We start from the raw sequence: 65679 nt of genomic DNA on the forward strand, positions 1-65679 counted from the left end.
CCCACATTTTTTCGTAAGAACACTTCACCGTGATTTTGTAGCCAATCTAAAACCTAGAAGAAGAAGAAAAAGAGTGGAAACTGCTTGAGCAAATATTTGGGCAAATGCTAATGTGAAGACGCTTACCTGCTTCACATCCTCTTGGAATAGCCTTAAGGCCAATCTTTGATGCAATTTGATTTTCTTGGCGTGCCACTTGGCCTCTAAGGCACGATGTTGGGCCAAAATATCGTGAATGACAGCAAGCACATGACTGGCTCCTTCCGTATAGTCCTCAGCGGAGTCCTTTTTGGGCCCTTGAGCTCCAGAATGTCTAGAATCCTAGAATGATTTACAACCAAGTTAGAACAATGAACGTTTGCTTTTAGTTCGAAACCTCGAGACATACTTGTTTCTTGTGGTCCGCATTCTGAACATTGGAACAAGTTTGGACCAAGTGATCCAATTGGTACAAGAGTTTTTTGCTGGTGGAATGTACTTCGGTATAGGACTGACACATATTTTCGTACAGCGATTGGTGCTGATGAATGGATGTCTCCAAGGTCGTTATGTCGGTAGTGCTAGACATCGACGAGGGCATTTCGCAGCCTTGGCCCCATTTGGAAACATTGTTCACGTACTGAAATGACATTTTATTGCATTCTAGATCAAGAATTTCAACCGGAACGCCTCCTCAACTCGTGGCTCTCCTACAAATATGAAAATGAAAAAAAAAAAATCCTTGAGGCCGCTTACCGTCTCTGCTTTTTGATGAAACAGTACTGAGAGACCCAAAACTGTCGTTCGTTCATCCAGACAACCCGCAAAGTCTTTCCAATTCTTATCAAGTCGAGCAGCCACGGCACGAACGTGTTGTGACGCATAATGGCTACTTTCAATCAATTTAGCAGCATCTGACAAAATCCGATTGATGTTGGAAAACACATTCTGCAAATATTTGAACACGAAAATTCGTCAGCTATCACCCGTTCAAATTCCCCCTCTAATTGTCATTCACGAACATTGGAGCCCATGGTGAAATGGTTGTGATCATCTTGGAGCTTCTTGGCCTCTTGATAGGACCTGCCAATGGACACGTAGTTATTAAGGAATTGCGAACGATGATGGAAGATCCAATCGAACATCTGCAAACCCAAGTCAGATTGAGAAGATAACGATTTGAAGTTTTTGAGACACCTTGACCATGACCAGAGTCTCGGGTTTGAATGAGCAGTACCTTTTCGCAATCCTGCTCAAAATGGCGCAACTGAAGGCACTGATCGAGCTTCATCTTCTTGATCTGCCACAACTGCAGTAACTGCTGTTGCCCAGAATGAACGTGGTCAAGAAGTTGCATTATGTCAGGAATGGTGCCTTGCATGTCGGGATTAGACGTCATATTGCTGGCAGTGGAATCTCGTCCTGAGTATCCAGAATCATAGCTATTTCCACTTTCACACATGGATAATCTGCAAACAGAATGTTTCATGTTTCTTGTATTGAAATGCTTGAAACCTTTCTGCTTGCATAATAACCTGGATCATTCTTTTTATGTAAATCAACGGAATAGCACGAATAATTTCCTATTTGTAATTCTGGTTGCGTAATGTGATATTATAGAGACGACTTCAAACGAGCAGTTCTTCTATTTGTGCCCTACTTTGCGATTGGTCATGCCAGGCCTAATGGTTCCTTGCCAATCATTAGTAGCCCAGTGAGCATACCACAACGGTAGAAACGTGAAAAAAGCAATGAGGCGTAGAATGCCTTCATTTTTAGCTCACACAAAAGTGGGGAACATCTTGTTCTCTCAAGCAAGCACGATATTCTCATACCTCTGTAATAACTGTTGGCCAACATTATCTATGTTCTCCACCGGTAACTTAAGGATCTTTCGTTTGACCTCATTGTGTAGGTCAGTGGCCTTTCGAGCCCCAGTGACATCGTCCGCAAAATCATTATGATTCAAGTCCTCTCGCATTTCATCCAAACGATCGAGCATCTCTGAACCTTGCCAAAAGAAGTCTTCCAATGCCTGAAATAAGAAGAAAACAACCATAGAATTCAATCATTGGGGAAAATACGACTGAAATGGAAAGACACACACGCACTGTCCCACACATCCGTCTCTTCTTTGGGAGAAAATTAATGAAGCTAAAAATGAGTGCAAAGGGCTTTAGCCCTTGGAAGATGTAATGGATATCGCCAAGTTCACAATGAGCAAGCTCATTTTTTGTGGACCGACTGAAGTTGTTAGTTCCTCCAATTTTAAAGTCATTTCATCTTTTTTTCATCAACTCACTTTTCCTTGGAGATTTAAAAACCTCGTTCTCATAAAAATGAAGCTGCCAAGACCCCGCCACACAAAAAACTTCGTCATGAGGGTCTCTAGAATACTCAACTGACACACAATCTAACGTGCTTGGTTTGGTTTGGTAAACTCCACCAGCAGACCTGAGAGAAGCCTCACCATTTAACCAACCCTACCCAATCCAATCCGAGTAGGGAGCAGCGGACAGGTGGTGTTTCATCACTATCAACTCCCCGTAAATCGTTGGAGTAAAAAGTTCCCTAAGAAAAGAAGAGTTTCTCGAGGTATAATAAGCCAATTGAACTCTCGACAAGAGCCAATTCCCACCCGTGGGAATGACTACTTTCAAAGCTCTACAAGGAGGATTGAGACACTCATAAATTGGACGAAGTCATTCTCGGAGTCATTTCAATTGAGTAGAACTCCTTCATGGCGACATTGGGCATTCATTGAGATCTCGGTTTCATTCTCACAGAAGAGTGTGAATTGTCGTCCACCCAAAGCAAGTTGTTCAAGTCTCCTTTTGTCATCGCCCACTTTCACGATTGCTCGTCATTTGGTCTTGGCAGGTGAACTGTGTTCGACACGTCGCGCACTGCCCGTAAATGTAGACGTATTGTCCATCTGCATGACTCGAGGATCTTAATTCCCAAGCAAATCCTACTTGTGTACAAAGGTGTTAAATGTGGAAAAATGACTTCATTTAGGCTCTATTGAAATCTATTTAGTCCATGGCGTTTCTTCAAATACTTTTATTCCCTCTGAAAAGTGAAGTAGTTATGACAAGTGACTTCACCTTCAAGCTTGCTCAAGAGAGCTTCTAGCGCTTGTGTGGCATGTGATGTGGAGAGATAACTCGACAAAACATGTGACAAATACGGACGGGACTTACACATCTGAGCTCAATCCAGGTGGTATGGTCGTAGACGAGGGTACCCTCCAGGTCTTGGGTGAGATTTGAAAGGTCAATTACTTTCATCAAAGAATCCAAGCTGATAGGGTTGGCCTGAAAGGAGAAGGTATTTTTTGAAGAGCCGTAACGGATTGATAAATTATGAAAACAGGAAGAGTTAGGACTCCTCGACTTCCACGAGGTAAATTTTCTTTTAATAAGGAAAGAAGAAGAGGGTAAGAGCAGGGTTTTAGAGCAATAGCCTAGTATCAAGTTGATGGTAATTGACATGCCCCCCTCAACGTTCGTTCGCTTCTTAGGCAATAAATATCCAAGTCACGACGACAAGAGGCAACTACTGGAGCACTTGAAACTCATTGGGGTTAACAATGCTTTGGGATGTCATCTCCCCATCATGAGGCATCTGAACTATGCTATTGTCTAATATAGGCACCCCAAAGAACAGCGCATCATGTCATTTGCTATCAGACCGTCCAAAATTCCAAGCGGTTTAAGAAGCGTTAAAGATATATTATATGGTCGCATACCTGGAAATTTACAAGCCAAAATTGAATGCACCATTTCGAAGCTCGACATCATTTTATTGTGCTTTAAATTCACGGGGTGATTGAAGCCTCGCGAACAAAGTAAGACAAAGCCAGCGTGATGTAGCGAAATAAACCAAGGGAAAACTGCTCAGCCATGAGTTTACTAACAAAGAAAGAAGAAGCCGAGCCAATAAAAGTGGTGAAGCACTCCGTACCTCGAATTTGTATTTTTGACTCCCGAGACTGGTCCTCTGCTTTTGCCAGAAATTCTCCGGCTTGATAATGTGCACACTATGGATTTGGTGCGCAAAGAATTCTTGGAGGACCTTCAGAATGGGTTTCACAGTGGTCCATGTTGAGCCTCGCATATCAATGATCACCGTCAAGCCAAGGTCACGTACATCCTCACTGAAAGCATAAATTGTTGAGCTTTGAAAAATGTTAACAAATATATGTTCTTCTCTCACAAGAAATCCCGGCTTCAATGCGACATTTACACGGTCTAACTTAGATTAGAGTCACATTTTCAATCGAATATACTTAGATTAGAGTCACATTTTAGATCGTTTATACTTAGATGATGTCTCAAGTTGAGTTTTCAAGATCTTTGAAGCTCCAAACTAAGCTTCACTAAGTGGCAGATTGATTCCCGCTACCTCTCCCTTCCCCCATTTTTAAACGCTGCTTTCTTGTTTGAAGGCGTTCTTGGTCATTAATCTAGGCATGTTGGTTCTTTCCTTCCCTGTCGCCTCCAGATATTGGATGTGCATACGATGCCAAAAGATCCCTCTCTAATACCAACTTCTCTGGAGCTGAAGAATCTCTCAAAAATCAAGGGCGAAAGTTGATTTTCGGATTCTCAAATCTTGTCCCCCTCCTCGTCAGTGGTAATCATGGGGTTTTAGTCAGCCGGAGGGCTTCTAGTCACTTACCGCGCTCACAAATCGGAATTGAAAGTAATCTACATGCAACATGGGGCTTCTAGTGTGGTTTTCCACCTATTCTCACCTGGGAACTCCGATGAGATATTGAAGAAGTATTTTGTAATCTTCTGGTTTGGCTCGTTCCCGTCTGGGCGTGGCAGGAAAGGTCACCAGAGCTCCGCCCCTTTTATCACGCCCACCAGAGAGGATGGCCAATTTCTCTTGCAGTACACCCATAACATCCACTGCTCGCAAAGCGTCGGGTCGTCTCCGACCTGGAAAGTCATTAATGAATCATGAGTCCATAGAGTTCATAGGGGATGCGGGAAATTCCAAAGCTCATTTGAATTCTTTGTTTGGTCTCGAGAACGGGGCATGTGAGATTTTTTTTTCCCTCAAGAGTGCAAGGTATGCCGTTTCCGTAAGTGCCTCAAAAAAATAAATCTTGAATGAGATGTTCCTGAAGGGTGCAAAAATCTGAATCTGACCTCAACTGAAAGTAACACTAACTCGAGGAGGTTCAATACATTTTCATTTTTTAGCTCTGTTCAAAGACACGGCTGATCTTCCTGAACAATTGCCATGTCGAATAACCCTTGTGGCCAGATTCGTATCTCATTTCATGAAACTCAAGTTGACAGCCAGGGTTCAAGGAAGCACGTCTACGTTTATCCCGTCCGAATACGCATGTCATCAGAATCACACTCACTGTTGGAAACAAGGGAATGCAATCCAGGGTGAATAGGAGCAGACAAAAAATACAACATACGGGATAACTTGTTACTTGATCTTTGGCAAACCAATTTTTGTGCTCAGTCAAGCTCATTAATTCACTTTCGAGTGTAGTTTGGGGCACTCGATGCAAAAACATGAATAATGGTCATGTTTGAAAAAAATCGAAACTTCCATGAAGAGCAATTTTGCACTGGCACCAATCGTACATGTGCGTGCTAAGCCATTCATCATTTCCTATGCAAGCCTTCCCTTCACCATGCTCACACTGCCATCGTGAATATTGGGACAATTAAGTGGTAAAAGGCATTTACCAAAGCGGACTACTTGGTTTTACATCAGGACCCCCAAAACGTTGGCAAAGTCGTCGTCTTCGTTTTCAGAGATGACTTGTTGCCTTTTTCATCCCAAGTGTCAAGACGCCCATTATCCATACCCATGTTAATCGGGGCTTCAAAAGTTGTTGGCAGGCATTCGCTTGCATAGCTGCATAATGATGACTTGAGCTCAAGATTTAATCCAGTTTATCAATCACTCGAAAAGTGGATTTAAAGCGAGCCAAATATTGCAACGTGTCCGGGGCAAGAGATGTTTTCAACTATCAAGAAGAAGGGGCTCCGGTGTGTACTTAAAATACTTGCGTTAAAACGGGCATAAATAATCATGCCACGGCAATGAAAGGGTATTACGGAAAAGTATCCAATGATGCGAAGGGAACATTACCGATTATCCATTCAGAGCTAACAGAACAATGAGCTCATCACGGATTTGTAGTCAAAATTGATCGTTCATTCAAAACATAAATTCTTAGTCAACCATGAAATTGTTCAAGATAACAAAATTGAGACACAAATTTGACGAGATGAGATGCGACAAAGTCAAACACCTAGTCTATTGCATACGGACACTCGCAAAACACGCCATAATTTGAATGGATCTAACATCAAACTTGATTGAATATTTGATTCAAATTAGCTAAATTAGCGTAGTCGAAATAATTTCAAAAATCATTTCCGTGCCTTGCCGTTCCCCAATTGACCTATAAACCAACAACATTCTCTTACAAAACTTAGTGGGCAACAAATAAAAAACCTCTGAATTCGCAGGAATAAAAATATCTCGTCATTCGCTTTAACCTTGCCGTACAGAGGGATCACATCCACGAAGTTAATAATTCAGCATACTCTTAATGCTGAACGAGCATTCCACACCAATAATCAATTACAAATGATATAACAAACAAGATTTGAAAAGCGTCACTCAACAACAAAATGCCTGTCCTACCTTCAAAACTTGTTCTCTTAATCTTTGCAGCATAAGCAAATCCTGCAGTAGAGAGTGGAGTGGTCAAAGACGGTTCTAAAAATTGCTGTTTGGCTGAGGAATTCCATTACTTCGGCAAACTCTCCCTGGGCCGGAGAAGTTCACAGCATTTTTCTCATTGTGAACCAAGATAGAAAGTTGGAAATGATAAATTTGGATTCCAAGCATTTCAAGCGATTGGCACAAAAATGTTTTTGGTTCACTTAACAGATTACTTTTGTTATGAAAAAATTCGCTGACCAAATGATCAAAATAGGCATTGAAATACATAACTTCAGCATTCACTAGAGAATAGGAAGTAGGTCGATAGGGCTTGATATTCAATTAAAGTTACAAAGACGAGTCTCAAAGCCAGCTGGCTACGTTCTGAAGCTACGATTTCGACTGTCATCACGAGGATGAGGTTACAATTGTTAAATAGAACTACTCGCATTGGGTCTCACGTTGAAGGAGATTTTCCTCAAGCCAAACACTCAACAACAAAGCTAGATCTCATAAAGAAGCCAATATTTTCAATTCATAAACTGAGCTCGGTACAAAAACCCTGACAACGACCCCCTAAATCGCAGATCTAAGAGGCGATTTACCAGATGAAATGACTCAATAAAAACTCGACAACCACCTCAAGTTTCATGCCATGCGTAACATACTTTCTACCTGGGGCAAATGGGCTCTTGTTACAGGTATCAAATTGCAAAACGGTCATTACGAACCCTTGATTTGGATGCACATTGCACGCCAGTTTCAAATACTTCAAATAACATCGTATCTAATTCGACACCGTAAATCCGTCACTACCTCGATATAGATGACTAGAGGATGAGGTAACAATGGTCGAAGCTCGATTTTGAGCTTTCCCATTATCTTTATCACGTCCAGAAGATCGTGATCGGGCACGTTGAAAGCCTTTTTGCAGATTAGAGTGCCATGAATGGGGCCGGGCTTTTTTCAAAATCGATCTTCGGTAACCAGAAGGCTGTCTCTTCAGCACATGATTAGTTTCATCACTGTCTTCGGGTGGCCAAATCCCAGTGGTTGTCCCACGAGAGGCCTTGTTGGGAAAGTTGCCTCGGAATTGGTTGAACATTGGAAAAACACCGAGTGGACTGCAATATCATGAAAACATGATAACCATGGACCGTGCACCTTTGGGTGAAATCAAACTGGCGCTTGTCACGAATTGAAAGACTACTTCTGCAGAACATTCGTTTTCATCGTGGTCATTTTATCTTCATCTGATCGCAATTTTACTTGACAATCTAGCACTTGGACACTGCATTTCAGACCCCCACAAACACTTAAACACTCCACACACTCGACTCAATCCAAGAGAAAGACCAACACTTTTGAATTGAGATGAGTCTCACTAACTTAACATCCTCACCAAGGACCAAACACGGAGCTGGGGTCGACTTTTTATCTGGGAGTGAACTTGTAGACTTGAAAGAAAGAGAGCACCTTTTTTGACGCTTTAGACTTATTCTGAACAGCCGATAACATGAGTGTATGTATGAGGAACGCCGGAAATTGTCGGCTTGAGTCAAATTCAAAAATTAGACGTTTCGGCTTTGTCATTGATAAAGAGCGATCTCGTTTGAAGTGAACACATTGATTTGACACTTTGAACGGCTGCGTTTGAGATAAAAGCCGAGTGAAACATCCTCACGATCCAAATGTGGAGGTAAAACGGGAAGGGAGGGTGGGTCGGGTGAGGTGCTTTTGGTGGTCGTTAACGCGGTAAAAGTTCGGTTTTAACACATTTCAGACTTCCAGTGAGCTCGCCATTGAAGCATTCTAGGCACCAATTTCAATCCGTTTCAACCCTGATATCAAGTTGATAACGATGAAGTCAGGCAAGTCTGCTGTATTTCTAATCGATCTGGAAATACGATGATATCCCAAGGCAAATAACAAACTCTCACAGGAAATTTGGCCATTTTCAGAGAGACTCCGAAGCACTCGAATTGAACATTCGTTGGTGCACTTGAAGCAACAAGTTCAATGGCTTCCATTTGAACGATTCTACAAGGCAGAAGTCGGAGCCGTCATGCTTGAGCGGAATATTTTAAGCTTCAGACATTGTTCAAGTACTCCGACAGTCTCGGGAGGAGTTGTCACCACTAACAATGGGCACTTTTTCGATACCACTTCACTTGGGTTTCTTTTCGTTTCATTGACAATCATATATAGATATATGTGCTGCAAATATTTTATTTATTTTTGGAGATGCCCTTGCTCGGAAAGAACACTTTGTTGCACTTATCATAAGGGTTACGGCAGTTTCTTTACTGAGATTCACGTTTTATTTGTTCCCAATGAACGAAAAGCCAACCTCAGAGAAGAACAAGACGCTCTTCCTTCTAATTTTTGGGGGACAAGAAGAGTTCACTACCAATCTGAGTCGTCACTCGTAGACAAACATGCGTCAACTGATCGTCATTATCGTCCTCATCATCGTCTTTGCCCTAGTCCTCCAATTTCTTCAGCCATTCTCGCAGCCGTGTCCACCTATGTTCATGTTCTCCACAACGAAGCGTACGTTCATGCACTATGTTGCCATAGCTCTGTGGACGAAGGTCCAGAGCACAATCAGTCCGTCCGTCCGTCCGTCCGCAGTCCGTGAGTCCGTGAGTCCGTGAGTCAGTCAGTCAGTCAGTCAGAATTGGCGTTTCCACGAATCCACCCGCTTCCCCAACATCCTCCGGGTCCGCTTTGCCTTGCTATCGTTCGACACGCATCCACGCACTTCTGCACCCGGTTTCTTGGTGGTCTGTAGAGCACGTATAAAACGAGTCCAGAAATCTGAAGAATCTAACTAGAGAGTGCTTGCTTGCTTGCTTGCTCCCTGTTCCGTCTTAAAGGGCGGTAAGCTTGTCAAAGAAAACGACAAATGTACTGACGATGTTCCAAGAATGCATGCCGATTGGCGGCTTCGAAGCCAAGCCTAGGCACCAACAGTGCGAGTATACCATCAACAGTCCCATAGTTGGCTGCCTCGGGGCGGCCACAAGATACTAATCAGCTTGGGATATTAGGATAGAGGACTGCATGTGAGGTACAGAAAGACAACCCTTCAGTGTGGGGTTCCAACTAGGGAAAAGAGCACCAGAGCACACAAGAGCATGATTGTCATGGGTGCCATGATGGCTAACATATTGAACGCTGGGGCGTTCGTTGTTGTTTTGTGTGATGTGGAGGAGTAAGTGTTATGTTCCCTCCCCCTTCCCCCTCATGATATTGACGGAATGTCGAACATCATTCAAACTAAAGGAGAATTTACATATGAGCGAAACTGATCAAGGTACTGGAGAGTCTTGTTCACTTGTTGACAAGCCCAAAGTGCCATGGTGTTGAGAAAATCAATATTTACTCGGGCATGCAAAAGAGGGGTAGCTTTTTCTTCCTGTTCAAGGCAAAAATGAATGGATGAATGTGGAAGGATTAAAGGGGTCTCCCCTAAAAATCTACACCATGACCGAGGTTGAACCAGGAAGGCCAATGAAATTGAAAAAAAAAAATGGGACTGACACTCAACTCTGGTCACCACGCTTCATTGCCAGATGCGCTGGAAAGGAGAGAGATGATATCGAAAACTAACTGTACGTAGAAACTTGACAGAGAAGATTCTACTACACCAAATTAGGACAACGTTTCTGATTTAGCAGACACATTTTAACATCTGCTTCCAAGTTCCAAATATTTGGTTTTTGCAAATCTGGACCTAACTCCAAAAATGTATGTATACGAGCCGGATGAGAACATGGCAACGCTCTCCGGATCAATTTTATAAAAGTCTCATCCAGACCAGTCATTTCAAGTATCATTTTTAGCAATGTGTTTGATGTGATCAAATATCTTTCAAGTTGTTTTGTTTTTGTTTGCTTATTTAGGCCAATCTGACCTAATACTGAGACACAAATGAATGTTCATGTTAATAGGAGTAGATCAGAATTAAGACCTAATGCTATTAAACTCTTGGATTTGTAAAACATATTAGTTAAGGTATCGAGGATGGCACTTAAACATTTTCCTGCAAAAGCGATAACGATCACTTTCCAATCATTTACAAGCCACGAGTTGCGGACGAACTCTCTCTACTCTCAGATTGTCACATGATTGACAAATTGATCAACCAATCAAATGAAACTCGATGTAAAGACCGTGAGTCATACAGGGTATGATTAACGTATTAAGTTGCTCTTGAAATTCCCTGGAAGATGTTTAATTAAAGGTTAATAATTGACCATTTAATGGTACAAAGATTGCCTGGCTTTGTCATTCCAGAAATTCGATCTACAACGACTTTCAAAGTAAAATTTGTGAACCCAAATTTACTTAGCATTCGTATTCTTATATTAAGATATAAAAATCAATTCATACTTTCTAGAAAGTCACGAAACACATTTTCCTCTTTTGATTGCTCATGTGTACGCTACACGTAAAAATGTGCATGTCCAAAATGGCTCCCGATATCATACATGCAACCAATCACAGAGCGCATTCGTTTGAAGAAGTGTTGATAAATGTGGGCTTATTATTACGGCGAACGTTTCATTATTACAATACAGACAAACATCATTTTTCAAAACTGAACCAATTAATGTGTGCTAGCAATAATCTACATTTGCATTGCAAGGCGAGGAAGTCGAAACCATTCATATCCAATATTTTTCATCAAACACTGATGAAAACGCCAGTTTTGTCTCAAACCAGTTTCGGCAAGTGAAAAAGCACTTTTGGTTTTTCATTCTAATTGTATTATACAAACATAACTGTCAAAGCTAAAGGAAGAACCATTAAAACAAAGTTTATGCACTATTCGAAGTGACGTATCTTGATCCTAATCATGTAAAACCAGTGACTGCCCAGCCATAAAGCTATCTGGCTAATAGAGACGCAGGAATTACTTTGATGTGTCAGATCAAATTTAAAAAAATCTCACGAGGTTTTGTGAATTTGAAGTGCAATTAAGCGAGAATTATTCAATGCAATTTTAAGACATACTTCGTGGCACAAGGGGCACTTGTGCTACCCAGAATCAGAAAAGTGACCCTGTGGAGTCTAGCCGATTACTGCTTGATAAACGGCAACATTTACTTTTTCTAATGAATTAAGGATCCATTGGAGAAGTTCAGATTTTTACGATCCGCATCTAACTCATGCTAAATGAACAACAATGCCATCGGTTTCTTGAAAAAAGACGTGATTGAGTTTCGTACGGAAAATGGGATTAGTTTTTCCACCCTTCGGACTGCTCTTCAATTGAGAAGCCTTGAGTGAAATTTTTAAATCAATGATTCGGGCACTTTGACTCCTATTCTTTGACATTCCCTCTTTAATCACTGAATTCCATGATATTAGGAAAAATCCCTCACGCATGTGAAAAATCATTTTGTTCATTTCTATTTACAAATAACAAGTCAAGACATTGACTTACTCTAATTTGGTATTTGATTTGATACTCATTTACAGAATATACTTTTGGCCGAGAATTACAAATCGCTTTCTCACATTATTTTACAATCATGTAAGCGTTGCTCGATCAACTTGAAGAGCGGGTTGTATAAATTATCACAATGATATACGATGCATGCATATGAGGCCAGCAGTATCTTGAGACACAATCAACGAGCAAATTGTGTGCTCAATAAAATGCTTGCAATTTCAAACCAACATTCATTATTGCGGTTGTGAACAGGGCTCTTGACTGAATTCAGTCTCTTTTCCTACCTGGACATCATATCATAGTTTTAATTCTCCATAAACCCTGAGCCACAGCGGTATCAAACATGGTATGGCAACGTTGATATAAAATCTATGACATCTTTCAGCAATTATCAATGATGTATACGTACGTTAATTCACTTAAAGGGTACCTCAGAAATCCGATCACCTGCCTTTTCTCATGAATCTTCTAGTAATCTAGCTAGATGTCACCGCCCACGTGAAAGAGCGGGAGCTTTAATCGTAGGTCTTACCGGCTAGCGCAGGTCTGGCAGTTGGACCAGCCTCTTGGGACCGGGATACATAGGGTCCATGAGCTCCATGGCCCTTGGGACACTGAGAGCGCACCCCATGCCTGGGTACGGCGCCCGTATAACCGTGCGCTTGAGGTTGATTCCCAGGATGTGTGGGAGGAGGATGGTGGGAATGTGGCTGCACATGCACATGAGGCCCAGCTCTATGTGGGCCACCGGGGCCTGGATGTCCCGGTGTCGGGTACATGAAGACTAAGGGCAGACACTAACCCGCTCCCCGGATGGGAAGTGACATTGGTCGGCTGCGTTCCGAAAAATGGACACTTTGATCAAGAGTTCATGAGTGGGTGTAGCACACACTGGAACAGACCGGTTCACCTTTGACCTCCGTCTTGATCGAACGGCCTCAAATCCAATCGGTTGGTCTCCATGAATATCGTTTTGTTATTGCTCCACAACAGCTTTACCATGATGAACACCCGTCGGTCGGTGGGTAGTCGCCTTGGTGGGTCGCTCGCTGGGTCGGGACCAGGCTTGAGCGCCGGCGCCATCAGCAAGCATCCCCTCGGCCCAAGCATGCTCGATGGCGAGCTAATGCTGTTGGGGTTGAGATCGTTCAGGCCGATTGGTGACTAACAAAAGGGAGAGGAAAGAAGGAAGCGCACTGCGTTCTATCTGTGTGAGAACTGCTAGGGATGGATGTGACTGGATGGAAGTGAGGCTCAGCTGAAAGCTTGAAAGGTGAGCGTGCCATGCCAAGGAAAAGTATGTTCTGCCTGTTAGCGAGAGAGTGCTGCCCACAAACGGGACCGTGACAATTTGAACGTTGAATCCAGCAGACGAGGCCTTATGGCGTTCACTGCCAATCCATCCTCTCTTTGGTTCCTAACCCTCCTGCTGCTGCTTGTGTCTCTTGAACGTGGCCAAAGTGGCAGAGAAGGAGAAGGGGGAGAGGAGGCGAAGGAGGGAATAACACAGAATGAAGGAGGCGAAAATCGGGTACGGTTCCATCCTTTCTAGAGAGGCGCCTCTCCAACCCACTGAGCGACTGAAAACAGTCAAACCGAGACTCCGTCGAGGTTACGTGAGCGGAAACGGGTTGTTCCAGTTTTTAAAACCAATGACCGGCATTGACTGCATTTTTTCAAAAATCTGTTCCGAGAAAGTCGCGGTTTTGTTGCTTCAAGTTTGAGTCAAATGATTATGTGTTGGGTACAATTATAAGACAAGACTTTTTTTTGACCTTATTGATCTCGTGCAGCAAGATTTTAATGATTTAGAGCATGCTACTCATTATTTTAGTGGTTATGGGAATTAGGGGAGCGATATAAGGTGTCAATTAAAATTGTAATCAGGGTTGTAACACCAAACTACCTCTTAGGAACCAGAAAAAGATCAAAAGTTACATTTTTTACCAATTCCATCAAAATTCCAAAACTGAGTTTATTGGTCAGGATTACAGATAACTTCATATGTAGATCAATCAAGGACGCTGGGATGGCATGTTTTCATATCACCTGTTGCAGGTGGGCAAAAATTTCCATTCGCAGTCAAGATACCTAGAGTAACTGCGGTACCAATTTGAATCGTTGACGACTCATCCAAATTCAGAGTAGAAACCCCTAATAAGACTCCTTGTCAAGCAATTGCTCTCCTCTAGCATGCCTCATAAAACAGGTTTGAGTAAGCTGTCCAACCACATTTTTAAGAACAGAATTTTGAAGGGGTTATAATGGGGCTCAAGCTGCAGTTTCATCCATGTGAGGGAAACACTTAACTGAACCGCAAGGAACAACCGCAAGGACTTCCAGAGGTGTCGGAATTGTCTAGCTTAAGTAAAGGTCCAATCATGTCGCCCACATTCAAGGACACTTTTTTTTGGTTTGTTTTTTCACCGGCTTTTCTAACCGCTACAGGGAATGTAATCCCCAGTAATATTAAAATGAAAGGTTATAATTCGTATATTTATTACCTTTCAATCTTTATATGTCACTCATAGTCAATATGATTGTCAAGTATAAGTATAACATTATGAAATGTTCATTGAAAAATGACGTTTGAGGGAAAACACCCACCTCAAATAGCAAATCTGTATTCGCATTCATGACATTATTGGTCATTCTGAGCAAAAATATTTTTATTGTTATGTCATTTAGTCAAAACCTGGTGTTTTGATGTTTTTGGCAAGTCTCATACCATTATTTGACGATTTTCAACTTTTAAGCCCAACATCATTAAGTCTAGGACCTGACCAAATTAATAGGAACTGTAAATTGACTTCATTATAAGTTGCATAGCTAATGGCATTTTTTCTCTTAGATTTGAATAAATGTCAAGGATTTGTTACAAGTGAGAGAGCACAAACATTTATTGTTTTGTATTAGTAGTTTAATATCAATGCTCTATGATTTGTCAAAATTACCAGTCTTCCAATTCCAAATTAAAGGAAGACTTTGTTCAAAAAGAGTTGCATATTAGCAAAAACGCTGAAGAGCAAGTTGAATCAATCAATTGTGGCTAGTCTCCAGAAAAAGTTTGACGCAGTTCAGAGTAAGATGAAGACCTCCATTGAAAAAGACTGGTTACAAACTGAGAGTAAGGTGGTTCAGGAGGTCAGGTTGAGTCTGAAGGCTTTTTTCTCTTATAAAAAGATATTATGATAATATCATATAAAGAAAAAGATGAAACGTCACAAAGCAGATAATAGGGCTAGTCATGTGAATGCGTTCATGAGCAACTGACATGGAGAAAAATCAAAAAACAACAAGCCAGCCAAACCGCACTCTGCATGCATTTCATTTCACCTGCTTGTCTAAGCCAATAGCATTGTGGTATTGAGAAAAATTACTATTCCATTGTATTTCTACAATTTGAGGTACAAGAAGCTAGATTGCCAATTTATTGTTGGATTTTGAGCTGGATGTCGTTCTCTGGGATAATAACTAAGTCTAAAGGCAGGATTGGATTACACGTTTGTGCTCAAGCTTAGTGCTCAGCCTTAATCCTGAGTGCGTCACATTAAAATGTTTCCGGTCCCAGTACTGATGGAATCAAACAAATAATCACCGGAGGTTGCAACTTGAGCTACCAATTTACATTTTCAGTGGCATTTGGCATTGTTGGGCGAATATCGCAAACCTGTTACTTACTCAAAAGTAATAATAAAAAGTAAACCCTGATTATTTTTCTATCAAACTAGGGTTACCTTCTTAGTCACACCAAATCTTTCAGGGTACGTAGAAAACGGCGGTGTTTTGAGTTTCCGAGCTTTCTGGCGATCCTGATTTTGAATTTTTTTATCCCATCATTAGTTTACAGTTCTTGATGACCAGCAATAGGGCACCCCCACGTGGTTTGGTGAACGCAAATTTTGAAATGCGACAGTACTAAATTTTACCCAGTCGCATTTCAAGATGTGCATTCACGAAACTATCTGATACTCGCAGTAGGTGCAACTGGGTACAAATCGCATCTCAAAATATGCACTCACGAAACCATGCGGGGGTGCCCCATTGACAAGACGTTCAGACAGACTTTACTGCTGGTGAAAGATGTAGTCAGGGTCTGCAAGCTAATACCAACGACTTTCGAATAAAGGATTTTGTCAATCCGCCATTGATACAGATGTATGAAACTCCAGGGCATTGGTAATGTCTAACTTTTTCGGTTCAAGAAAAATACGGTAGATCGCAAATAAAAGGTTTAAAAACGCAAATTATAGTTTAAAGAATAGAAATATGCCGACACTACTATCGGAGTTCCAAAGAAAGTGCGACCAGATCGATTGTGCGTGGGGTTGAGTTTGAGGGTTATCGAAGCATGCGTAAGAATGCCACGTATTAGAAAAAAATCAAGCGAACCAGCATCAATCAGTCAGGTGTGTTTCAAATTCAAGTATTTGGGTTACGATAACGTAGGTCCCATTTGAATTTGGCCATTGAATATATCACCTGGTTTGACTTGGTGTTAGTCGCCCTCTAACGTGTTGGCTGACAATGATGGAACAGGCTGGCCAGGTAGCATTTTTCGATACCAATTTTAGAAAATTAGCATTATTTCAGGGCCGCTAGCATTGGAACCTTTTTATTAGCATTGGTCTGGTTTTTAGCATTAAACTAGCATTACTTGCATGGCCCAAGCATTGTGAAATCTTGCCTAGCATTTTAGCATTTTCCTATCATTATTTCAATGAAAAAATGACCAAAAGGGAAGAAAAGAAAAAAATCTCACAGGAGAACTACACTTGGCGGTGTTAGGAATGTTCTTTCATTGGATCCCTTTCCCATTCCTTGAAATTGATACCGTGTAGCCACAAAGTGATTTCCATTGGAATATTTACTTTACATTAAGCAATCGAAATGATTGATACTAATTGCTTCGCAATTCAAAGGGAGTTTTAGCCAAATTTCTGTTTGCAACCAAACTTTTCGCACACAAAAATTGGGTTGGCTAACACAAACAAAGATATTGATTAAAATGTGTATAATTTCGTGTATAAGGACGAATTACCAATTCTTAAGTAAATGTAAGTATGGGCTAATTTCAATGTAATATTCAAATAAACATAAATACTTTGGTTTGTTTCATTAAATTCTGAAAAGTATTCACACACACATTTAAGGTAAACCAAATCACAAGATTCAAAAGTAGCAAAAAAATTCAAAGTAGTAGCAATAGACAAATGAGCTCTATGGATAAAGAAACTTATTGCAGCCTTTGTTAATATCCAGTTTGAAGTATGATGCTCAATGAAAAAAAAAAAAAACAATTTATCTTATTTTCGTGATCCAATCTCACCCAAGAAGAACATTTTTGGGCGATAAGATCAATTATAATTGTGTGTAAAAACAATATTCAAATCCTGAAAATAAATTTTTGCTCAAATAAAGCTTGTCACTTTTGGTGTCTTCTTCGAAGTCTCAGGGTTCAAAACTAGGAGAATATCATAAACACAACTGCATCAATTTTAACTCCAAGGTTTTTCTTTAGATTATTGTGTTGTTTTCAATTTTTTTTCTTAAAGTATACTTTTCAAAATTTTGCCTGAACATACCCTGTCAAAGAGTGCCAAATAGAATTGAATTGTGAATCTGAAATCCTTTATGAGCACTATGAATAATATGCTTTTCTTATAAAAGTAGCATTGTTCTAGCATTTTCGAGTTCCATTTGGCAATTTTTTAGCATCAATTTTGCACGAGCTAGCATTGCTGGCTGAAAAAAACCTGGCCAGCCTATGATGGACAGTTTGCTTGTTCATGCGGCACGGCACTATTATCTGAGAACTGTGCCCGACTAACCCTAAGGTTTTCCCTTTGAGCACCAAGAGTGGGGGGGGTTTCCGTACTGATGTGAAGCAAGCACCGACAGGGCAAGTAGTCCGGTGCTTAAATTGCCCAAGTTGGAACTTGCCCCAACACACTGGAGGGGAAAATGGTGTGGCCAAACTTCCCCAAGAAACTTTATACCACGGCAAATTAAATCAGCCTAGTTTCATTACATTTGTGTTATCCTTTTTTGGCTAAATTGTCTACATTTTTTTTGTTTCGAGTATTGATTCAAATGTGTAATCAAACTCCACCTGATTTAAAACCCAATGTTACCTCCCTGGTCTTACGCATAATGCAGGGATCGTTGAAATCTAGTAATGAATTTTGTGTCCGCCCATCCAGGAATGCCAAATTCGTATCGAGGAATGTTTTGAATGACAATATTCTTGTTATTTCTCAATTCTATTAAACTTTCAATTCTATTAAACTTGACATTTTTAGACAGAGGAAATGAATACAAATGAAATTGCACTTACTTCTACCTTAAGTTGAAGCTTGGCAAATGGTACTTTAACAAAACGTATGCCTCACTTTTGCCATTCCAGGGCTAATGTTGCATCAATTGCGAATCTCAACCTTCCAAATCAGCGAAATTATTATTTTTTACGTTCGTAGAAAAAAAAATCTTGAACCCGTTTTTTCTTGCTATGTTCAACAATAATGAAGTAAATGCATAACCCAGAAAAGCCGCATTGGGGGTGAACTGAAGAACCACAGTGCAATGGAAACGATATTTGGGACCAAAAATCTCTTGCGCGTACTCTTCTATTTAGTGGCTCTACTCCGTACTAGGACACTCTAGTAGAAGAGTATAGCAGCAAAAGCGACATCTGACGGTCGCAGCCTCCAAGATCCAAGATGCCGTCAACAAAAAGTTGTCAGCAGGATAAGAGCTTGCAATGCTGCCTAAAACTGGTACAGGTTCATTTGTTACAGACAATAGCTTCTTATTTCATGCTTGAATAAGATTTTCAAGTGTCCTTTGCTAAAAAGCATTTTGGTATAGCATTGGTTGAAATGCAAAATGTTCCTCAAATGTAATTCAAGTATAACTTTTATACTGTTTGATGGTTTGATCAAATTGATAACATTACCATAGACCATTGGTAATATCCAGGGCCTAGCCACGACAATTACGGTTCTTTTCATCATCATTCAAATGGCTATTGAATACTTTATAACTTTATCAAATGCAATTGTCGTCAATTTGACTTGGAAAAATCTAGTTCAATGGCAACCCTGACTCAGATCGATTGCGGTAGCAAAAAATTCAAACTCGATCACACTCCAGTGACGTTTAGTGGTTGTATTTTACATTCAATGCAAAATACCATCCCAGCGTGTCAAAGCTACATACAGGTAAGCTTAAAAATTAACGGAAGTGATCGCAAGTACAAGGAAAAGATGATTTAGAATGATATGAAGATTTCTATTTTTTTAGTCATTTTCTGCCACTTATTTTGGACCAATTTCTGCCATGTTCTGCCGCCATTTTTTGTCAGGTGGTATAAAATTGCTTTTAATAATTTCTCTTTACTGATTAGAAGGCGAGACTTAGAGCTGAAGAATGGAACCATTTTAACGCAACCTTTTGCTTATCAAAGTACCCTTCATCAATGTCGTCAGAGCGTATGGCGATGCCTGGCCTCAAGCAAACTGCTCGCCCAGGTTGTCAAAAATCTTACTTTCTCGTGCTAAAGTGAATAAGGTTGAGGTCTGGAGAGAAAAATCTCACATCTCAAAACTATAGAGATTTTGTTTTCATCACATGTTAAAACTTTTTCTTGAGTTACACAATTTCAATCAAAAGGAAAATATGTTATTTTTCTTACCCACTAAAACCTAGATGATGAAGTTAAAGCTAAATATGGAGCAAAGTTTAAATCAAACAACCAAGAATCATTTCTGGATTCACATTTTTCCCTCTCAGTGAGCCAATATAACTCATTTAGTTTATTTACATATTTATTTTTATGATTTTTGCTTAATCTATTATTCACTTTACTTGGTATAGCAATAGGATGAATCATATTTAAGAATTGAGATCTTCAAAAGTAGGAAAAAAAGAAGCCCTAAGGTAGTGTGACAAAAACTCTCAGACAGCTCATTTAAGCATTTTTTTCTAGTAACACTAAGAGAAAACCGTCTTGAAATTATATTTGTCACGAGCCCGCTAGATGGCGCTCTGTACGACGAAACTCTACTTTACATAGTGCATGAGACCCATAGAAAACCATAACTAGAATGCTTTAGTTCAACAGGAGCTGTACCGCATGAGCATGTTTTCAGGTCAGCTGACGCTGGTGGAAATGGCACAAAATATTTCCATAAATCTCGCTTCAGGCAAGTTGAATTATTATCATGAAACGTTTGTTATTCCTCTTTAATCTTAATTTCTTTTGAATCTTACAAATATTCAGGTAGAAAGAGTGGTAGAAAAAAAAAAAAACATGCTTTTTAGGGCATAATACACGTAACATGTCAAAAAAAGATTTGGACATTCGTAGAGCAAATCATGTACTCTATTGATTGCCCTTGTTTAGCAACGCATCTCGAAAATCTCGAAAGTGTAACAAAATGTATCCGAAATTGCAACGCAATGATGAGGCATTCGGAATTTCGTTTCAATCTCCCAACAATGTGCTTGAATGTGGGCGACATGATTGCGCCTATACGTAAACAAGGTAATTCCGACACCTCTGCAGGTCAGCCTCAACCCAGGCTTGTTCCTTGCGTTTCAGTTAAGTGTTTCCACCACATGGATGATAACTTTTACTTGAGCCCCATTTTAACCTCTTCAAAATTTCGTTCTTAAAAATGTGGTCGGACCACTTACTCAAACCCATTTTATGAAGCATGCTAGACTAGAGCAATTGCTTGACAAGGAGTCTTATTAGGGGTTTCTACTCTGAATTTGGACGAGCTGTCAACGATTCAAATTTGCACCATAGTTGTCCTAAGTAGCTTGACTACGAATGAAACCTTTTTTTTCCACCAGCGACAGCTGAGACGAAAACATGCAATCGCAGCGCCCTTGATCGATCTATATATGAAGTTATCTATGATGAGACCCTTTCATAGCATATTGTCGATGTCAAAGGTTTATTTCAGCACGTTCGTTCATCACAAAATGGGCATGTGTCAAGTTTTCATTCATCATCAAAGTCCAGTTATTGTCAATCTGTAAACTATTTTTATTGTCGTATTTTGCACATTCCATATTCTGGTAAGCTAATTAAAGTACTAGGATCAACAATAAAAGATATGATAATTATATACGTTTGTGTGAACAAGTAGAGGAACGCCAAATCCACACGCATCGAGAACAATAACCCCCTCGATTTTGAAGACACTGGAATAGTCTACTTTGGGCTCATTTAGTAGCTATTGAACGGTGTGCAATATGGTGGCATGTAAACCCAACTCCGTTTCCTTTCTGTGATAAGAAGAAGTTCAATAGTTTCGTTCCTGGGTTTCTTCTATTCATGTGTCAAAATCTGCATTAAAAAGATGCACCGTAGATTTGTTTCTATACAAGCATTTTTTCATTCATGAATCTACAGTCGTTGGACCTCTTCATTCTTCGGTGGGGACGGTAGTGGCATTTTTCGGTAGCTATCATTCCTTTGGCTAGCTTTTCTGAACCTGGAACTTACTCTTGATCCGTCTTCAGGGTCCCAATTCATGTCCCAATAATCTCTGCCATTTCCGCGAGTGACTTGTCTCAATTGCTCAATCTTACTGGTAAAATGCAGGTTGCCCGAGTAGCCAGGCAGTTTAGCAAGATTCTCACAATGCATAGCGTACATCAATCCTTGGCCGTAGCATCGATTGATATTGGATTTCTCGGCCATTTGGATGAAATGATCGATGAAGAAATCCAAGATGAGAGTTCTCTTATCTTCGTCAAATTTTTCGATGGTTTGTAATGGATAATCTAGTCTTGTTGGATCCAATGGGTCCTGTTGTTGGATCTTACTTTCCTCTTCTTTATTTCGTTTCTCTTTGAGTTGTCCCAATTTCTGGAGCATTCGCTGTTGGGTGACATCCTTCTTTTTCACCTCATCCATTTTCGTCCACCTGTTTACGAGAAGCGGAGGCTTCGCCTGTTTTCCCACCAAGATGTCGTAAAGCCTCCTTACATCAGGCATGGGATAGAAATTCTTCTCGGCTTTAAGGTGATAAATGCACCACATGAAATAGGATGAAAAACACTCTTCCAGCCGAATCAAAACTTCCTTGGCCTTGAGAAGGCTATGTGGAGGCACAGTGTCGAGCATGTTTTGTTCAGGCATAAAATAATTCAAGAGTTTCCCGTAATACAATGCAGTGTTCAAAGACTTAAACAAATCTCGCAAAGTTTTTCCTAGGTCCTCTTCAATCCACTTTCCCCCTGGATTTTTTTCCATGATTGCAAACATGATGTGCCTGTAAAAGAAATATTCCGTCATAAATAGGCATTCAAAATGTCCCGAAGGTTGTAATTCAATTCACCTAAAGTGGTCTCTTTTCAACCAAGATTGGCCGGTTCTGTTTTGGAATAAGGTTTTTTGAAACAGCATCAGAAAGATATAACACCTCATCTTGGGCTGAGACCAATTCTTCATGATGAGGTTTTCCATTCTGGTGAAAGAGACCTGCCATGTCAGTCGCATTTCTGCGCTCTCTTTTGCTCCTTTTTGAAGATTCTTCTTTGGATTCTCGTACCCTATTGGAATTAAATTGCACCCAATTGTTTTGGCTTGTTCAAGATGGTGCGGTTGAGGCCACTGATAAAGAGCTCCTGTCCGATGGTCCCTTATTTTGCATCTTTGCCTTGTTAGCCATTTATCAAACTCAGAAGGGCAGAAACCAGCCTCCGCGGTTGGAACGAATAAGGAAACGTTCTCTTTCCCCAAGTCGAGCTCAGAGTCGTCAGTGCGGCCTTGACGTTGGATGAATCGCAAATTGTGATCCCAATACCAATCCGATTTCGAAATATCAACTTGATTTGCCAAGGTGGCTCCTTTCCTTTTGAAATCCTTGACGAAATGTCTCGAGTGCAAGAATATCTTCTCTCTTCCGATAGGGTCATCAGAGAACACAACTGTGTCGTCGTTGATATCCTCATCAGAAGTACCTGCGATTTTTTTGAAGCATTTCCTGTCTAAAGCAGTCTGATTGAAAGCCATGTTAGCATTGTCTGTGTCGAGCTTTTCGGGATTGATTGTGCCGTAGCCGTATAAATTGTTCTCTTGGATGCTTTCATAAATCGGAGCCACCGGGGTAGGCTCAGGTGAAGAGAGCGGTGGTGATGGCGGTTTTGTTATTGTAAGGAGTGGTGACGGTGGTCCTGTCGTTGCTGGGTATGGTTCGTTTTTCAACTTTTGAAGCTTGCTTCCATGATTCCAAGCAGACAAATTTGAATTGGATGCCATTTGTTTTTGCAAACTTCGGAGAAGATCTTCTCCACAACTAGGAGCTTCTCCGTCACTTTCTTCTTTCTCTTCATCCTGTTCCGCAATACTGGTAACAATTTTGGACTGGGCGAAATGGAAACGCCCATGGCCACGTGTGGGGCTAAAAATTCGTGCTTCTTGAGGACGTGGCGGAGGTTCAATCACAACTTTTGGAGAGACAGTAGATTTGTTTGGAGGCTTGGGTGTGACGGGAGGCGTCCCAACGACAGACGCTGGATTTGTTCGTGTTATCAACTTCTCGTAATCGTCGACACATTGTAACTTGACGTATCCTATAAAAAAGGAAGCAATTCAAATCTGTCTTGATTTGCTAAATTCAAAAGGTCACTCACTACCTTTGTGTTTCGTGGTCTCCAAAACGGTGCGATAGTAGGGACCATCCACATGAGAGTAGTCAAGGGAACCGTTAGCGGCAGCCTTAGAGATGAAAAGTTAGGTAAGTATAATCCAAAATATATCATTCCATTCCAATCGTTAATACCTCACTCCGGTTGACCTCGATGCATTCATTTACGAGGTAATGCTCGACCGGTTGAATAGGTTCAAGGATGGGGGTTGCGTACACTTTGGTCTCATAACCCACATAGTCCAAAATCACTTGAAAGAGTTGATTTGAAATGATTGCATGTTGTTTAGTCTCTGAAAGTCTCTCTCTCAGCTCAGCTTCTGCCTTCTTTTTCCGTGCGTAAAGAGTTTCAGTGTCCCTGAAAGGTAAGAATTAGGTTCCATGTGAAACGTGATAGGATGGAAATGACGTGGTTGAATCAAACTTACTTTTCATGATCGCGGAAAAACTGTACGGAAAGGGCCAGATTTTGGGTCAAAAACTCATCAGGATTCAGAAGAAAGGTTCTCTTCATATTCTTGAAGTTTTGCACCTGAACAGTTTGGACCAATTCCTCGTAATTCAAATCCAGTTCGGCCATAGAAGGATGTATTGGCTCCGTGGATTTTTTACCTATACGGTCCATTGGATCATTTGAATACTTTGCCTCAGGAGACTGGATTTTTTTTGCACCACTGGCCATCTCACTCGACTCATTGAGGATTGGCAAGATTGTCTTCCTAATCAGTTCCAGCTTTGAAGAAGTATCCACTTCCCCTTCATCAGAGTTGGTCGAATTACTTTGAGAAGCAGCCTCCTGAGGGCTCGTCCCAATATCTTCCTTCTTCATGATTGGAGGGGGCAATTTGTCATCATCAGATTGCGAATCATCTGAACGGTTATCTTGACGAATTTTCACCAAAGCCATAATGTGATTGAGCTTCTCCTCTGAACGTTCTGTCTCAGGCTTTACAGACGAAGCACCATTATCCCCACTGGCTGAAGAGGATAAGCTCTGTATGGATGTCCTCATTTCTGACTTTCCAGGTGGGCTATCCTGATTTGATTCAGGGTCAACCTTGGTTAGAGTTGTATCATTTGATGATGGCAAGTTTGATGGCTCAAGAAGCCCATCACTACAAAGTGATCCCCTGTCATCCGTGACCATTTCTCCAACTGGTTGGATGGATGATTCTTCCTCATTTTTGTCTGTGGGTGGGTGAGATGCACCTTCTGGATCCGGGTCAATCTTAGGTGTATTTGGCGTGGAAGCCCCAGCTTCTCGTCTGGTCTCGCGTCGGTTGACCACAAACTCTTTATGGGTCACCTCGATCGGAACAGCTTCTTTGCTGCACCAGTTCCCCATTATTCAAAAGTTTTGATTAACGATGGGGCCTAGAGCCAATCTCTATGGCCACCTACCTGCTATAGCTGCGAATCCATGAATCTCTTATCTCGTTAAGTATTTCAAAGAGATTTTATTAAATATGATCAGAGGAATGCTTGACTAAAAGATATGATAAGCCAAGGACTTCTCAATGTCTGGATGGGCTGTCTAATATAAGCTCTGATGGTTAAAGTAAGTCGAAAAAGTTTGAAACCTGGATGAACTGGTTGGACTTCAACATCATTTTGTAAACGAAGCAAAATTTAGTTATTAATTGTAATGAATGCCATCCAGCGTTCAAGACATCATTTGATAAAACTAATCAAGGAGTGACGTTGCATATCTACTATACAAGCGGGATGTTAACTTCGCTGTATTGAAATCCGTGTCAATATCCCAATGAATTCAACGCTTATGAGGCAAAGTTTGAGTCACAAAAACGGCCTATTAGAGAGGGATTCTTTCACGCTATGATAATATAGTAGACATGCACGTTTTAGGCGCATGCGTATCCAAAATTTAATATGAGAAGTTTTCAAGAAAATGTTTGATTCTCTTGGGGAAAATATGTTTTCTTTGTTTTGCTTTGTCAAAATGGCTCCAAATATCATCTGTTTTGCTCTCAAAAGTGCAAAATATTACTTATTATTTCACACATAGAACAATCAAAACCTCATATTTATTCATTCTTTATGAAATGAATTCAGTTGTGTGTTCTAATAGCATTATTTATTGGTTAAAAGAAAATTAATTAAGAAAGGATTAAGAATGTTAATCCTGAAGTAATGAATTAGAAATTGACACAGTTAGCTTTTAAATCATTGATGCCCATCGCTGGTCCCTTGTAACCTAAATAAAAATAATACTTATCTTTGCTGTTGTTTTTTGCTAATGGCAATCTTCCAATAACTTTCAAATTATCACCAATGGGAAAGCTGGAAACTTTGCATGCCAATAGGTTTGCAGCTTAGCTTAGAATATACAACTTTGCAATGTTGTGGATTTATTTATAGAATATAAACGTGATGAACAAGATTGCAATATTTCATGCAAGTGTGTCTATTGTTTATTATTTATTGTGTATGCCACTCAGACCGGAGGATGGAAGAAGAGCCTCTTTTATATGGTACTACAATAAAAAGAACAAAGCTTATTTGCTTAATGGCCCATGAATTGACAGAAACACTTGCTCTTTCCTTTTGTAACATTTCATTGCTGTTTTGCAAATCTACTTTTTCGGACAACAATTGCTTGTTAATCTAAACTAGATTCGACCATTTGTGAAGAATCAGGGGTGTTTTGCTTATGTCTAGCATGGAGGAGATAACGACAAATGTTGGAGCTGGCGGATGGGTTTCATCTTCCATATATTTCCACTGCAATGTCATGTAAATTTCAAAAAAGCTGAAATATTGTTTTCTTTTCCATGACAAAATTATTTGAAAAAGAATTTTCTCGAGCCCTAACTATGACCAATTCAATACCTTAGTTACCTAATGGTTGTGATCATACTCGAGACCGGTGTAATTACACAATGTCAAATAATTGCAAATACATATCTAGGTAATTGCAACTACCTGTCTAGGTACATACCTAGGTAAGGGCAACTACGACTTGCAACTCATTCCATTTGAGAACAGATTGATTCTATTAAATTAAATGTTTGCAAATGTAATTAAATCTTCCAAAATGGTATTTTTGAAAAATGAAAGATCTTAAAAAAATGAAGATAAAAATTATTATTATTATTATTATTATTATTATTATTATTATTATTATTATTATTATTATTATTATTATTATTATTATTATTATTATTATTATTATTATTATTATTATTATTATTATTATTATTATTATTATTATTATTATTATTATTATTATCCCGAGTTATAAAGATAGTTATCTATATTTTTTCTTGAGCTATTGTTTTTACATAGACATCATCAACTTCCCTTTGTATTTATTAATTTAAGATCGTGTCGAGTTATCACAAACTCTTTTTGGAATGGGTGTTTCATGGACCGGGTTATACATTCATTCAAAATTACCTTAGATTAGAGGGCCTTAGATTAATTGGCCATTGACCTGGAAATGCTTGCCATCTACACTCGTTCTGATATTTCGTTTCAGCATCACAGTCTATGCCTTTGTTTCAGTTTCACCATTTGTGCGAACTTAAATAGTCGGTTTCTTGAGACCCTTGTTATTTGAGTACTTTCTGTCCACTGACTAATACATGAACCGAGAAAAAGTAGAACCCCAACACAAAGCATTGTACTCGAGTTCAACAATTAAAATGCTGTTTTATTATTGCATTTCAAATATGTATATATAACACCCAGTTTGATTTTCAATAAATCTTTCAAGTATCACATCAAAGTTAATACCTATCATAGCCAATAGCTCAGAATAAGTAAGTATCAAGGGTTTAGAAACTCAAAATCCCACATTTGTTGCTTCGTTCCATCACATTTGGATAGCACTAATTCTTCTCCAGCAGAATCATTGGGCGCAGTTATACAAAGCCCAGAATCAACGTGAATCAAAGCTCCATTTTCGAACTTCCAAGCCGTTTTGCGTGATTGTTGGTCCCTACAACCAACCATTTGAACTTTGATTGAGCCCTCATTGTCAAACGACTTTGCACACATGTATTCGTTCCGAAGCTCAAACTTGTCACGGCTCAACGAGAAATATTGCGAATCCCCGAGAACGTTGTGACACGGGTATTGGCCGAGGAAGTAAAATCCATTTTTATGAGCAGTGTCTCGTTGCAAGTGATCAAAACATATGTTTGGATATTTTTGATTCCGTATTCGGCCGTAGGCGATGGATTGGTCATCCAGAATAAACTTATCTGGGTAAACAGTATCCAGGTACCATTTAAAAGACTTGCATTTGAGAGTGTCCTTGATTTGAACACGACTCGAGATATCGCCTATATCAATTGGGCTAGGGATTTCTCGCTGCAGGTCTTGGCGGTGCATGTAGAATAGTCGTTTGTACTCGTCCATCCACACCTCGGCCATTCTGGCAGTGTTTATCCCATGGCTATCGTGAGGAATGAAATATGGATGAAAGTCCCTGAAAATATGCCCCACATGGCTGCAAGGCACATTCTCCATGGATCCATGACATCTCCAGGTTCGGAAGGACAATTCCAGGTTTTCTCCACCCCAGCCCTTCATGCCTTCATCGTAGCCTCCAATTTTGAAGAAGAACTCACGATTTGCTCCAAATAGACCCCCGGCCATGGTGGCCGTGGGCGCGGGGTCGCTGGGCTTGCGAGTACCATTGTGCTTGAATGGAATCCATGTGAAATGACCGGACCAGGTGAAACCTCCCACCGATATTCCCACGCCGCCAGGGAAGCCATTGAAAGCTAAAGTTTTGTCACTAATCGAGTCTATGGATGGAATGACAAGGTTGTTGGGTTTGTCTTTGATTCTCTGGAGGAGCGGTTGTATCCATCCCTCTGTGGCCTCACAATGAGAATCAAGAAATATAATAGCCTCGCCAGAGGCCACTTTGGCCCCGGCCAGACGGGCTCCAATTAACCCAACTTGTTCCACAAGTCTATGGAGTATCACATTCGCTGGCAGTCTGTACTTCAAGTAAATTGGCAGGACAGTAGAGATTTCCGTTAAATTGCTGGCATCATCCACCAAAACGATCTCATGCAAAAATTCGGGCGGTGTGCGTTGCAGCACACTCCATACGGTCCTCAATAATGTAGATAGAATCTCGTTGTTGAAAATAATGATCACAGATGCAGCAGGTAACGTGTCGTCGTACTGAATTTTTTTACATGCTTCATGGCGAACATCGGGCAGGGTTCGTTTCAGACTGATCTGATCACTAGCCAGACGATTAAAAGCATACTTTTTCACAGTCTCATCCAAGAGTTTTTTGTCCTTGATCTCGATGCCTTTCCCATCTTCTCCCAGACCTGGAACAATCTGTTTTTCGAACTGAACTATCTCCGGTGGGATCTCTTCTTCCAGGTAAAGGTGTCGATATGGCGAGGACTTGAGAGCCTTGACCGGTCCAGGATTACTTTGAAGCATGTGTATAACCAAAGCAATCATGAACACTCCGTAGCCCATACACATGAACAGCTTGATAACCCTCCAATTCAAACGATGGCGGAGCTTAAGCCAAATCAACCGGATGGGCGTGATCATATTGGCGTCTGGCAACAACCCTCGAGAACTGCGGGCTAATGTGCTAATTGAATGACTGAAGTCAGTGGATTAATAACAAATCATGATGGCTCACAAGTGTCGAATGTGGGGTCGTTAAAAAAGTGCACTTTCTACCATCCTTGATTAGATCCAAGAGCGACAGATCTGTGGTCCACGAATCGGCACTGAAAATATCTGTTCAGGGGTGATGATGACTTGTCAAGCAAGGAACTGGTGAGCACAAACTACATTGCTGGCACCATTCTTGTGTGTATGTGCTTTTGGTTACAGCTGTGCCAAACGCCGTCCAACCCGTCGCCGAGTTGACAGAGCCAGAAGTTCAATCGTCTCGAATCGTGGCAGCAGGTCCAAGCAACTGAGCTGAGCCTCATGATAAGAGAACGAACGACAGAGACCGACGACCACAGGGAGCTACTATGTAGTAGACAGAGGTCTTCGTTAAGACTTGAGTGAGTTCTAGCGTAGAAGTCCACGCACAACTCTCCACGTCTCTCTCCCTTAGTAGCTTAGCTTAGCATTGGAAAACATTAACGTGAAAAAACTATGCAGGAAAATGCATCGAAAGTAATGCAATGTTCAGTAAAAATAGTTATGACGAGGGGTAATTGGTGGAAAAACCAACAAAGTTAACTACAGTGTGTCCCGATATTGAGTGCCCCTCATGAATTTGCACGTCTTCAACATTTTGCAAAAGATTCAATGAAACAGCTTTGAACAAACTAAAGAATGGTAGCCGACTTACATATCAACCAAGATCAGTCATCGGCTTCATGTTTGAGATGATATTTTCACCAAAATGCTTAGTTGTTTCGGGCCTCCCGTTTTAAACCCTGTTTAATGTCTAGGCTTGGGATGCAAAATGACTTTCCAAGTCAAAGCCATATATATATAGCTATGCATAGCTATTAGCTATTGGGAAGGCGGATTGGAACTTATCTTTGTTTTAGAGAATGTTCAGATGGCTCAGCAACTCTCCAGACTTGTCTCCAATCGAAAACCTATGAGTATACCTCCACAAGGAGTTAGTTACTTTGCCGCTCGAAATCAATCTCGATGCTCCGAACAAAAACGTTAAAAAATGTAGAGACATATTTTAGCTGAAAGTCAAGAAAGGTCCTATCAGAGTGCAACCAATCGCATCAGAAATCGTACTGAGCTTGGCGTGTCTACCCAAGTAAGCAATAGCCAAATGCATTGAACCTAGACATACGGTAACAGTTTTAGAGCAAATAAAAGATAAGTAACTCAATTTCTGGACACACTGTATGATCAAAACCCGATTAATAACCGAATAACAAACCGAGGTAGTTGTCATGAAGAGCTTGATAAAATTGTGAATGTTTAGCGTTAAAAGTTGTTTTGAGCAATAGCACAATAGAAAAATAACCTTTATTGATTTGAATACTTAACAAGGGAGTGCTTTGGGTTGGATCTAACAAATATCTTAGCCACATAAACTAAATCCACAACATCTCATCTAGATCTGTGATCGAATAACCGAAAAGCTCCCTTTCGTATCTCATCAGGGCTTCAACACATCCTTGATCCATCTGAAATAAAAGAAATGGAAATTTCAGATGACGACCGACCGCTAGCTACTGTAGAGCATTGATTGGGGACCCAATGGTCAGGATTGGGATCAAATTATACGGTTGACAAATGCGTACCCTAACGAAAGGCCTCAACGTTTGAACATAGAAAAAGGCCTCTTCGAGTAAGGCTGGATGAGATTTCATGAGGTAAGCAATGATTACGGCTGCCGAACGATTTAACCCATCCACTCCATGAACCAACACACGTCCCCCCTGTGAAAAAGGTCAATGTATAGATCGAGTGGACTTGTCGACTTTGAATGGGAGAAACACAATTTACTTCATTGACGACGTCGGAAATAAGTTTGAACGAGGTACGAAAAGTTTCTTCCAAGTCGGTTTCTCCATCCAGTCCGTGATAGAGAACACCATGGAAACAGTTTTCGGGGCTCCTGGAAAAGGACACTTTTGTATATTGCATTATTGATTCAGAACCTAATTTTCACCTTCCAATTGAGAGGACATGCGTGATTCCAAGGCCCTTGATCACTGTCTTCTCCTCAGATTGCTCGTGTCTTCCCAAGAAAACTTGCTCGTTTTTAATCAGGGTGGGCATCCAAGGTATCACACGGTTTCCTGGTTCGTTTCCTCGATATATTAGGTGAGGAAATCGACGGTTCAAATTCTTCAAGCCCCCTAATACTACTAGAACATCGATCTAAATCAGCGAGAGGGAGATTTCTTAGATTTTATCAAGTATGTACTTGTAGAGTGAGACTTTCAATGCGATCTCATTCAAAAGTCAGGGCTCCTTGTATTATTCTTCGAATAGTTTTCGCACTTGGGATATCCTGAATTTGTTGTTTAAATGAAGAATGACATACATTGTCAAATTAATTGAGAATACATTTGTGATGAATTTCGCTTCAAGTGTTTGTTGCAGTACATTTTCCGGTCATTACGAACAAAAACGTAAGTGACACTTGATACTAATCATCATCCAGTCCCTGAATCCTGGGACTTCACACTTCACTTACAAACTACCTTAGTCTGTGAAGTTGTCTCGAGTTGTTCGGTTGTACTTGGAATTTTACGTGTGATTCAAATTTCCGAATTTCTCAAATCCATCCGTTTCTTGTGCTTGGTTTCGCTTGAGACCCAAAATGGACGTGGTTGGCAAAGCATGATCCATTTTGTCGTCCAAGAAATATCCAGATCATCGGACCAGTCACTCTCGAACAAGTGATATTTATCTAGTCTGTACTCTTCAGTGAGCACGTACTACTTACACGCATTTTTTTCAGGCGTTGACGCGCTCGAAAAAGAACAGAAAAAATGTTGGCGGCCGCAGTTCCATCAAAGTCGTAGAACACAATTAGAGAATAACTGGCAAAATCTGCGAAATAAAAGCTCTGAAGATCAATGTCAGACACCAATACGTCAGACAAAGGTGTCTCCCACCGAAGAAAGTGACGGCATCCCAGGGTATAGCCGTGAAATGCATGGCTGAGTGAACATGAGATTCTTCAAACTCTTCTAAAGATCTGCAATAATCATTGGGATAGCTCCTTTGGTCTGTTCATGAACAAAGCATCAACTTACTAATCTACCGGTGTACCTGAAATCGACCAGCAACATGTACTTCGGGTTGGCTATGTAGGGTCCACAGAATCCGGCATGAAACATGTTAAAGAAAGTATTCGTGGAGATGTATCCAAATCGTAGCTCTTCGGGAACTAGGCTTCGAGGCTCCAGCATCAAATCATTCAAATACTCTCGCGACTCTACAATGAAGCAGTGGTCGAACTCGTATGTTAACAAGAACTTGGACTGTCACTGATCAGACAAAGATCAATTGGACTTTGTACTCACGTTTTTGATAGTCTAATATCCTTGAAATGAGCATATTGTTTTGTTCATTTAAGGGCTTGGCATGACCTTCTGGTGACACAACAGGACGTGAGCCGTCCTTGGATGTTGTGCAACCCATTTTTTTATAAATAACTTTTCTTGTTGGCACCGAACCCACACCTTTCAAAGGTAACACTAGAAACTTTCTAAGCACCTCACATGGAGGTTCGGTTTCTGACAGCTTGAAAACTATCAGGTCGATTTGATATTGATCTCTTGAACATTGGTTTCTCTAGAGATGCCTTCCTTCACTTTTGCCAAGTTTAAGACACTCAACTGGGCTCAGATTAGTAGAGAAAGCACATGTATGTGCAAACGGCATGAATCTGCCCCAGGATGTCCATTTTTTGGCTTGGACTTTGGAGCGCTTGTTCCCGCTGAGGGGAAAGTCGCTTCACCTTCGCAACTGTGCCTAGGTGGCTTGTAGGGATTTTTGTTGTCAGGGCTATTGGCATGAACTCTTTTGGATACTCTTTAGCTTTAGTGTTATTATTTTAGCGATACATTTTCAACAATAGCTACATTATTTCTAGATATAAATCGGTGCTCTGAGCGTGAATATTTAAGCAGACAAAAGATTGTTGCTGAACATCCAATCAGCTAGATGCTCGTGATCTCGTCGGAAAGTGCTCAAACTGTTGATGAGTCCAGCCAAATGGCGTTGGCCTTGGAATTGTTCCTCCAAGAAAGTACCCGTCAACCAATCAGCGGCGTGGTAATCTTGTTTGGCATCATTATCGCAGACGTCGATCAACTTCTTAATGGATCCGCTGACGATCTTTTCCATTTCCAAGGCGTCACGTAGAGCTTCCTCCCCATCAGCCCATGTGTTCTTGCCCAGAATGGGTAGAATAGGATCTGATCCCAGTAAATTGATCTCCTCGTCACCCCGATGACGAAGATACTCGATGAACTGGATTCCATGACCACGTTCCTCGTCCGCATGCTCAAAGAACATTTTAGTGAATCCAGCTAGGTTCACGTCATCCTGTGCAAAGTAAGCGCCCATCAGCAAGTATTGGAGAGAGGCTTCGAACTCTTTACGAATCTGAGATCGGAGACCTTCGACACAGGCCTCGTGATAGTTGTGTTGGTCCTCGGCCTGAGCTCGTCCATGTGGATCTGCTTGTGGACCAATACTGCATGACTGGTGGGTCACACTAATAGCGCAGACGAGAAGCAAACACGTGGTTCTCAACATGATGGCAGATACCAAATCACTAGGAAACAATTTTCAGCTCGAGACCTTCAAGTAACACGTTTGAGAAAAAATGGGAGATAAAGTTTGTCTTTCTTATCGCAATGAACAGACTCTTGCCATCCAGGAGCATATCTAGGAGCAAATTGATGAGCAAGATTCGCCAATATTGAATGAAAACGGCGCTTCTTTTATCTCGATTTCGGTCTTGTTGCTAACAAACTTGACATTTCCACAAATTTATTTTCCAAATTGTCTGAAATTGTGCTCAAAGGAAACGGCACTTTTGATGCTTGATTCCATATGTTCAATGAGGGCAAGGTTGGAAGGCTCTATAAACCTCCACCGCTTCTCTCCATCTTTTGGCCGTAAGTTAGATCGTCCATTGAATCCGTCATGTGAGCAAACCTTGAGTGGGAAACGGCCCCAGTTTTGATAGCGGACATCATCTAAAATGAAAAAAACCCAACAGATGTATCTTCTTCGATTTGAAAAGGCGTCCCAACAAATCAAGTAAACACATCACAAGTGGCAAGGCACATTATGTTAGAACATCGCCGCAAGTATAAGAACGAAACAAGATGTGTTACCTACTTCTAGCAAGCATGTTTAGCTACATTACGCATCTGCCACAATATTACCTGCAGATATTCTTCAAGCTCGACTTGACCATTGTTATTGGTATCAAGTTCCCTCAAAATGCTTTGGGAAGAAAAATGAAGTACTGTCACCATCCACATGAGCATTTAGAGATCAATAAAAGGATATCAATCTCCCTATATTTTTCTTGAGCAGCTTGGCCAGAAACAACGGCAACTTGACCAAGAAAAACATTAAATAAATAATTGAAACCGAAATTTTCCGCGTACATATTTTAAGTGTGAAATTGTCGTTACTGTCATACTCGGTCAATATTGACAAATTAATTCATTTCCTTTTTTTATCCCGCCAACCCTGTAAGTTTGAAGGCTTTACTAAGGCTTCGAACTCAACTTCAATGCTCTTTTTTTTCCTCTCGTAAGCTTCTTAGAATCAAGCCCCCAAACCTCGCCCCTTGCATTTCCTAGAACCTAAGTAATAGAGGGATAATCAAAGCCAATGGATGATGACAATAATGCGTCTCTGACTTGTGAAGTTCTTCGCCGGGAATATCTCGGTCCAATTTCTGAAACGTAACGAGATGCACTTTACTTTGGGTGTCACATAGTTACCTGAAAGAATTCTGGCAAGGTGGCAGATCCATTTCTTGCGAGATCCACTTCATGCAAGATATGGAAAAAACGATCGTCGTCCGAGAAGGTGCCGGATTTCTGTTCTCAAAACATGCCATTATTAAGATATCATATCCTTTTCATCAAAGCCGGACAAATTTTACGTACCCTTCTTCTTGTACCGAAAATTAAAACTCAAAGCTCACCTTCAACCATTTGCGAATATCGTTCACGGAAACAAATCCCTTCTTGTCGTAATCCAGCGCGTTGAATCTTTTGACATAGTCTGATATTTCTTGCTTGCTCAAGCTAATGGGGATGGCATCTTTGATAGCTTTGTTCACATCCTTGCCCATTTCCGCCTTCAAGAAATTGATGGCTTGATCAATTTGCTTTTGCTTCTCCGCCTTGGACCAATTGAGCTCTTGACCCATAATGTCCACAATTTTAGGGAGAGCTTCCTCAGCAGCTTGAACATTGAGGAAGGACAATCGCAATCGCTTGGAAACCACATCTACAGCCGTGGCGGCGTACTCGTGGATAACGGCGTATCGTACCTGTGGCATCAAAGATAAAGCCCACTTCCATCAACTGGATTCTGCATACATAACGAAATCGATTGCTCACCTCTGCAGCAATGTAAGGGTACTCATCATGAAGCCGGTTTCCCACGATAGGCCATCTCTTGCCCGTAATGGTGGCGTATTTGGCAACGTTGAAAGCACGATCTCCGTAAGTCTCAGAGAGATGTTGTGCCACTTGGGAATCAAAGCCCACATCTTGAACCAGGCGAATGAATTGAGTTGGGGTCCACGTGTGACCACCTTCGAGGATGAGTCCGTCGGTTTGAGAGTCTCTTTGAGGTTCGAGTTGACACGCTTTGACTGCAGCGTCCAGGGTTTCTTGAGCCATCGACCTGTAAGTGGTCCACTTGCCGCCAGCAATGGTGACCAATTTACTGTCCGATACGTGGATAACGTGATTGCGGACCAAGCTCTGAGTGTCTTCCTTATTGGGGTCCTTGACCAAAGGGCGAATGCCACTCCAAGCCGACAGAACGTCCCCACGGCGAACTGAAAGGACGGTTTTCTAAGACATGACTTCTACTTTCGAGACGTTCATTGCAAACCTTCAATGTCCGGAGTGAGATAATTCTTGACTTCATTCAAGATGAATTGGATATCGCTTTCGCTTGGCGACGGACTATGCGTCACATCGCACGGAGTATCTGTCGTTCCAGCAATGGTTACTCCCAACCAAGGAAGAAAGAAAATGACACGCCCATCAGAGGTAGCAGGATCCAAAAGGCCCATGCTTTCGGGAGAGTAATAATCGGGTAGCATGATGTGGACTCCCATGGAAGGGCAGCAGATGTCTTTGGACCCAGGGTTGTCCATTTTCCGGATTGAGTCCGTGAATGGACCCGTGGCATTGACCACACATTTAGCCTTAGTTTCCCACTCTTCCCCAGTGAGCTCATCTCGCATCCTTACCCCCGTGATTTGGCCTTGTTCATCTTTGATGAGGGCCAAAGCTCTGGTGTGATTAGCAACCGTGGCTCCCATTCGAGCCGCACTGATTGCAATCGAGAGACACATTCTCGAATCATTGTGGGACCCTGAAAGCATGAATTCTGATTGTGACATCTGCGCTCAAACAGTCAAATGAGTTTGCGTCTACCGTCATAGTAGACAATGGCGCCTTTCAATTTGTCTCGTTTAAGCATTGGGAACAGTTCCAACGCCCGTTGTTTGCTGAGATAATAGGAAGGCTTGAGGCATTCATCTCCAGACACAAGATCGTAGGCCTTGATACCGGCCCAGAAATAGGGCACTTGCCACCACCTGTTAATCATGAGAACATTATTTTCCACCCAAACATGACTTTCATTGTTTAAAAGAAACAAAAGCCTTACTTGTAAACTGGCAACATAATCGGAAGCGGAAATGATAGATGTGGAGCAATGTCCAACAAGTTTGCCCGCTCGTGCAAAGCTTCCTTGACCATACAGTACTGCTCGTAATCTAGTCTCATGATGGCTTTTTGCAAGTATCGCACACCGCCATGGATCAGTTTGGTGCTCCTGGACGTGGTTCCCGAGGCAAAGTCGTCCAATTCGATCATGGCGGTTTTCAGGCCTCTGGACACGGAATCCAAGGCACAGCCCGAGCCAGTGGCACCTCCTCCGATGACAAGGACATCGAATTGATCGCTTTTCAAGGAGGCCAATTGCTGTGGCCGTGTTCGAAGTTCATCTTTCGGTCTTTTGATGAGACCTTTCTTCACCTTCTCAATGTGCTCCTCGGTCATCTGGAAAATCGCGATTTGAATGGAGCTGGCTTGGGCTTTACACGTTTGATAGATTTTCTCACCCGAGCATGGCGATCTTCTTTGAGAAACAATTTTCCCAAGATGATTGTTCCTACTCCGGCGCCAACTCCAGCCGTGCCTAAAGCAACTTTCCTTAATGTGGACATGTTTTCCTTGCCTCGATCTAAGCAAGTGGATGAAATAGATAAGAACATGGCATCTATTCTTGGGTTGGTCATCAGAATACTTCAATATATGTTCATGCACCTAACCTAAGATACCCTGTGGCTTATCCTTCATTGTACAAATCGGTGTATTTTCGAATCGGTAACATAGAGCACGAGGACAAAAGCGTACAAGAAGGGCGGGAAATCTACACTATTAACAATTTACACGCACACCTTGCAAAAAGGTCCGCCGTATTCATTTCTAATTCTGGGCGGTAAGGTGTCGTCTTTGGAGTAATAGCTCAGCCCGTTTGTTCATGCGAACGCCTTTAATTTTTTGAGTTTTCCCAACGGTGGGGTTCATTTTCGAGCTCATAATTTGGCGTTCAGCCTTCTTCTCCTCGGTCCAGGTCTTCAATTTGCCTTTGTGAGGTTTGTAGGCCAAAGGTCGGGCCAAACTGGCTTTCAAATCGAAATGTTTTTTGGCCGACGAGGGCGTGCCAATCTGGGTGTTGGTGATGTTCTGGAGTGTTTTAACTTTGGGTGTTGCCGCTTTTTGAGGGGTAGCCGTAAAAACGAAAGGTTTGGCAGCGTTGGAGGAGACGGATCCAAATTGAAAGCGATTCGGATTGACTGTGGTGTTGGTCGGAATAAACATGGCATTACTCTTCCGCGGGGATGGGGCGTGGGTCGAATGAGTCTGGGTCAAGTTTCTGGGCGATCGGCGAACCGCTTTGCCGCTCAAGGCATCAATGGGGGTCATCTTCTTCACCTTATCCATGGCCACTTTGTGTTGGGAGGCCAATTCTTGAGCTAAAGCGAATCGTTGCTTGATCGATTGTGTGCGAGCCTCCTTCTTGCCCAAATACACGTCCAAGGAATCCATCTTCTGAAACTGTTGCTCGTGTAACTTGGCGAAATTGGGCGGGGGCTTGGACACGAAGCGTGGGATGTGAGTGGCCTGGGCCACGGGCTTTTTCACCGAACTCTTGGCCTTCAAAACGCGACCCTGGCCCGAGGTTAGTCCCAAACTCGACTGTTTCTGAACCGATTCCCGCCGTTTCCGGATCGACCCGGATATAAATGGGGTTTTAGGCGTGCCTGATCGCGGAGTGGGTTCAGCCTGAGGCGTGAACGACCCCCGAGACTGCGGCGTTACGGTGGGTGGGCTACATTGAGTGACCTCATGATTTTCTAAGATCGCCTCAATCATATGAGATCGGGGTAGATTGGCTTTGATGCCCAAATCTTTGGCGACGCGTTGCAATTGACGGTATTTCATGGCCTCCAACTCCGAAACGGTGGGTGGGGCCATGGTGAATCCAGGCTAAGACCCAAAGCCTTGAGGCGGGATGGGTGAATGGATAGATCCACTGGATGGATCTTGGAGGGGCTTTATCGTATGTCGTATCCCTGCTTCAACTTCAACACCTCAGACTTGAGAAGGCTCAAGAAGACGGGGAGGTGGGGGGAGGAGGGCGGAGGAGGGCGACGGGCGGGCGAATTCAAAAGCGCTCTGCCGTTGAAAAGAGGGAACAAAACAAAACAAGGCGAGAAAAGAAGAAGCCATGAGAAATGAGACTGTCTGATCGGTCTGACCTCTGGCCGAACGTACGACGTTCGTACGAGGTGCTTTCAAAACCAAAATGCATTCGCCTCGTACGTTTTTCATTCCACTTTAACCTCTTAGTTTGATGGAATTGAAATATGGCGAGGCTTTCGTGTATAGCTGTTGAATAGTTTTATTTGTGCTACGGCTATCCATGATGATAGAATTTCATTTTGTCCAAGCAAGTTGACGCCACCCATGCTATGTTCAGGTCATGTCAGGGTTTTTTTTTCGACCTAGCCAAGGCCGGAAAAAAACGTCCAGGAGTCCAAAATATAGATTGATAGCTTCGGGCCATTTTCAACATAAGTAGCGTGTAGAAGCCTTTGATTTATACTTCTTGGGATGCTAAATCAGGCTAAGGTACTAAGGTGACGTCAGCATGCTTGGCCGCAATGGAAATAGCTTAACCTCTATGAATAGCCGTACCATACACATAGATAACTTCATATATCTTTTTCTATGTTTTCTATGACCATACACTACATTTAGAAAAAGCTATCAATAGCCCACGTCATATTTCAATTTCACCACCCTCAGCTTATACAATATTTATTTTTTAAAAAAAGACATTGAAGGCATATTAAATTTTGAAAGCTGCTCGTATTTTAACGTACGTTCGTTACTTAGCCGACCTGGGATGGATTAACTAAACTCAGGCTCAAGAAGAACGATGACAACCGGGTCTAGACCTAGATGGTTTGATCTGGCTTTGAGTAAATATCCATTGAACAGCTGTCAGTGCATATTTGCGGGACTCAATAGACTTAATAACTGTTGAAGGATGTATGATGTTGAATTTCCTGTTCATTGGTCCCTGAAAGCAATTGTTCATCTAACATTGCATTACTAAATTACATCACTTTTATTCCTTACCCTACAAAAAGTTAGTTTTAGGCCGGGAGAAACCTGGTTGCTTGTCAATTTTTGTTATCACAATTAATTTTTAGAATCTTAAGATTTTGGGGTAATCTTATTAGTTGCATTAGTGTTTTTCTATTTTCATTGATTTAGAAATTAAGCTAGTGACCTCCCTCCGAAATGTTGTAATTGCCATTATTCTTTTGCTGCTTCCATGTTTCATTAAATCAAATTGATATTAGGGTAAATAAAAATCGACACACACAGCCAAGGATTGCACATAGCACAAACTCAAATCACACAATGGATTCGGCGCATGGGGGCGTATTTTGTGCAAAATCACATTGGCACCTTATCAAAGCGCATATGCATAGACATGCTTGCTATGCATGATCAATCCACTTCATCGGTTACCCAAAAGATAATGTATTAGGTGCATGTCATTCAAAACTGGTGGGCGGGATGGCTTTGGAAGATGGAAGGTCACACTTACCCTCAAAGATTTCAACCTGGAGGCGTGTCACTTCAACCCTGGTTTCCAAGCACAGCGTGTCTCTCTCTCACTTTCAACTTATCCTAGGCATGAAGTATGTGTGTATTTAGTGTGTCACAGTAACCCCACAACCATCGTTAGCCAGCCCGATTGATCGGAAAGCGCTGCCGGTTTAGTCACCAAGTCAGAGGGTCGGAGGCTGTATTGCGCTTCCTAATGGACTAATCCGAGTTTAAGGCCCTCAGAAGTCAGGACACAGGTAGATAGGTTGATTGCAAGGTAGGTTGCCGAGTGAGAGGGACTCGTAGCTACAAGTTTCCATACTCCTTGTTTGTACTTTGAGAAGTAAAGGTTAGCCGTCCGATTCGTCCCCTGTCAAGGCCAGGGTACAACACTGGATAAAAATGGGCCCCATTGGCCACTGGATCAAGTGACAAAGTGGGGTCCAGCTCGTCCAGCTCGACAAAGTTCTGGAGAACGACGGGGATATAGGCGATGCTTCTCTGAAATCTCGGAGGGAATGAATGGCTTTCTCATACATGTTCAGATGTAAGTAAGCTTGATGAGCCGGCCTTCCGTTTTATTTGATTGTAAGTAGGTGGCCTTTTAAGTTAGGCGGGAAATGTATGTAGGTAAAAGCCTAAGACTAGGCTACCGAATGGGTGTTTGGACAGATTTACTACAACTAGTAGTAGATATGAGTTCATTTTTAGCCGTTCGTTTCGTGATCTGCCATCTCGGAAGTCCATTGTCGCTTATCTTGACACCTTAAGGCTTCACGCTTTGTTTACGGAGGTGGCCGGGTGGGAGGTACCCAAAAGGTGGCCAGTTCCTATGCTCAGGCAGCACTCACTAGTGGTTCAAGTTTCAGGCTTCGGCACGGTTGGCATCAGATGAACTGATGAAATGAGTCAATAAAGCAAGAACGTAATCTTGCAACAAGTTTGGAAAAGTGGACCAAATGTGTTGAAACATGATCCGAGGAAATATGCCTAATCGACGTCCTCGATGATTGGGGCGCTCATCACACCCAGGAAGATATCCATGGGAAAAATGGGTTGATGTGCGGCAAATGACAACGAAGTTGTTCAGAATGATGAAATAAAAAAAGAGCTAGTCAGGGCTTTCATAAAATTGGGTCTTACATCTGTTGGACGACCCAATGCATTCCTATTTTGGCCATGCATACCTTTATCTCAATGACTTACGGCCAATTTGAAACAAGTCGTTCATCAAGATCATATAACTAACTAGTGAAATGAGAACATGCCATAACGAGTCATTACCTAGTTGACGTTCGCCTTTCTTATGCTCATTCAGCTCATTCCCGATCAATGACCATTCGACAAAATAATACATCCCCCGTCGACCTAGTATCAAAGCTGACTCCCAGCCTACCCAAATATGTCTGGATGTTTTCATCCCTCGCCTAATTAAACCCATTTCAAAAGCCCCGCTCTTTTCGTGTTGCCCCTGTGGCCCAATCCCATTTCTCCACGCGAAAGTTCAGTGCCTTCATTGGTCGGCTTTCCCATCGTCAACAGAACAGTGCCAATAGTGGCAAGTAGTAGTGCAAAGCAAACAGAGCAGGCATTCTTGACACTCAACACACTCAACTTTCATCAGTCAAGAATCCAGATTTCCAGAATCCAGGATCCAGAATCTCGGCAGAAAGTCAAGCGAAGAGGGTGTGGTGCATGTGCCGTGCATGAATCCCGTTGACGGTCAACTCACCCGCTGACTGTGATACTCGCTTAGCCCGGTTTTTGAGGCCTGCAATCATGCAGAGTTCATCGACCGTGGGGATCCTGATGATCCTCTTGAGCGCCTTCACACTCGAAACCTGGGCCGGGTAAGAAAGAGAGGAGGGACGGGGCATGAGTCGACTAGTTGATCAATTAGAATTGATCCACGAACAGAGTCTTGTTTTTGAAGTTTTTAAATGGTTTTTTTTACCCCTTTTGCCTTGTTTAGACGAGATTTCTACAAAATTTTGGGTGTGTCTCGCTCCGCCAACACCAATCAGATCAAGAAAGCTTATCGCAAACTGGCCAAAGAGATGCATCCGGATCGCAATCCCGACAAGGAGGATGCCAACGAGAAGTTCCAAGACTTGGGAGCCGCTTACGAGGCCCTCTCGGATGCGGACAAGCGCAAACTCTATGACAAATGCGGCGAAGAATGCCTGAACAAGGAGGGCGGCGGCGGGGGCGGGGGTGATCCCTTTTCCAGTTTCTTTGGCGGTGATTTCGGCTTCAACTTCTTTGGTGACGGACCTGGCGGGGGCGAACGCGAAGCTCCGCGCGGGGCCAATATTGTCATGGACTTGTATGTGTCGCTGGAAGAGTTGTATGTGGGCAATTTTGTGGAACTCACGCATAATAAGCCGGTTATGAAACCGGCCAAAGGCACGCGACGCTGTAATTGTCGGCAAGAAATGGTTACACGCCAATTAGGGCCCGGACGGTTCCAGATGACGCAACAGCAAGTCTGCGATGAGTGTCCCAACGTCAAGTGAGTACCTGCGTTGATATAATAGCTAAAATCGGAGTAGTACGGGAATGTTGATGATGACTTCTTCTCTACGAATTAGATTCGTCACCGAAGAACATTTACTCGAGGTTGAGGTGGAACAAGGCATGACGGACGGTATGGAAACGAAGTTTGTAGCTGAAGGCGAGCCCCACGTAGATGGGGAACCGGGCGATCTCATTCTCAAGATTCGGACGGAGCCGCATCCTCGTTTTGAGAGGCGTGGCGATGATCTCTACCTGAACGTGACCATTTCTCTCGTGGACGCTCTGAGTGGGTTCGAGCTCGACATCGAGCATTTAGACGGACATCAGGTGCATGTGACTCGAGATAAGATCACTTGGCCCGGGGCCCGGATCCGAAAGAAGGGCGAAGGCATGCCAAACTTTGAAAACAATAACCTCTTCGGCACCTTGTACATCACATTCGACGTTCAATTCCCCAAAGGCGAGCTCACCCCCGACGAAAAGGAGGAAATGGCCAAGATTTTGAAGCAAGATCCCGTGAATAAAATTTATAATGGATTGGGTGGATTTTCATAGACATGGATGGTCGCATCAACTCATCCATGACATTGCCAGCCTCATTTGTGATATTTCTATGCCACTGTTAGATGAATGCCTGTTTTTGTTCGTATGTATGTGTGTGTTTAGGAATAGTGGCTCCGTTAGGACTTATATATTAGAACGCTGTCACGTCAGCATGGTTTTATTGATACAAAATAAAACCCTACCACAATCATACTCTCTCTTTTTTTTCTGAACATAGTTCTTATATTACGTATCATTGCTATTTGGCAAAAAAAGGAACCATCTTCTTATGGTTCCTTTGCCAAGCAGGAAGAATTGTTTTACTTGCAAATACCCATTGAAAGCCTGGAGTGTTTAAGGCGAGGTTGAATAAAGTACGCGAAATGTTTACAGATCACTCACGAAACTTGACCAAGTCTAAATCGAAACTTCCGCCGGGAACCAATTTAATAGCACTGAAAATTGACAAAAGTTTGTGCCTGGTAGTGCTCAAAAATCAGAAAAAATATATAAATGACTATTTTTTCAAAAATTCCTGTTTTTTGAACCCCAATTGTTTCATGTTTTTTGGCAAAACTATCAAATACTGGCAGGTTATTTCGACGACACAAAAGCTCTTCAAATTGACACGACTCGCATCAGCAGCCTACCTTCAAAGACATCCAAATAAAACTAGATAGGAGCAAAGACAAGAATCCCATGTTTTTTGTACACGATCAACATTTCTCTCAAATCAGAGTTACTCAAAGGCTTTCAAAAAACTTCATAAAGCATCAATTCAGTCACTAGTTACTCATTATTTCCATAAGCATCCTCTAATTTCATCGGGGTCTGGGCTTCGAATCTAGTCGCACTGTTTTTCTATGCCATTGATTTCATGATTTCTTGCATGCGTGACGTGTTCGGCAACTTGCGGACAAATCCTCTCCACTTGGTCACGGACTTCCACTTCCATCCAGCGTCGAGTTTGGCTTCTTCCTTGGATTGCAATCCTGTCCATTTCTCGTGCCATCCTCGCGGACACACATCTCGGGTTCGTTTGTCAAGCTTGGTTTTGCTTCGCTCATCATGACCAAGTGGCTGGTTCTGCTGTTGTTGGTCTCGCCGCTCCTGATCCAGTTCTCGGGCTCGCCGTGTTTGGTCCAGGCTCAAGAAGATGAAGTGGAGGAAGACGGCGCCATCGAGGACGAGGATGTAGACGGTGCAGGGGCTGATGAGGATGACGGTTTGGGCTTGAAGAAGAACGTCTCGCCGGATGTGGACACCACCATCCTGTTCACCAAGCCCACCACGCACTTGGGGGCGGCTGAGTTGCCCGGGGGTCAGATTGTGGAGTTCTTGGTGGGCTTCACCAACAAAGGCCCTTCGGACTTTGTGGTGGAGTCCTTGGATGCCAGCTTCCGGTACGCCATGGATTTCTCGTACCACATCCAGAACTTCTCGGCCCACGCCTACCAGAAGACGATCAAACCCAACGAGGAGACCACGTTGTCGTACTCGTTCGTGCCCGCGGATGCCTTTGCGGGTCGTCCCATTGGTTTGACGGTCAACTTGGCTTATCGCGACCTCCAGGGCAATCTGTTCATGGATCCCGTGTTCAATGAAACGGTCCAAGTGGTTGAGTTCGACGAGGGCTTCGACACCGAGGTGTTCTTCATGTACGTGTTCATCGTGGCGGGTGCCTTGCTCGTGCTTTTTCTCGCTGTCAACCTGCTGTCCGGGAAATCCAAGGGCAAGAAGAGTGTGGCTGCGGCCAAGCCCGTGGAGACTGGCACGGCCAACGACGATGTGGACTACGAGTGGATTCCTCGCACTGCCCTTCGCACGCCCGGTAGCAACAAGACTAGCCCCAAGCAGCGCAAGGCCAAGCGGAACGCGAGTTCGGATGAGGATTAGATGGAGCGACCCGTACATTCAGCATTCCTCTCACCAGTCTGAGCTTTTGATCACGCCCGCCCCTTCGGATGGCGCCTCCTCCGAGCGCGGCCATCACGAGATTGAATTCCAAAACCCCTATTTCGTTGCTATCCTTCTGGCTCAAATCCGTTCTATTCCAACTTTGCCTACCCTACTCCGCGACCGGCTCGTGCGTCTGCTGAAGCTTCTAACCATGTCCACACCCTGGGCGTGGCACCTCCTCGCCGATAATAACTCCACTTTTTACTTCCGCCTCCGGCTCCCCGGATGGTTCTGTTTGACCGCTTAAGCCCAAGTTCATGAGCTGTTCGGGGAGCCATTATCCAATGTCCGGTGTCTATCCATGGTTTAAACGCCATGAACTGTTGACATAATCGGGTTTTGTTGACGCATTTTATTACGTTCAATAAAATTTTAAAACTCAAATTTAAAACGGTTTCTTTATTCAACGTCTATACATACATACCCTTGACTACCATTGTACGAGGAAAATCATCAATATTTTAATATTTTCTCGGCGCAAAGTTTATCGCCATAAACTTATCAGCAACTGTTCTATTCTTTGAGCGTTTTTCTATTTCAGCGTTTCCTTTGTCACAGCCAACTTATGTTGAGAGCTATGAAAATTATGTTGTTTCTCTGACAGTTATTGAGAAATCTTTTTGCCAGACCGGGAAAGATCCAAGAACTCATGGCTTCATTTGGCAATTTTCCATTTTAAGGCAGTATTGACTTGACCAAAAACAGTTTCGTCCAATTGTTCGGTCAAAGGGAAGAAGGACCGTAACAAAGAGGCGGAACATTTTACTTTCAAAAAATATCCAAAAATTGGACAAATAAACATTGACCGAGCGAAGTCGCTTACCCTTTTTTGTTCATGCTCCTTTTAAATTGATAAACTTTGAATATATGCGGTGCAACTTGAGAGTTGTTGCCCTTTCATTATCAATTTTTGAGTTCTTAAGCTCTGCATAGATTTTATGCCAAATCAATTAGAAACTTGAATGAAATTGAGAAAATTTAGTTAGATGCCGGAAACATCATTTTTCATGAATTACAAATTACTGGCCAAAACAGCTCTCTCGAATGCAAAAGTTAGTCTTTTTTTCGTACGCTGTGTGCTCATATGGGAAACCTTAAGTTATACAAGTGTGTTTATTGATCATTTCCCTTTCGTGCGGCATTTGAATTCGGCATCGCCATCATCAGAACTCTACTCGTAAAGTTCTCTTCTAGTACACTTGTAAGTGGTTTACTGATTCACACTCCTGTCTAATCAATATTAAAGTTCACTAAACATCGCAGGGAACCAATCAACCGCTTGAGATCGTCGTCCTCTCAAGATGTCTCTAGATTTAGATGGAGAACCTCCTACGGAGTTGATGGCGTTGGATGGAAAACATTTTCTCTTGGGTGGTTTCGAGCCTCAATCCTTGTGCATTGTCACCGAAGACGTGATTGCCTTACACAATGGTTCTCAGATCAAATTCTTCTTCCTACGATCCGGTCGATCCCGGTGTTTCATTCCAAATGAATCTAGGGGTATATCGGCACTTTGTGCCAGAGACGATTTGGGGGCGATTGCATGGAGTGAGGCTGGACCAAAACCCAATGTCCATGTTATGCTTTACGGAGATCCTCTTCAACCTCATTTGCTTCCAGGTAAGGCATTGAACTCAAGCCATTTATCGTAGCTAACTGAAAAGACGCTCTCGTCCTTGGAAGTCCTCACATGTATTTTCAGTCGGCCAAGCACTTTGGTTCGAGTAGTATTAGGCGTCCTTCAAACGTTTATTCAATACTCGATGCATGAACAAGCCCCCCACCCCCCCCCTCACATGCCTCATGAGTGAGATCAAGAACTAGCTCACAGCTCTTGAGAAGCTTCAAGTTGGCTGGTGATCTCAAAAGTACACGATGACTGCAATCATCTACGTAGTGCTAGAATAATTCAGTGTAACTATCCAATAGCAAAGCAGACCAACAAGTGCAGTACAAATCTTGACGTGATAGATATCTGTCCAAACAACTATGGAACTGGTAGCAGAAAATACACCGTTTAACCTCGCGGATTTTGTGGATAGTGACACTTTATCAACCATACCCCAAATATCTCCCCCCGAATTGGATGGTTCTTATGATACCATAAGTGATCAGGAGCTCGCCACTATCTTGACTGACACTTTGTGCAATGACCTCAGTGTGAGTCCCGAGAATTCAAGCAAGGATGATGATTCTTGGTTCAACCGCAGTGAATTGTTTGGCGCGGAATATCCCGAACTTTCAGAAAGTTCCTGCCCCATTTGTAACAAACCCGTCGGGAAGCATAGTTATTATGGAGCTAGAGTGTGTGTGAGTTGTCGAGGTTTCTTCCGAAGATCCGTTCAAAACCATCATTATCCTATTTTTAAATGCAATTTCAACGAAGATTGCGCCATTGACTCAAAATCCAGGACCAGTTGCAAAGCATGTCGTTATCAAAAGTGCTTGATTGCCGGAATGAAGCCCAATTTAGTGATGTCCAATGAAGAGCGAAAGAAGCGAATTGTGAGGAAGTATTCGAAAACTTCGACATTGGCCATGACATACCAAGATCTGAAGAAGAGCTCCCAGATGTCCTTGTTATTCACGGATGAGGATGAAAATCGATATTATATGGAGTTCCAGGAGCTAATAAGGGGTTCTTGTGCCCACTACGTCAATTTCTTTGCCGACCATTTGGAACTTCTGGACAAGTTTGCCAACTCTGCCTTAACGGGCAAAGTTCGTGATAGAGCTTTGCTCGACTCCATGGATCATTTGGATGAGTCTTGGATGACCAACTACTGCTTTCAATTACCTCAAATTGCTAACGTGTCGGCCTTTGATAAGATGGTGCTTCTCCGACACAATTATCCCACGATTTTCGGATTGCTGTGGGGAGCTTATAACACGAACCAGGATTTTTTTGCCTATTTTTTGCTAGTCTTAGAATACGCAGAAAAAGAGCAAGATCGCAACGACAAGGCAAAGAAGATCATGGCCTTTCAGCACAAGGATAGCTTCATGGTTGACCCTATTGTAAAGTTCCCCACCCGGGAATGCGTGTATCGATATGACTTATCCCCCAGCGATGAATTCTTTATCCAAATGAAGAAGATGCATCATCTGCTTCGAGATCCACGAACAAATAAATTGGACCTTACCTTGTTTAGCTTAGTCCTTCGTTATGTCATGGTTTGCACTGATTTTCAAGCCAAGTTGGAAAACAGAGAGGGTATCAACAAGATTCGAGATTGTCAATTTTTCCAACTGAAAAGGTACATCCAATCAAAACACAAAGTGAATGATGTCAATATCTTTACTATCCTAAGTACGGCTCAATGTGTGCACACTGCAATGCAAAGAAAGGTATTTTCTTGACTTTAAATAAACGTCAATCGACCAACAATTGCTTTCTCTTACTTGATAGGTCAATTTGTTAATTTTCCGGACAGAGGTGAAGGTAATTGATTTTCGGCAAATCTTAGTAAACCGGGGTTCACCGAAAACCCCCGATAGGCTGATGCGGGGAAATGTTTTACGAGTGAAAATTTGTTTTCTCTTCATTATAATTATGTTTGTGTACAAAAATCCGTTTTTCGGTGGAATGTATTTTTCGGGTCGCAAAGTCTACTTTTCAAACATTCTGATGAGTCAAGTTTTAAGTCATTATTTAGACCAAAAAGGTGGTGTTGTGAAATTGTCAAAGAACCAAAAACCATGATCTAAGCACATTTTCAGGTGATGCCCAAATCGAATACGTCGATCTGGCTTTCAACCAAAAGGATCTATTGCTCGGTCTATCAGGAATCCCAGACTTTAAAATTACCCTTTGGCATTGGACAACCGGAGACATGGTTTTTAGTCAAAGCTTGAACTCCCACGTAGGACTCTATTGAAATAGCAACTTACCAACTTCAGTTACAGACCATAATCCATGCCTACTCTTCAAATAATCTAGGATCTAACTACAAAGGCCACTGTCAGTTCTGTGGCTGGAACGGGCTCTTCCAAGACATTTATCTTCCGATCCTCGGACCAGAAGCTGAGTGTGTGGCAGGTGAAACGTTTTGGCGAAGAACAAGCCATTTTTAAGCATACGGCCTCAAATAATGACATTCGAAAAGCAATGGAGAACGCTTTGGCATCTTGTTGGCAACTGCGAAGCATCTTGTACATTTTACAACCGGAGGGAAAACTAAGCAAGGTGACACTAAACAACAAGAAAATGTAACTAAACCATACTTTATCCGCTATATCCTTCCTAGTGCGACATCAACAAACAAACTTTGGTTGCTTGCACTGTCGCTGATGATTTACAACACTTCTTCTTGTCCAATCAATCAATGGTGGATATATTTCCACATTTCAATGGACTCATAGCCATTGCTCGATGTCAGGTGGTGGTAAGAAGCTAACAATCAACTAACTATCATGATCCTTCTTGAAAGCTTTTTTTTTAACCCATTGCAGACCATTCAAGTAAAAGACAATGACCTAAAGATCGAACATCGCCATGATCTCCCTGAAGCACGTTCTGCCCAAGTTAAGGAAATGGTTTCTAGTTTTTCATTCGTCGCTATTACTATAAAGGTGACTGTTCAGTCTGGGAATCAATTGATTATACTAAAAGTCACCTGACCTACTGACATGTTTGATTGGGGTTTCAGCAAAATTTCCTCCTGATCCAAACAACTGAGCACGAAATCGTGAGCCAAGTGGTCGATGCAGGTCTCAGTTTTTCTATCTTCAGCCACGCCTGCTTACTTCGCCCAGCAAATGACATTTTTGTCACTGTGGATGAATCCAAAATGCTCAGATTATATTCGATGTATAGCAAAGCCATGGTTCGTCGGGGAAACGTCTTTCAAAGTTCATCCTAAATGAGCAAGATCGTCAGAACTTTGTTGCATAATTTTAGATCCTTGAAAGCCCGCTAAATTTCTCAATTGGTTTGTTGATCAGCACCCCGTCCTCCAAAGCCTTTTTCTTCGAAGAAAATGGGCAACGTGTTCTCGTTACGAATGTGAAAATTCAAGAGGGCGTGCTCGAAATGAGTTCTGTTACACCTATAACGACAAAGGGTATCTCTTTCGCCACTCAAAATCAGACCAATGCACAAGAATGGATACTTGGCAACTCTGAGAGGAATCAGATATTCTTAACTGACACACTTGATCAAGAACCTCATTTGCGAGTCAAAACTTACTTGGACTTGGAGAGTCGTTTCACAGCTGTTTCATTTCGAGAATCAGTAATTCTGTTACTTATGGTGGAAAAGCAATGTTATGGCAAGATGGTTACTGTAGTTGAGAGGGACAAATCGACCGATGACCTCTTCATAACTCAGGTCATTCGAACCTCGGAGTATTGCACAGGACTGTGTCTCTCAAATGATGGGGACCGATTCTTCACCTTGCTCCAAACCGACAAAACCTTGGCAAGTTTCTCCATCAAAGGGGTAAGTTGCTCAACACACAAGTCACAATTTTCACGCTTCTCGAATTTGGATATATAGCTTTATTTCATAAAAAGAGCGCAACCTGGTATTCAATATACTTATTGAGCGATTTTATATCAATCGAACATGTAACAAGTGAATATTCCAGGCTTGGAATGAGCTGGATTTGGGTTCGCAGTCTACATGAAATGTATGTATGATACACGATTGGTCGACTTCTGGCCTCAACAGTGTTTGAAGTTCCTAGATTGAGACAAGTTCATTGAAAGTCATCCAATCCATTTCTCCTAGGAATCATTTGAAGAGCGTTTACCATCTGCAGAAACGAAATCCATTCATGTGTTAGGCTTGTATTGCATCCAAAAATCCGAAAACCGGTTGGTCTTGATCGGCGAGGCAGGATTGATCAGCTACTTGGAACCCAATGAAGGAACCCATAAAAGTGCCGTCAGAATGTTTGGCAACCTACAAGAAACCATAAAATGCTTTGATTTAATTGATGACTCGCTCCTCCTTGTTGTTGGCCAATCAGGCACAGTACATATTCTTGAGCGAGATTACCCGTCACACAATATGAAGACCACTTTGGCACTTCAAGTGCTCGACCCAGCAACTGGGAAGAGCAATGCCCGCTCTTGGCTGGAAGATCACCAACAAAGGCTTCACGATCGCAAGAGAGAAAGTCACCAAGAGGTTTTGGACACGATAGCCAGTGGCTTGAGTCGAATCAAGTCCCAAGTCTCTTCACTGTTGAAAGAGAACGAATCCCTTCCATCGCATGAACAACTGAATCGTCATGATTTCGAACTAAATTCGGATGAAAAACAGCGTCTCTATCAAGAGGGGTGTCTGCAAGAGAAGAATCTTGTTCTTGAATTGAAGGCCAAACATCAATCCGTGAGAAGAATTGGTGACAAACTAAAAGCGTCCATTTGGGACCACATGGCTGTCAAAGGGCGATCTATCGAAGGGATCCAATCTAAAATCATTGTATCCAACTACGTCTTACTACCAATATCCTCCAAAGAAATGAGAGAATTGCAAAAGATCATTGCACATCGAAAATCCAGTAGCAACTTTTCGGATCTCTCAAAACGTTTGAAAAACATCCAGGACTCAGGGGGGAAATTGCCCGCGCAACTTGAACATCTGGGATCAATGGAAGTACCTCTGGATTCTCCAATACCCAGTGCAAATGCCACGCCAAGGTTGTCTTCTTACGAAATTGGAACCCCTCAAATCGGCTCAGAGATTGAAGATGGATGGACGAGTAACTATGGGAACACGTTCAATCCCAGTCTAATCAAAGACAGTTTCTTGTTCCCACAATTAGAGATCTCAACGCTGCTTCACTCTCAAAAGCAGATCCTTTTGTTGCGCGTAAGATGAACGTTCCAGAGTTTTATAATGACTGTTCCCTTTACAAAGTAGACTTCTCACATTGCTTTTGATGTGTTTTCCAGAACGCGATACATCAGTTCAAAACCAAATTCAATAGGAATTTTGACTCATTATTCGAGAAGAAATTCCAGATGATCCACGAAATTCTAAAGTGGAAATCGGAACTAGATCGAGTGGGATGCTCAGAGGGACTTTATCAAATAACAAGAAAGCCAATTGGAACAGATTTTGTGTCTTGGTCATTGGTGGAAAACCCAGAGGTGGTTTTCAACTTTCTTAACCCTGAAGTACGTTTGGTAAAAGCAATGATGATAGGGCCGATTAAATCATTGTTAACAAAATTATTCGTCTTCCAGAGAATTCCAATTAAGCAAGACTCAAGTAAAGCAGTGGAACATATTCCTAGCTTCGACACTACGAAAGAGATCATTCCCCCGGATTTTCAGGCAATGTTCATTCGCCCTGACAAATTTGACAATTGTATTTAAACGACCAATACGAAACACTTCAATTCCAGGGTCAAAACGAATTAGTCGAGCTTTCGCCTGCCCAGCAGAGCGTTTTGGAGGAGTTCAAAGACTTTATATCAAGTCGCAAAAAGCATGAAACCAGAGACAACCGAAGCACATCAAATACGCAGATTCTCTTGGAAAGACGAGTCGAAGAAAGCGTGAACCAATTTGAGAGAGATTTGGAAGATCTCTACAGGCATAAGATCACGTACCAAAAGAGTGTCTTGACCGAGGAGCTTAGAATTCTTTTGCATGTGGAACGTATGGCAAGAGTAGAAGAACTTCAAAAAGAAGAAACCGCTTTCAAGTACCAAAGCAGTATCTTTCATTGGCTTTAAAAGTTTCGAGCAATTTTATTCGAGTCTCTCTCCAGGAATGAGATCGTCAAGGCCAAAGCTCAATTCGAAAATGCGGAGAAGCAATTGGCTATGGGAACCGAAGCTTTGGATCAAGCGAAAAACTTGTTGAGTGACCTGAGTGAAAACGATAAACTCTTGGACAAGAATTTTAAGAAATCATTCCAAGGTCTTAACTACAACCAGCTTGAATCCCTATTAAAAGCGTTCAGGTAAATTATTTGATTCGACCATGACATAATTTCATGCCATTGCATAACATAATTTTGGCATATTTTGCTTTTCTAAAAAATCAGAATTACATTTTTCACAACATGCAAAAACACTTGCTCAATGACAAAGCGATTGTAGTGTCTTAAGAAATGCAAAATCATTTGACTGAAGCCTTTTTTAAAACAATACCGCACATCCTATGCCACACATCTTGCTTCTATCAAACTGCCAATAATTCAGTCCGATTCACAGATTGGAGATTAAGATCGTTTTTAAAAACAAATCTGGAAACTATTGCAACAACACGTTTAAAAAGTATATATCAAATAGCTTATCAGTTCCGTAGATCTTTGTAGTCCAAAATTTTGCAATTCAGAAAACGTCCTAGGGCAGGAGCCAGTATAGAACGAACTATCGCAATTTTCACCAAAAAAGACCCCAAACACTCGAAGATTCTCTCGATGATCGGTCAAAAGGACTCGAAGGACCCCCGCTCCAAAAGCATTGCTTCAACCCTGGAGAAGGTAAGCGTCACAGGGATCGGGGCACGGGGGGGGGAGGGAAGCTGGTCTGGGTCAGGGATTCAAAATTTGATATCGAACCCCAATGATATTTCGGGTGATTGTTCGTAGATGTGCAATATGTTTTTGGGTCCTGCCAGTGCTAGAGCATCTGGTCCGCCCACATCGGGCGTCCAGGCTCTCTCTTTGGATGAACTAGATCGATCCAACCATTGTCCGGAGAGTGTGAATCTCGATTCATGGCGCACTTTATGTCAATTGAGGCGGAAAAAAATCGCAAGTGAAGAGAGGATTGCTGGTTTGGTTGCTCATCTAGCGGAGACGGAAGAGGTAATCTCAAAGAAATCGGCCATGACAAGTGTAATTGGGACTGTAAGGGGATTGATTATCTTTTTTCCAGTTCGTGCAAGAGTCAAATCGGTCCCTTGAGCAGGAAACTCAAAGGCGGCTTGAACTTCAACGTCTTCACACTGATTGGCGAAAGAAACGAAATCGAGAGGTCAATGACACTGAATTGGTACTTTCTATTCCTCGGGGTCAAGTAGAAATGGAATTAAATGACTTTGACCCTTTCTTGGGAGACGCAATCTTGTTGACGGAAAACGTGGTCAAAAAAGCGAATGCCGAAATCGACGTAAGTAAAAAGATATTGGTCAATGGCCAGGGCATTAGCTACAAGTATTGAAATTACAAGCAACGAAATTGCAATATTCGTTCCTCATTTCCAAAACCAAACTGCACTCCTAATATCAATTCAAAATAGTTTAACTGTAACGACCGGAAAAAAATAAAAATCACTCATTTCTCGTTCCTTTTCTTTCAATCCAAAAAGCGGCATTTTTTTTTCCTCTTAGCCACTTGAGAAAACTCCAGTTTTGGGGGCAATCTTTACAGAAATTACCGATTGTCGAAACATTATTTTCACTAGCAACATGAATTGATTTATTGTTACAGTGTATTCTGAATGGGAGAGATCAGCGCTAAGATTTGTGCTTGATCATAGCTACGTACAGGGTGGTTTTTTGGCTTTGAATCTTACTTACATTTACAATGCTTTACAGCTTACCTGACAAACAGTCAAAATATCCTCCTCAATTGATTACGGTTGCACCGAAGATCTGATTCAAAGCAAATTGTCAAGTTGTGTGTTGACAGGAAATCATCCTTTGACATGAGTATGATACAACAAATTTCTCAACATTTCCATTACTTCTGTGTGCACAGGTTAGAAGAGGGAAACTTCATACTTTGACGATTTCTCATGCAGCTTTTCATCATGGTTTTTAGTATTATCGTTGCGAACCTTTAAGAGCTATTAACAATCAATCAAAGTGACTCGTCTCAGATTTTACTTTAAGACACGACTCCATTCGGTGGAATTTTGTAAATCAATTTGTTTGCAAATCAATTTGATTTCATTGCATTTGACATGCTTTGTCAAAATATACTCATTCTATTTGCCAGATACGTTGAAGTCTCGCCATAACGAGGTTAAATGGCTGTAATATTGGCCATCTAGGCTTTAGGAAAAAAAAGAAATCGAATAACTCCACTACAGTTGTTTTTCGCGGAATGGTTGTTTGATGAATTACTCATTTGGGTCAAAGTTACTAGAACTGTATTCCCATCCTGTATTGAACGGCTCTGAAGGCCCAGTCAATAGCCAATAGATTCAGTGACAACGTTAGCAAATCATTTTGACATTTTTTCGACAGAGAAGTGGCGCTTTCAAATTGGCCGCTCAGAGGGAAAGCCGTCAAGTGCAAAATGGGACCAAAATGTTGCAATGGGAACGGGACAAGCTTCTATTCCAGAAAGAGGAGGCCAATGCCAAGTGGTTTGACATTCAGCAGACAAAGGTTTCTCTCACATAGTCAACGTGTTTCAGAATGTTTCATGAGCTTGTAATTGTTTCATTTAGCTATCCAAGGAAAGCCGAGGGCATTTGGAAACTTTGAAGCAACTAAAAAACAATAAAACAATCGAAGGCGGGTTCTCCATGACCGATGAGTACAGTCGTTTGGATAAATCGACTCAACAAACTGATCAATACCTGACAGAGAGACTGGAACAACTGAAGGCAGAAAGCGAATCAATCAAAATGGCGACTCAAAAGAAGGAAACCAACAATAGCAAGCTTCAAGATGAAATTTACGTACTCGCGAACGAGATTGAGGAGACAAGAAAGATTGTTCAGGAGTCGACGCCAAGAGACAAAAGCGATGAAAGGTCAGTTTTTTGGAACACATGGAGAGCTTGCCCACAAATGCCTATGCATTTGCAATATTCTATCTTGCAGAATTGCCCGAGCCATGAAGAGGAACAGATTGGTGATTAAGATTAAAGAGCAAAATGAGTTGATCGTCAACCTCCGCGATCAACTGGACACTTACATGTTTAGCTCGTTTCCCTCTCTTGGCTGAAAAAAATCGTTTTTACTTCTTGAATGACTCCATCAATGTGCCCATTTGGGCAAAGCTACTGAGATATGGTCAATTTTCCTCATAGCTTAAAGCAAAAATAGGCCAAATAAAGTCAAATGGTTCAAAATTTTCCCTTACCAACTTGGAGGGCGGCATAAATACACTCTCTTTTTGGAGAGACAGTAAAATGAATAGTTGCAAAATGCGACACGTAAATGAAATGAATAAAAAAAAAATCGACACCGTTGACTCATTCATGCACGGCTTGCAAAACAGACCTGTGCGTCGGATCGGATCGGGTATCCAAGTCTGATCCGAACTAAATTTTCCTAACCCAAATGCAATCCGATTTTTTCCCGCTCAATCCGATCCAAACCCGAATTCGATCGCATCCCAAAAGTTGGATCCTAGGTGCAGCTCTAGTACAAAAGCTCGTGAAGTTACGCCAAAATTGCACTAAATTACTTTGACCACTAAGACTTTGTTTGTACTTGGACACAAAAAGCACAATCTACAGTAACTCCTCAATTTTAGTAACCCTGATTCATTCTTGGCGAATGTACTTCTTCCACTTGATCCATCGACAATGGGAAAGTCAAACAAACAACAGAGAGCAAATATATTTGAAAAGGACATTTCGATTAGGGTTTCTGGGCTATATGTAAAGGCAAACCTTAGCATTGTTTAAGGTCGGCCGTGATAGTTGAATTATGATTGATAGCTCTCTATCTACATGGTGCCTTTTTGAATGAATGGTACGTCCAAGTAAGGTGACAATAAGTGGTGCAATCCTAAGGAGAACAGATCCTAAAGCAAATATGAATCTACTCAGTGTGAATTATCTCTTCAAGCCTGTTGGCTTATCTTTTCACAAGGCAAATTATTGCCTTAACACTTTCCACCAACAAACTTCGGGGATCTTTGATCCCATAAATTTCGATCATGTCGAAGAAAAGGGAGAAGCGAAACGCGAAAGCAACGAAAGGTAAAACCATGGGTCAAAATCTGTGTACCAATCGGAAGACTGAACCCACAAGTTCCTTGGGGAGTCGCGAAAACCTTCAATCAAATTCGGAGGAGGTTCATCCGGTGACTGGAAGATCAGACGCTTCTTTGGATTTGGCCATCCGATCCATTGATCAATTATCCCTAGCTTCGGACGAAAATGAACGCATCGTTTTTGATGAGGCAATCTCAGAGGACCCTTACTTGTCATTTCCGTTTCTCATCGACCCCCCCTCAATTCAATGGTACAAGGAGAACCAGGTCATGCTAGTCTTGAGGGGACTTTCGGGATCGGGTAAGTCCACCATCGTCCAAGCCATCCAGAAGACCTATCCTGCGGCCGTGGTGTGCTCTGCCGATCATTTTTTCATAGATACTAATGGAGAGTATAAGTTTGATGCCGATCTTATTAAAAACGCTCACGAATCGTGCCAGAAACGAGCTCGAACTGCACTGGAAAACGCCAAGCCCATGGTTGTGATTGATAACACGAATGTTCAGAAGTGGGAGATGAATTTCTACTTCAGCATAGCCAAAGCCAACAAGTACATCGTGATACTGGTGGAAACCAAGACTCCATGGAAACTTGACCCGCATGAACTGGCATCCAGAAACTCACATGGTGTTTCCGAAGAGGTCCTTTGACGAAAAGTGGGCCAATTTAAGGACATTGTGCCCACATACTACGCATTATTCGTCAACGTTCGTACGAGTGCGTTAATTTTGGACACTGCCAAACATATCCTTGCCTCATGCCTCCAGTCCTGCCCAGAGTTCGAGGCCAATTTTGCTTCTTTCAGTTCGATGATTAACTTGAAATCGATGCTAGGGTTTTACACTCGTGATGAATGTTTGCCCTCGAACAAGACAATGGTTCACTGCACCATGAAATTCTGCGGAAAAGATGGGGGCGCCACATATCTCAAACAACCTGTCGTCCAAAATAGGTTGGGCCAGGTGTTTCCGATCACTGTGATCGGTTTGGTTTTTACACCAAGAACGTTGGGAGCTCGAGTTTTTCTCTCGGAGCAAGAACTGGAAATTTACAATCAAGATGACAGTGAATCCAATCCAAACCCGTTACCAAAGCGCCGAAAGGCGAAATCCACCAAGAAAAGAGATTCTAAAATGAAGTTAATGGATGACAGACCAACGGAATCCAATTCCACCATACCAGAGGGCTTGAAAAGCCGAGCTCTGACCGTTGGCAAGTCTTTTTTTCCCATCCCTGGCCACGGTCGAAGAGCGCATATAACACTGGGAACAAGCGATGGTGTTCCACCGGTTACAACTGGTTTTGACCTTTTGGAAGTGGTGCAAAGAGAGAAAGAGGCCTTCCAGTCCTCGTTAGTGGTGCCAACATTTGACACGGCCTTCGGGAAGTTGCGCAATTACGAAGATGACTTATGGGTGCTGTATTTCGATCGAGCTTGGGAGATCGACTCCATTTTCACTGGTAGCTATTAACAAGGATAGGAAGAGTGGAAGAATGGAAGTGATATTTGGCATATATCAGTCCAAGAAGGCTGTGTCCTGTTTTACCAATGAATGATTTCGTACCTAAACTGATATGTGCATTGAAATTTTCGCTGTTAATTCCTGCCATTTCGGATTTGATATCGTAGCACAACATGATTGAAGCAAGACTAATGGAATCCTTTCAGGTCAAAGGATAATGCATTGAAAGCCTATGATTTTACTTTTTACATGCCTTACGATTTCATTAAACCAGTGGTCTCATCATTACCTAATCAGCGTTCCTCTGAATCCTGCGCTACCTGCTTCATGAATGCTACAATATCTCTTGATTTCTTGCTGGGCGAAAATCAGGAAGAATAGTAGAGGCTTTGTCCATCGATCTACTGTAGTCTGTTACACCTTGTTACTAAGGTCCCTCCTTGATTGCCGCTATGCTCTTGGCAACCACGTCAAAAAAGTTACATACACTTATCCAGTACACTTGGCCAGGTTTCCCTCGCTATTTTCCCTCTCTCCCTTTTCCCCCGGTCTGTCCTCGGCAGTCGGCCTTCAACCCAGCTCGACAGATAGAAAAGACGTGGGTTTGCTCGCCTGCAACCGTCTACAAATCAGGCCAAGAAAGACCTGGACCAACGGCGAACGGCAGTTTCTTTGTCCGGAGCGTCCGGAGCCACTATCTGACGTGTCTTAGGGACACTGGACAACGTTTTATTCGAATGACGAAATTGAGATGTGGTATTAAGATATACATTCTCATGAGGCAGGCAGTGTTAGAGATGTAGTGCATTTTCATCATATATTCTTTATCATATAGTCGTTAAATCATAGCTTGTCACGATTGTGCCGGGTCGATGAGCGATTGAATAGATGCAGCGACGAGTCGCAGTCTGGCCGACCCAGGCGAGGCAGCAGCCAGGCCCTGCATTGTACCTCACGTAGAGATGTTCACGGAAACGGTTTTTTGAGAACCGAAACGGTGAATTGTGTATTCTTTACTCACATTTCCTACAGTTATTCTGTTCAGGCTCACTCCATTTTCCTACTCAATTGGAATTTGGGTGCATATGCTTAATTGTTTTGGCCCTTGCCCCAAAAAACCCACCAGATTCCATGTCGTACATAATCCTAATATCATGAAATTTCCTTTGTTTGAACCAATGCAGAGGAATTTGATAGGAACCTGGTTGAATTTTTCGTTGAACCGGCCTAATCCGAAAAACCGAAATGTACATCCATTGACGTAGCTAAATTTCTATCTGGCCCCGCCAGAGAAAAGGGACGTACACAGCACAGATCTGTGGTACACAGACTTGGATCGGCGGAATCAGTCAAGTACTAAGCCAGCCAGAGGTCATCGTCGTCTTTTTCAGTCGCCTCTCCAGGTGGCCAGCTGGCTCGTTTCCCTGGCCTCAATCATGCCCTGACTTAAAGCGAACTGACGAGTCGGTCCGAATTGGCCTTTGCCTTGAATTAGGGACGCCATTTCTGACTTCTTTCTCTACACACGACCACAAAACGTTGGCAGCAAAAGTTTGTTGAAACTTGGGTAGCTATCTACCTAGGAATTCAGTTGAATGGCACTCCATCTAATGAGACTTCCCGAGGTACCTAGGAGATGGTTAAGCCGGCCTCGTTTCACAGTGTTCGAAATGGCAAGCCTGATTGCCTGAAGCCGTCGCCTTCCTTCCTTCTGCTTCGAGATCTCCTCCTATTTCTGTTTCTCCTTTCCATGGCTGCTGCTCCAGCGAGCGAGCATGTAAAGTCAGTCTTTGAGGCGAGCGCCCGCGGACTTGAGGACTTGAGGACTTGGTTGGTGGTGCGTGTTGGTCGGTTGGTTGGAAGTTAGCTAGCCAGCAATCTGGCTGTGTCTGTATCGCTCAAGCTAGCCTGACTGCTTGACTTCTTGACTGCTTGACTGACTGACTGAAAACAACATGGCGACTCAAACGAAGAACATCTCCTCGAACTTGATGGCGACTCAAAACGAACTTGACAGGATCCAGAACGCCTTGGAAGATGGTGAATTTCGTCAATTATTGGTCCAGTATGCTCGGGAAGTGTCCGAGCCGGACAATCAAGCTCTGTACGAGCGGGAAGTGGTGGCTTTGGAGCGGGCACGAGGATACGCCGTTCACTTCCTTCATCCGCAACCCGGATTCGTCATCAAGACCACCAATCTCAGGAATGACGAGAAGATATTCATCAACGTCTGCACGGAGAGCGTCATCGACGTGGCCAGTAGTTCGGAGGCCGGCCAGGGCTTGAGAAGCCAGGTCCCACCGGTCCCAGGGTCAGGGGGTGGAGAGCCCTCCTCGGCGGTGCGGTGGTCCATCCCGTATTCCTTATCCCAGGGTCCCAGGAAGGACGTGGATCGAGGGGGACGACCTTGTACGGTCTTCGACGTGATTGTACACCCGGACACGTTGGCTTTGGCCCAAGGTCAGCCGCGGATGAAGCAGTTGGTGGCGGATACGGCCCTGGAGGCCGTGGAAAAGGCCCACGCCCTCAAGCTCGAGCATCACGGGGTGCGCTACCCCAAGATGAAGTTCAAGGGCACCTTCCAACCCACTGTCATTCGCCGACCCCTGAAGCCCGGTCGGCACGAACCTCATTACGAGATTCGATATCGGCACGCCATCCGGGATGTGCCTACCAATACTTATCAGTATGGCGATGGCCCTCGTGGCCGCCGGATAGAGGACCCGTGTCGACCCACCCATCTCCTGGTCGAGGTCGAGTTGCCAGAGTTCGACACGATGCAGGGCGTGGACTTGGACGTGACGCCTACACAACTCACTTTGGAATCCAGCGGTCCGGCCGCCTATTATTTGAGCATCCCGTTAAACTATGTCGTCAACGAGGAGGAGGGCCAAGCCAAGTTTGATAAAAGTACAAAGAAATTGACCGTGACCTTGCCGGTGCAGGCTCACAAAGACGTGGAACGCCATGTCTCGACCGATAGCGGGATTGATGTAGATTCGGGCTATGCCGCGTGTACTGAGGATGAGCCCCACGAAAATGGGTCCCGATCCGGCCCTCGGATCCTTCCCAATTACACTTGCAACATCTACGAGGATGTCCTCGTGTTCACCTTGGATGTCAAAAACGTGGATGAATCCTCACTGGTGAAAACTGTCTTGTCAGATGAGACCTTCGGCTTTGACCTTGGCTTCTCGACGAGCGGGTGCGTCTCCGAGTCCCTCCATTACGGGTTCAAATGCGCTCTGCTCTTCGAAGAGGAGCCCCTGTCGCCATTGGCCACCGTTTTAGATGCCATTGAAGTCGAGGTGTGGGACAATAATGTCATTATCAAAGTTTCGATGCCGGGTGGTGTTCTTTGTGATCAGTACAAGATTGGCATTCATGACGATGACATGACCGCCCATGCCATTCCTCAGCTCAAAGCTTTCCGAAAGCGCCGAGAACAGCTTTTAAAAGTAAGTCGCATTACCGTTTGTTGAGCGTAGTAATGCCTAATCAGAGGGAAAACATGACCAAAAATAGCACTCCTAGTGGTGTGCCGATCAGCTGCATTCTGCTTAGTGCGCATTAACATATGGAGTGATGAGGAAGCTTGATGTGTGTAATTAGGTCAGTTTAAGACGGACACAGGGATTGCGTTCTTTTTCCAATCTCTTATCATTGGCTAGACGCGAATGTTCTTATCCAAACATAAAACAATGTGTTGACAATTGACAAACATCAAAGAGAAACTTGAACATTTCAGACATCACCTACTCATGAAGGAAATCGACGTCCTCGAACCTATTCCGAAAGCTTGGGAGATGCGTTTGAAGATCTCTGCTTGGAGGTGGGTACCTCTTCTAAAGAGGATAACAAAGAACGGCACAATTCTGGTGAGAGCGAGGATTCGGTCTTAGAAGATTCTCGCTTCTCGGTCACACCCTCCTCTTTGCAACACATTGCGGGTCCCGAGCCCAAGCCGATTGTGTTGCCCAATGGGCAGGAGGTCCGAAGCATCTTGAAAAGAGCTGTCAAGAGATGTTTTTCCGAGTCCCATACCGATTTGTTGTCGTGGCAATCGGATTCGTCGTCGAGCTCTCAAGACTCAAATGAGTCTTGCAATACTGGTAGCGAAGCTGATAGCGTAATCAGTAAGAGGTCAGTTCGCTTCAACGAGACAGTCCAGAGGCAAATCTTTCGACCCAACTCCTCCATTCTCGGACAGAAGCACAAAAATCAGAAGAAAAATAACCAGAAAAAGCGGAAAGCCGCTCGCCGAGCTAGTGAAGGCGATGCGGCCAGCTCTGTTAATTCCAACTCTGATCATCAAGGAGATGATGAAGATATGGAGGAGGATGACGACGACCACTTGGACTCTGGAGTGGCCTCGTCTGTGGATGATGCCGATACCATCGGAGGGAAAGAATCTAAAGCGGGTATGTCCTGGAAAAAGGGTAAAAAGAACAACGCCGGAAAGGGCAAAAACAAGGGCAATCTTGCCAAAAACGTCAATGATCTCATGTTTGAATTGGATTTTTAAAAGATGTCTGATCCCTTTTCGATTTCTTACCCTACGTACGTCGAGCTCTATTTTCGCAGGCGTGTCACTTCATTTCCTCATTTCTTCAACTTTATGTGTTCTTGTTTCCATCCACATTTGTTAGACATGTTTTTGCCTTTGGATGATGTCAATGATTTTTTGAAAGTTGCCAAGGCAACCGTTAAATACACTTTTTGGAGGCACACTGCTTGTGCTTCCGACACCATTTCCTCTCCTAGCCACTTCTGACGAGCTCTTGTTTCCCATTTGAACTGAATTGGATCTGTGAACTAAATTTCTTCTTCTATTTATTACTTTCAGAAATTGCCGCTCATATTTTCTTGTTTTCTAATATGAATAATGTTATCGATTCAGTTCCACCATAAAGGAGTTTCACACCTTTTGAAAATTCCTTTTCCATGTCCACACAGATAAGATACCCATAAAAAGGCCAAAAAAATCAAGAAAAACTCTAAAATGTGATAAAAAAGCAAACAAAANTAGCCACTTCTGACGAGCTCTTGTTTCCCATTTGAACTGAATTGGATCTGTGAACTAAATTTCTTCTTCTATTTATTACTTTCAGAAATTGCCGCTAATATTTTCTTGTTTTCTAATTTGAATAATGTTATCGATTCAGTTCCACCATAAAGGAGTTTCACACCTTTTGAAAATTCCTTTTCCATGTCCACCCAGATAAGATACCCATAAAAAGGCCAAAAAAAATCAAGAAAAACTCTAAAATGTGATAAAAAAGCAAACAAAAAAAGTAATCCACACTTCCCCCCCACCACCACCACCACCACCTTCGTTTCATACAATGAGCCTATATACATATTGTTGAACATGATTCCTACCAAAATTTGCTCCTCACCACATAATGAAGAAAAAAACAAAAATGTAGACCCAAATAGGTTGTCACTTGATAGACGAGACTAAATATAAAGAATGATACTCTTAACATGTTGTTCATCTTTATTTGTTTTTCCTCCATCTCGCCGCATACGAGTCCAATCATACGGTGATGAAAAATTTAAGTCGATACAAGATAAATGACAGCATGACCCAAACGGAAACTGCCCAAATATTCATAAGTAACATCTCAGTGTGTGTTATCGAGAAGGATTTCCAGCTGAAGGGAAAGTAGCCTTTACACACCTCGTGTCCAACGTATAAGAGAATCGCATTCATGCCTGGATAATGAAAGGGGCTTCCGCTCCACCAACATAAGACATCAATCAACCAATACCTGAGAATAAAACGATGTTGAATTCGTTCAGAAACATTCATTTGGAAACGTTCACTTGACCATACTCACATGCAGGTCAGGGTGGCGAATGTCATGGCTCCCAATCCCAAGATGAAAGAGAGGGACCACAAGTTCTTATTCACCGGTATTACGCCATTCTCCCTGGACCAATTGCAGAGACAACCCGCTATCGCACCCAATACCAAAGTCCACACCATCCATCGGACCATTCGGCTGTGATTGCTAGAGAAATGAATGATAATCCTTCCACATACGGTTCCAAGAAAGACTAGAAAAGCGGAGGAGAGGCAACCCAAGAGACCCTCGGGGTCAAAAGGAACCGTAGTTGAGTAAATCTTCCAGGCTGTTGGGTGACGATACATGTGTTCGGGGCCGAATATCAAGCGATCGATGTAGCCCGTGGCTCCCCCGGTGCAGTTATAGTATTGGGCTTGATCGTGCAATCCACCTGGCCCGAAATAACCAGTGGGACATCCCGGAACAGGAAGCAAAAAAACGATGGCCGTATGAGCGGCTAGAATACATGACATTATGATCCACTGCCCATAGGCGGAGGTCAGATCTTTGAAATGATAACGCCATCCCGTGACTTGAGCGTCCTCACGCGGCATTAAGAAGGCCTCCAACACAGCCACTATCATGTAGGCTATGGCGAAGCGCTGCAGGACGCCCGGAATTCGGAGGGTGCGGAAGTCATTGTGCCCGTCAGAGTTCAAGAATATCCCAATCAGAAACAGAGCCAAGGATCGCTTGAAGATGCGGAATAAAATGGTTTGACGAGGCAAGGAATTTCTCAGCATGGAGCGCGTGGATAACGAAATGGAAACGCCCATGATCCACATAAACCA

General features: G+C 42.5%; 15 protein-coding genes and 1 long non-coding RNA gene across 19 annotated transcripts in view; 8 read left to right on the forward strand and 8 right to left on the reverse strand.

The window, feature by feature from the left end:
- LOC131884405 (triple functional domain protein-like) overlaps nucleotides 1-13173 on the reverse strand; it is a 48072-nt gene extending 34899 nt beyond the window's left edge. The window contains exons 1-11 of one of the 2 annotated variants that reach the window (XM_059232171.1): nucleotides 12687-13172; nucleotides 4739-4928; nucleotides 3946-4138; nucleotides 3183-3296; nucleotides 1815-2014; nucleotides 1217-1448; nucleotides 1002-1124; nucleotides 736-927; nucleotides 389-619; nucleotides 127-321; nucleotides 1-53 (exon numbers count right to left, since the gene is read on the reverse strand). The exon at nucleotides 1-53 is cut by the window's left edge and continues 70 nt beyond it. In XM_059232171.1, the coding sequence (XP_059088154.1) occupies nucleotides 1-53; nucleotides 127-321; nucleotides 389-619; nucleotides 736-927; nucleotides 1002-1124; nucleotides 1217-1448; nucleotides 1815-2014; nucleotides 3183-3296; nucleotides 3946-4138; nucleotides 4739-4928; nucleotides 12687-12933 (1970 nt within the window). In that variant the 5' untranslated portion in view covers nucleotides 12934-13172. Of the gene's footprint in view, nucleotides 54-126; nucleotides 322-388; nucleotides 620-735; nucleotides 928-1001; nucleotides 1125-1216; nucleotides 1449-1814; nucleotides 2015-3182; nucleotides 3297-3945; nucleotides 4139-4738; nucleotides 4929-12686 lie in introns of both variants that reach the window. The other variant, XM_059232172.1, reaches the window with a different exon arrangement.
- Nucleotides 7679-8970, forward strand: LOC131884412 (uncharacterized). Its single transcript, XR_009373718.1, has 2 exons — nucleotides 7679-8389; nucleotides 8474-8970. It is a non-coding gene; the product is annotated as an uncharacterized LOC131884412 (long non-coding RNA).
- Nucleotides 13174-21100: 7927 nt separating the features above from the next.
- On the reverse strand, nucleotides 21101-25256 carry LOC131884408 (uncharacterized). The gene is made up of 5 exons (XM_059232174.1): nucleotides 24249-25256; nucleotides 23956-24178; nucleotides 23810-23891; nucleotides 22510-23746; nucleotides 21101-22443 (listed from the first exon to the last, which is right to left on the reverse strand). The coding sequence occupies exons 1-5, from the start codon at nucleotides 25163-25165 to the stop codon at nucleotides 21573-21575; spliced, it is 3330 nt and encodes a 1109-aa protein (XP_059088157.1). The 5' UTR covers nucleotides 25166-25256; the 3' UTR covers nucleotides 21101-21572.
- A 2216-nt stretch (nucleotides 25257-27472) lies between these two features.
- On the reverse strand, nucleotides 27473-29756 carry LOC131884411 (probable N-acetylgalactosaminyltransferase 9). Its single transcript, XM_059232179.1, has one exon. It carries the CDS (start codon nucleotides 29371-29373, stop codon nucleotides 27610-27612), a length of 1764 nt encoding a protein of 587 aa, XP_059088162.1. The 5' UTR covers nucleotides 29374-29756; the 3' UTR covers nucleotides 27473-27609.
- A 1008-nt stretch (nucleotides 29757-30764) lies between these two features.
- On the reverse strand, nucleotides 30765-33140 carry LOC131885952 (probable rhodanese domain-containing dual specificity protein phosphatase). The gene is made up of 8 exons (XM_059234166.1): nucleotides 32799-33140; nucleotides 32545-32710; nucleotides 32388-32470; nucleotides 32216-32322; nucleotides 31433-31644; nucleotides 31267-31378; nucleotides 31062-31199; nucleotides 30765-30944 (listed from the first exon to the last, which is right to left on the reverse strand). Exons 1-8 carry the CDS (start codon nucleotides 32914-32916, stop codon nucleotides 30852-30854), a joined length of 1029 nt encoding a protein of 342 aa, XP_059090149.1. The 5' UTR covers nucleotides 32917-33140; the 3' UTR covers nucleotides 30765-30851.
- A 158-nt stretch (nucleotides 33141-33298) lies between these two features.
- On the reverse strand, nucleotides 33299-34099 carry LOC131885953 (ferritin heavy chain-like). Its single transcript, XM_059234167.1, has one exon. It carries the CDS (start codon nucleotides 34036-34038, stop codon nucleotides 33400-33402), a length of 639 nt encoding a protein of 212 aa, XP_059090150.1. The 5' UTR covers nucleotides 34039-34099; the 3' UTR covers nucleotides 33299-33399.
- Nucleotides 34100-34258: 159 nt separating this feature from the next.
- On the reverse strand, nucleotides 34259-41283 carry LOC131885949 (glycerol-3-phosphate dehydrogenase, mitochondrial-like). Of its 3 annotated transcripts, XM_059234160.1 has the most exons (10): nucleotides 40687-41230; nucleotides 37619-37740; nucleotides 37162-37556; nucleotides 36927-37090; nucleotides 36376-36864; nucleotides 35874-36319; nucleotides 35453-35803; nucleotides 35163-35200; nucleotides 34677-34737; nucleotides 34259-34484 (listed from the first exon to the last, which is right to left on the reverse strand). In XM_059234160.1, exons 2-10 carry the CDS (start codon nucleotides 37721-37723, stop codon nucleotides 34368-34370), a joined length of 2166 nt encoding a protein of 721 aa, XP_059090143.1. In that variant the 5' UTR covers nucleotides 37724-37740; nucleotides 40687-41230; the 3' UTR covers nucleotides 34259-34367. The 3 variants fall into 3 exon arrangements, with proteins under 3 accessions (XP_059090143.1, XP_059090145.1, XP_059090144.1); XM_059234162.1 differs by lacking the exon at nucleotides 35163-35200 and having other exon boundaries at nucleotides 35460-35803; nucleotides 40687-41283; XM_059234161.1 differs by lacking the exons at nucleotides 34677-34737; nucleotides 35163-35200 and adding an exon at nucleotides 35247-35345 and having other exon boundaries at nucleotides 40687-41269.
- LOC131885951 (nucleolar and spindle-associated protein 1-like) lies at nucleotides 37852-39280 on the reverse strand. The gene has a single exon (XM_059234165.1). The coding sequence runs from the start codon at nucleotides 39036-39038 to the stop codon at nucleotides 37986-37988; it is 1053 nt and encodes a 350-aa protein (XP_059090148.1). The 5' UTR covers nucleotides 39039-39280; the 3' UTR covers nucleotides 37852-37985.
- A 934-nt stretch (nucleotides 41284-42217) lies between the features above and the next one.
- On the forward strand, nucleotides 42218-43961 carry LOC131885950 (dnaJ homolog shv-like). The gene is made up of 3 exons (XM_059234163.1): nucleotides 42218-42538; nucleotides 42661-43200; nucleotides 43280-43961. The coding sequence occupies exons 1-3, from the start codon at nucleotides 42468-42470 to the stop codon at nucleotides 43758-43760; spliced, it is 1092 nt and encodes a 363-aa protein (XP_059090146.1). The 5' UTR covers nucleotides 42218-42467; the 3' UTR covers nucleotides 43761-43961.
- A 664-nt stretch (nucleotides 43962-44625) lies between these two features.
- LOC131885088 (translocon-associated protein subunit alpha-like) lies at nucleotides 44626-46098 on the forward strand. The gene has a single exon (XM_059233021.1). It carries the CDS (start codon nucleotides 44817-44819, stop codon nucleotides 45642-45644), a length of 828 nt encoding a protein of 275 aa, XP_059089004.1. The 5' UTR covers nucleotides 44626-44816; the 3' UTR covers nucleotides 45645-46098.
- Nucleotides 46099-47564: 1466 nt separating this feature from the next.
- On the forward strand, nucleotides 47565-49095 carry LOC131885087 (protein ultraspiracle homolog). The gene has a single exon (XM_059233020.1). The coding sequence runs from the start codon at nucleotides 47697-47699 to the stop codon at nucleotides 49065-49067; it is 1371 nt and encodes a 456-aa protein (XP_059089003.1). The 5' UTR covers nucleotides 47565-47696; the 3' UTR covers nucleotides 49068-49095.
- Nucleotides 49096-49430: 335 nt separating this feature from the next.
- Nucleotides 49431-56790, forward strand: LOC131885656 (cilia- and flagella-associated protein 43-like). The gene is made up of 17 exons (XM_059233766.1): nucleotides 49431-49570; nucleotides 49648-49893; nucleotides 49955-50092; nucleotides 50160-50279; nucleotides 50357-50533; nucleotides 50608-51147; nucleotides 51439-52527; nucleotides 52611-52835; nucleotides 52905-52994; nucleotides 53066-53367; nucleotides 53434-53628; nucleotides 54006-54153; nucleotides 54262-54480; nucleotides 54551-54784; nucleotides 55866-56009; nucleotides 56072-56379; nucleotides 56450-56790. The coding sequence occupies exons 1-17, from the start codon at nucleotides 49541-49543 to the stop codon at nucleotides 56571-56573; spliced, it is 4329 nt and encodes a 1442-aa protein (XP_059089749.1). The 5' UTR covers nucleotides 49431-49540; the 3' UTR covers nucleotides 56574-56790.
- Nucleotides 56791-57124: 334 nt separating this feature from the next.
- Nucleotides 57125-58224, forward strand: LOC131885660 (NEDD4-binding protein 2-like 1). The gene has a single exon (XM_059233770.1). It carries the CDS (start codon nucleotides 57516-57518, stop codon nucleotides 58221-58223), a length of 708 nt encoding a protein of 235 aa, XP_059089753.1. The 5' UTR covers nucleotides 57125-57515; the 3' UTR covers nucleotide 58224.
- A 158-nt stretch (nucleotides 58225-58382) lies between these two features.
- On the forward strand, nucleotides 58383-59329 carry LOC131885664 (2',3'-cyclic-nucleotide 3'-phosphodiesterase-like). Its single transcript, XM_059233772.1, has one exon. It carries the CDS (start codon nucleotides 58383-58385, stop codon nucleotides 59043-59045), a length of 663 nt encoding a protein of 220 aa, XP_059089755.1. The 3' UTR covers nucleotides 59046-59329.
- Nucleotides 59330-60922: 1593 nt separating this feature from the next.
- Nucleotides 60923-63787, forward strand: LOC131885658 (protein kintoun-like). Its single transcript, XM_059233768.1, has 2 exons — nucleotides 60923-62494; nucleotides 62785-63787. Exons 1-2 carry the CDS (start codon nucleotides 60992-60994, stop codon nucleotides 63559-63561), a joined length of 2280 nt encoding a protein of 759 aa, XP_059089751.1. The 5' UTR covers nucleotides 60923-60991; the 3' UTR covers nucleotides 63562-63787.
- A 731-nt stretch (nucleotides 63788-64518) lies between these two features.
- The window catches only part of LOC131885659 (heparan-alpha-glucosaminide N-acetyltransferase-like), a 1971-nt gene continuing 810 nt past the window's right edge, over nucleotides 64519-65679 (reverse strand). The window contains exons 1-2 of the mRNA XM_059233769.1: nucleotides 64880-65679; nucleotides 64519-64810 (exon numbers count right to left, since the gene is read on the reverse strand). The exon at nucleotides 64880-65679 is cut by the window's right edge and continues 810 nt beyond it. Coding sequence (XP_059089752.1) covers nucleotides 64576-64810; nucleotides 64880-65679 — 1035 coding nt within the window. The 3' untranslated portion in view covers nucleotides 64519-64575. The remainder of the gene's footprint in view (nucleotides 64811-64879) is intronic.

This window comes from Tigriopus californicus, chromosome 8 (assembly GCF_007210705.1).
Source record: "Tigriopus californicus strain San Diego chromosome 8, Tcal_SD_v2.1, whole genome shotgun sequence".
Taxonomy (NCBI): domain Eukaryota; kingdom Metazoa; phylum Arthropoda; class Copepoda; order Harpacticoida; family Harpacticidae; genus Tigriopus; species Tigriopus californicus.

Excerpts from the sequence above, each read along its gene's own strand:
- LOC131885660 (XM_059233770.1), top strand. The coding sequence starts at position 57,516 with ATGTCGAAGAAAAGGGAGAAGCGAAACGCGAAAGCAACGAAAGGTAAA.
- LOC131885950 (XM_059234163.1), top strand. The coding sequence starts at position 42,468 with ATGCAGAGTTCATCGACCGTGGGGATCCTGATGATCCTCTTGAGCGCC. Across the intron at positions 42,539-42,660 it reads ACACTCGAAACCTGGGCCGG|ACGAGATTTCTACAAAATTT; the intron begins GTAAGAAAGAGA and ends TGCCTTGTTTAG. Across the intron at positions 43,201-43,279 it reads GATGAGTGTCCCAACGTCAA|ATTCGTCACCGAAGAACATT; the intron begins GTGAGTACCTGC and ends TCTACGAATTAG.
- LOC131885664 (XM_059233772.1), top strand. The coding sequence starts at position 58,383 with ATGATTAACTTGAAATCGATGCTAGGGTTTTACACTCGTGATGAATGT.
- LOC131885088 (XM_059233021.1), top strand. The coding sequence starts at position 44,817 with ATGACCAAGTGGCTGGTTCTGCTGTTGTTGGTCTCGCCGCTCCTGATC.
- LOC131885087 (XM_059233020.1), top strand. The coding sequence starts at position 47,697 with ATGGAACTGGTAGCAGAAAATACACCGTTTAACCTCGCGGATTTTGTG.
- LOC131885952 (XM_059234166.1), bottom strand. The coding sequence starts at position 32,916 with ATGGGTTGCACAACATCCAAGGACGGCTCACGTCCTGTTGTGTCACCA. Across the intron at positions 32,323-32,387 it reads GGATGCCGTCACTTTCTTCG|ATTTTGCCAGTTATTCTCTA; the intron begins GTGGGAGACACC and ends TTTATTTCGCAG. Across the intron at positions 31,645-32,215 it reads AACGCCTGAAAAAAATGCGT|ATCGATGTTCTAGTAGTATT; the intron begins GTAAGTAGTACG and ends TCGCTGATTTAG.
- LOC131884411 (XM_059232179.1), bottom strand. The coding sequence starts at position 29,373 with ATGATCACGCCCATCCGGTTGATTTGGCTTAAGCTCCGCCATCGTTTG.
- LOC131885953 (XM_059234167.1), bottom strand. The coding sequence starts at position 34,038 with ATGTTGAGAACCACGTGTTTGCTTCTCGTCTGCGCTATTAGTGTGACC.
- LOC131885951 (XM_059234165.1), bottom strand. The coding sequence starts at position 39,038 with ATGGCCCCACCCACCGTTTCGGAGTTGGAGGCCATGAAATACCGTCAA.
- LOC131884408 (XM_059232174.1), bottom strand. The coding sequence starts at position 25,165 with ATGGGGAACTGGTGCAGCAAAGAAGCTGTTCCGATCGAGGTGACCCAT. Across the intron at positions 23,747-23,809 it reads GGAGACCACGAAACACAAAG|GATACGTCAAGTTACAATGT; the intron begins GTAGTGAGTGAC and ends CCTTTTTTATAG. Across the intron at positions 22,444-22,509 it reads TTGAAAAGAGACCACTTTAG|GCACATCATGTTTGCAATCA; the intron begins GTGAATTGAATT and ends TTTCTTTTACAG.
- LOC131885658 (XM_059233768.1), top strand. The coding sequence starts at position 60,992 with ATGGCGACTCAAACGAAGAACATCTCCTCGAACTTGATGGCGACTCAA. Across the intron at positions 62,495-62,784 it reads GCCGAGAACAGCTTTTAAAA|ACATCACCTACTCATGAAGG; the intron begins GTAAGTCGCATT and ends TGAACATTTCAG.
- LOC131885949 (XM_059234161.1), bottom strand. The coding sequence starts at position 37,723 with ATGTCCACATTAAGGAAAGTTGCTTTAGGCACGGCTGGAGTTGGCGCC. Across the intron at positions 36,320-36,375 it reads TCTCACTCCGGACATTGAAG|TTCGCCGTGGGGACGTTCTG; the intron begins GTTTGCAATGAA and ends CCGTCCTTTCAG. Across the intron at positions 35,346-35,452 it reads ATATTCGCAAATGGTTGAAG|AAATCCGGCACCTTCTCGGA; the intron begins GTGAGCTTTGAG and ends TTTTGAGAACAG.
- LOC131885656 (XM_059233766.1), top strand. The coding sequence starts at position 49,541 with ATGGTTTTTAGTCAAAGCTTGAACTCCCAC. Across the intron at positions 50,093-50,159 it reads TTGCTCGATGTCAGGTGGTG|ACCATTCAAGTAAAAGACAA; the intron begins GTAAGAAGCTAA and ends AACCCATTGCAG. Across the intron at positions 56,010-56,071 it reads TTGACATTCAGCAGACAAAG|CTATCCAAGGAAAGCCGAGG; the intron begins GTTTCTCTCACA and ends TGTTTCATTTAG.